This window comes from Pan paniscus, chromosome 14 (genome assembly GCF_029289425.2).
Source record: "Pan paniscus chromosome 14, NHGRI_mPanPan1-v2.0_pri, whole genome shotgun sequence".
NCBI lineage: Eukaryota > Metazoa > Chordata > Mammalia > Primates > Hominidae > Pan > Pan paniscus.
Window position 1 is genome coordinate 105770482 of NC_073263.2, and position 72089 is coordinate 105842570.

A 72089-nucleotide genomic window follows, 5' to 3' on the forward strand; every position below is an offset into this window, starting at 1 on the left:
AAACTTTTATTCTTCACCTTTGTGTTGAGAGTTCCCTTCATTTGTTAATCTCCTTGCATTTTTTAAATGCATAAAAGACCATATGGACTTCCAATTTATAGGCACTTTGACTTAGATGTTTATATTGCTTCACCAGGAATTTACATTTCCTTATTGTGGAGTCAGCCATCAGGGATTGCTTCCTCTAGGACTATAAACCAGAAGACTGATTCTTTGATCAACTTACATTCTCCAAATCCTATTCTTCCTTGCAGCTCCTCGTTGCCCACGAATCTCTTGTTTATTCCCTTAGTTTAATTGAGAAATTTACTAGATCTGGGTCTTCCTCTCCAGCTCATATTTTTCTTGCTTTATTCCAACTACTCAGCCTAGACATCAAGTATTATTGTTACATAGAACCAATGTTAATTTATGTTTACCCATATAGTTAAATTAAAATTTTTTTTAACCAATGTTTTTTGGTGTCTTAAACCTACACTCTGAAATCATTTTCTTTCTACCTGGATTATGTCTTTCTGAATTTTCTTTAGTAAAAGCATGTTGGTGATAAACAATTTTAGGTTTTAGATATTTGAAAATTTAAAACTCCATTCACAACCTGAATCGTGAATTTTAAGTTGATGACTATTGTCTTTTAGAAGATTAAATTATCATATTACTGTATATGGTGGCTTTCACTGATGTTGGCAATTAGCTATCAGCCTAATTGTCCTTTCTTCATAAGTGATCTTTTTGACATGAATATTTTTCGTATTTTTTTCTTTTGCTTTGGGTTTCTTTAATTTCACTATGAAATGTCTAAGTGTGGATTTCCTTTTATGCTTATTTTCACTGCTTCCTGGATCTGAGATTTACTATCTTATAGCTGTAAAACTCTCACATATTATTTCTTTGAATAGTGCCTCTTTTCCAATTTTTTCCCATTCTTTTTTGAGGAAAATGAATTGTATATATGTTAAAACAATTCCTCTTTTTTCTATATGATTTATTTCACTTCTTTCAAGTTCAATATAGTTTTCTTTGCGGAATCCAGTCTGATAGTTTTGGGGTCTAACTCTTTTGATCTATGTTCAATGCATTGGGTTTCAAATTTTTTATTATAGTTTTTATTTCTAGATTTTTGCATTTTTTAAAACCTGTTGTTTTGTTTATTAAGTGCTACTCATATTTTTATAGTCGCTTTCTCTGGGATACATTCCATATGCGGATTTTGTATGCTGAGGGTGAGATCTCCGAAGTCTAAAGCATCCATGCATCTGGCCCTGCTCTTTGTCGCCTGTGCTGGCTCTCACCCTCCATACTTCACAGCCTTGAGTGTTCTGAAATCTTCACTGGGAATCTCAAAGTCTTCCCACTTCAACCGTGAGAGTTCTTTGAAGCCTAGGTTGAAATTCCATTACTCTTCTTTTCTTAAAAAAAAAAAAGCTTACTATTACTTCTGAAAATGCTTGAAAATAATAACACCTAAGACAGCTGTAAATTAAATAACACTTCTTGAAGTTTCTGGAATACACAGATTAACATTAATTTACACCTCAAACATACATGAGGTGTGAGTGATGTGTGATTTTTGAATTTTAAGGGGAAATTTTTTCCCTTCTGTCTGGAATCTACGATAAACACAACCAAGTGTACTTTATGTCTGTTTTCTTTGACTCATCTTTGGTTCCTGTAAGAGACGAAAATAAAAGAATAATGGAGACTGATTATTTTTATAAGGTCAATATACCCGGTGTCTCTTGGAATTCAAGTATGAAAAATATTTCAGGGCAAGATTAGTTCAAATGTTGTTGATATACAAGTTAGATGAAGAATGGGAATTTGTCTTCATGTTAAGGATTTTGAAAGTATGGTAAGAAAAAAATCATGGATGGGGAGGGCTCAAGGGAAAATGTGAAAATTTGAATTTAAAACAACACATCTGTGCAGTACTTTGTGGCGATCTGCCTTAATAGAAGTTTGGGGTAGTTGAAGAAGCAGCGATAAGTGGGAACTGGAGTTTAAGCGTAATAAGAGGGGGATCGTTCTTTTTTAAAATGGTAACAAATAATAATAGTGATTCATTAGTAATGCAGGAAAGGAAGAAACACTGTAGCAAATGCCTAGAAAGAGCCAGAGGGAGGAGGACCTGCTGGCCAAGAGGAAAGGCTGGTGCGAGTGAGGATCACAGACACCTCATCTGTATCCACGGAGAGAAAGGCAGAGGGTGTTGCAGATATGGGATAGTTGTGTTATATGGGAGAGCTTGTGGATGTTCTCTCCTACTTACATCTGTTTTCTCAGCTGTGAGTGAAGACTGGGGAGGAGGTGTTGGAGGTTTGAAAAGAGAAGATGTGAAATGGTAGATTTAGGGGCTAGGAAAGGGAATGGGCCAAGTAAACTTAAAATGAGCTCTGAGTAAGTTGTGGGGTCATACAAGCATTCAACCTGAGTGTGGATCACAGCCAAGTAGGATATGACCTTACCGGGGGAAAGAACGGGTGAGCAAGTTGCATGTGGGTAGGAGGAGGTGCAAAGATTAAAAAAGAACCAGGTAGAAAACAGCTATCACAGAAGGTTAATAGATAGTAACAAATATTAATTTGTAAAAAAGGAACTGAATACACAAAGATTCAGATATAGAAGCTAAAAATGGTTGCTTCTAAAAAGGACTGAATTTCATGTTCAAATCTGATAGAAGTAGTTGATTCTTTAAATTACATATATGAATAGCTTTGATAAACCAAATCTTAAATGTATATTTTCATATATAAAACAAATATTAAAAATAATAAGAAAAAAGCATATGCCTATTTGTATATATACAAATACGTAAGTTGTCTGGTTGACAGTTTGAATAAATATGTATTTATTTGTTTACAATTCATGTCCTGCTTAATGCCAAAAATGATCTGAACTATTAGCTGAATTGCCAAGTCTCTAAAATAAAGCATACTCACAGCAGTGTGTAGACGTACATTTCAGGGAACAGCGATGTCAGCTAGACTCACCCACCTAATTATTAAAACTTAGTAAGAAAAATAAGGTTTTTTTTTTCTTTTCAAAAGACATCTGGCACTCCATGAATCAAGCAGTTAGAGCTGAAAAAATAGCAGCATCAATTACAGAGAAAAGTGCAGTTTTTCTCACCTATCAATTATGGAAATAGAGTGCTACAATTTTTTCAGCTAAATTTTCCTAATTAATGTATCAAGATCATTGTTACTATCATCTTTTAACAAGATTATACATATGAAGTTCTATGGGTTACCCTCCTGTAAAACTATTGCTAATTTCTAAGAAATCGAAAGTTAAAAACCAGTAAATGTGTTGGAAAATGATGCTAGCAGGTCCCATGATCTTTGGGGAAGATTGATCTGCACAGGATGAATCTGTCTTGAGCACTGAGCTCTGGAACTCCTATCAGGTGTAGCTTTGATTAGTGGACCAAGCAGTTCACTGATGTTCCTACCGTCCTAGGTTCCTGGGGCCTACATGACCTTATGCTTATAACAGAGGGAGAGGATTCGTGGATTCTCCTCAGGCTTTTTGTAGATCATGGTGAAAAGTGGGTTGCTACACAATAACATGAACCCTAGTGGTTTTCATGCAAGGCGTTCTGAGAGTATGAAAAAAGAGCTGAATTAATCTCCATAACATTCCCTGAAGTTTATTGTATACCCAGGGCCTTAGTTATAATTTCAAACCAAGAACAAGGTTCTCCTGTGTGTGACATCCAATGAGCCATGAAAGGAACTAAGTGCGTTCACTGCCCTGGAGAAATTCCAGCAGCTTCTCCGCATGAGATCAGTATATAACAGATGGGACCAGGGTGACTGATTTAATTAGAATATTTTAATAGCAGAATTGTGAACATTACACAGCTCTATCAGGAGGAAGGCCATTAAATTTACTAAAGTAATTGTTTCATTGGGAGAATATGTCAAATAAAATATATCTACTTGTGATATATATACATTTAATTTGAAGATAACTTCAAAGGATGATTAGGAAAATGAAGTCATTATATAACATATGATGATTATCTAAATCTTTATGAGAAATGAATCTTAAAGCTACTCAAATATTTGTCTTGTCTTATTCACTGAAGTATCCTGCTGCTTTAAGCTCCTTTTGACCTAGTCGCTGATGTCCTCCAGACTTGAGAATGATAAATTAGAAGAGGAAGAGCTCTTTCAGTCTGTTCAGAAAATAGAGATTTTTGTGACATGAAGGCAGTTTATAAAATATACAGCATTTATCTAGAGTTAGTGGACTCTTAAGGGAAGAGTAAAACAAAACTACAATTTTCAAAGGTAGATAATATACTGCATTATGTTTTAAAATTAATTTTATGAAAGCAGAAAGCAAATTAGTCTTAAATTTGTGTTATTTAAACATAACATATTTGAATGCTTTTATTAATTTTGCTGTTAGCCTGAAACTTATACTTACATCACAAAAGATCAGTATCTCTTAAAATATTATTTGCTAATTCTGGTAGATACTATATATATATAAAATCTCCCATATAATATCTATTATAATTTGAATAAATCCATATTTTAATAAATCCTATAATAGAGCATACCTTCCTATTATAATAAATGGTTAATATAACACAAGGCTTAGCAACATGGTGTTTAATGGAAAGTGTATTAATAACATAATAGAATTCATGTCAAATAACCTTATAAAACCTCTTGTTCAGTTTCTAGTCAAAAAGCAAAGAAGAACAAAAAAAATCCCCCTTTTTTTACTAAAATAAACTCAGTCTATTCATGTATACCCGATAGAATATTTTTTTCTTTTTTTTTTCAGAAAACAAAATAACATGGGTTTAAGGGGGAGATAAAATGATCTACTTATCTATCTATCCATCAACCCATCTATATCTATCTCAATACCTAGGGGTCTGTATTAGTCCATTTTCATACCGCTATGAAGAAATACCGAAGACTGGGTAATTTATAAAGAAAAATAAGTGTGATGGACTCACCGTTCCACATGGCTGGGGAGGCCTCACAATCATGGTAGAAGGCAAAGGAGGAACAAAGGCATATCTTACATGAAGGCAAGGAAGACAGTGTGTGCAGGGTAACTACTCTTTATAAAACCATCAGATCTCATGAGACTTATTCACTATCACGAGAACAGCATGAGAAATACCTGCCCTCATGATTCAATTACCTCCCATTGGGTTCTTCCCATGACATGTAGGGATTATGGGAGCTCCAATTCAAGATGAGGTTTGGGTGGGGACCCAGCCAAACCATATCAGTGCCTATTAACAGCTTTCTTTCGATAAAATAGGAAGGGTGGTAATAGTTTTCATAGTAACAAAGTTTTATGTTTTATCTTTTTGAAATAATGTATCTAATATTAAAATTCTTTAAAAAATTCTTTAAAAAGAATTCACTCAGCACCTTATCATTTAAAATACAATGGTAACTGCTTAGTATTAAATACCAGAGAGATATGAGAATGAAACAGTTGAAGGGCAAACTCCTAGATGCCTCGACTACAATATACAGTGTCCGGGAGAGACTTTTACTGCTAGAAACCAGAAGTACCATAGAGTCAAAGTTGCTATGAAGAGACTGGAAATAGTTTAGTTCAGACCCAAAGCTCAAGTCAGCTATAAAATTTATCTTAGTGTCCTAGCGCAAATCAGATTCCAAGTAGAAGACAAAACTCAGTGAGCTATTATTGTAGATGGCATATTTTCCAGTTAAAGCTACTGTCGACTTGTGCCATGACTTCCATAGGAGGCCCATTGAAAAACAATCCCCTGGATCATTGCATGGACTTGCCCAGTGGCTGGTAGTAATAGATATAGGGGGTATTAAATAAATAATTGATAAACGTATGAATATTGTTAGCATTTGAACATTAGCAGACCATATAAATTAGGAGTTCTCTGTAAGTTTGTATTGATATAAATCTTACCGAAGCTAATAATTCGAACAATGTAAATGCCAGAGAGCATCTGAAACTAATACCGGATCAGAGTGTGGTAAAGGGAGCATACAGACCCCAAGTGGGCATGATAAGCTAAGAATTGCATCAATTTTTTTATGTGAGAAGAACCAAAGATTAATCAGTATCACTTTGTATGTTACCTGTATTTTGATATCCAATATAGACATTTCTGATTAATTGTTTAATAAACTGCCTGTGGTTCTCACATCATGTTTTAGTCAAGGAAGGTTCTCAATAATTTTAAACAATAAAGCTCTGATTTAAAGAACATTTTTCATTGTTCCTAAAGGGCACAATAAACAATTGCAGTCCAACCCTCTAGTGCCAAGAATGATGGAGAAAGGCAGGGGTAGCTGTAAAGTACGTGACCTTATGCAGTCTGCACCATACCCACCCAATGCCAGGTGATGTCTCTTTCTTTCTCACGTCTCCCCCTCATTTCATGGTTTCCCTACCTCTAAAATTTCTCCTTCCCCAGATATGTAACAGCCTAGAGTCTGAATATTATAGTGTAAAAAGCCCTGTTCTTTATTTCCATCCTCTCTGTTACAAATGCAGTTATTCTGAGGAAAATCTTTCTAAGACGTGTCAAAGATAAAAAAAATGGGATCATGTCTTCATCTTCTTCTTAGGACTGATTCTTTGCTAATGCAGTCATAAGCCACAAAAAAAGTGTGCCATCTGAAAATCACTTTCTCATTTTTCTCTTTAAAATATATGACAAAGAAAATCATTATTTATATTGCCAACAACAGAAATAGTGTTGGGCTTTTGCACTCCTCTGTAAATTTTTATTGAATTAATGAAGGAATTAAGCCAACCAAATATTCTGTACCTAAGTGCAGACTCAACATTAAAGCAATCTAAAAAAAAGTGTGGTGACGTAATGTCTATTATGTGCAGGGTTTTTAAAAATGAATGAACCCTTTTACAGCCGGGCGCGGTGGCTCACGCCTGTAATCCCAGCACTTTGGGAGGCCAAGGCGGGCGGATCACGAGGTCAGGAGATCGAGACCATCCTGGCTAACACGGTGAAACCCCGTCTCTACTAAAAATACAAAAAATTAGCAGGGCATGGTGGCGGGCACCTGTAGTCCCAGCTACTCGGGAGGCTGAGGCAGGAGAATGGCGTGAACCCGGGAGGCAGAGCTTGCAGTGAGCCGAGATCACGCCACTGCACTCCAGCCTGGGCGACAGAGCGAGACTCCGTCTCCAAAAAAAAAAAAAAAAAAAAAAAAAAAAGGGAATGATCCTTTTTAACTATATACTCTAGTGGAGAGACAAGATGTATAAATTTGAGTAAGAAAAGAGTAAATTAGGAAGTGTCATTAGGCCGGGCACGGTGGCTGATGCCTGTAATCCCAGCACTTCGGGAGGCTGAGGCAGTAGGAGGATCACTTGAGCTCAGGAGTTGGAGAAGAGCCTGGGCAACATGGCAAAATCTCGTCTCTACTAAAAATACAAAAATTAGCCAGGTGTGGTGGTGCATGCCTGTCTGTAGTCCCAGCTACTCGCGAGGCTCAGGCTTGAGAATCCCTTGAACCTGGGAGGCAGAAGTTACAGTGAGCTGAGATTGCACTACTGCATGCCAGCCTGGGCAACAGCAAGACTCTGTCTCAAAAAAAAAAAAAAAGTGTCATTAGATGGCACAATAATATTCAAATGAAGGACTATTTAATTAATACTATGAATTTGGAAATATGAGAGACTATAGATGGTCTGCAGTTTTGTTCAAAGACTTCGGGGAGATCAAGTTATCAAAATGATTACATTTGGCTACTGAATTGTTTAGCTAATTGTATATTTACAGTATGCATTGTAATTACCAGGTGACATCATATGCATTTTTGTCAATACTGACAAACTTTAAAGCAATAGTCCAAGAAACTGTCAATTACCATTTCTGAAAGAAAATTGGAAGCGACTTTTTAATGACCAATTCAGAGATATTAATTAATATCCTAGCATCTCAGAATGATTGTGGACAGTTCAAATCCCATCTAGCTTATGTTATGTAAATGCAGCCTTCAGTTTTCTCTCATGCTTTGGAAACATTATATGAATATTATATATGTTTATATGTATAAATAGATGTTATACTATATTGTATATGTTAAATAAACATCATATATGTGCGTATATACAGTATTCTATGTGTCTTGTAATTATTTTATGTTAAAAGGAGTTCTGGAAAGCTCTCATTTAGACTAAGAATCTGACCACTTTATCAAACAGCTTCACATTCTTTAATATTCTTTGCCTTATATCCTACATTCCATCATTTCCGGTGTCAGCAATTTAGAGATATGGGTTGCTTTTCTTCTCTAAAGTATTCAAGCATCTTGTAATATAGTGTGCATAGTGCTTTCAATAAGCAGCTATCTGAAAATAACACTTGAGGTTCCATACACACAGACACACGGAGCAGGCATTTCTAGATCAAGCGTGTTAGAGTCTGAATATGAAGTCACATTATTTAGTGTTTATTGTGTGCCTTATAGAGAAACATTAAGACTGGATAATATTGGCCAGGCACGGTGGCTTACGCCTGTAATCCCAGCACTTTGGGAGGCTAAGGCGGGTGGATCATTACGTCAGGAGATCGAGACCAGCCTAACCAAGATGGTGAAACCCCATCTCTACTAAAAATACAAAAATTAACCAGGTGCAGTGGTGGGCGCCTGTAATCTCAGCTGCTAGGGAGGCTGAGGCAGGAGAATTGCCTGAACCTGGGAGGCGGAGGTTGCAGTGAGCCAAGAGCGGCCACTGCATTCTAGCTTAGGCGACAAAGCAAGGCTCCATCTCAAAAAAAAAAAAAAAAAAAAGATAATATTAACATTACATTACGTTACCTTATTTGATCCTCATAACTCTGTAATGAACTGGGTCTCAATTTCTTAAATCATATTTTATTTAATAGCATTGCAATGGAGATTTTAAGTGCTGTTTAACTTTAACACTAATTCTCTTTCCACTATAATCTCCCTAAAAGATCATTTAACTTAACCCATTCATTTTACACAGGAGAAAACTAAAGAGCTGAATGTTTAAGTAACTTGTCCTTTCCCACATAATTGGCATAGCTGAAGTTTCACACAAAACTAACTGATGAAGAAATTTCGCTTGAAGGACCAGTAGTGAAAAGAACATATTATTAAGCACAGATAGTACCTCGCTCATCTAATATGTCTATAAATTTTCTTTGGTTGTTTTCTTCTCTAATCAAATGTGGAAGTGACCTAAGCTGAAAATGGCAAGCTTCCCGAGATATTTTTGAAGTCTAACACATACAGCCCCTGTCTCTTGAAAATAAGCCAGTTTATGGCTGCTAGTTTATTCATGGTGGACAAATTTTGAATTTTTGCTGCTTTTGTTGTTGTTGTTTTTAGACGTCAGCTCAGATTTTATAAGAAATGACTCTTTTTGACATTAGGATGAAGCGTGAAGCAATCCATTTCCCAGGTAAAAAAACCAAAAAACAAAACAGAACAAAAAAACTATAGGCTCATCTTAACTCTGGGTTTCTTAAAATAGGATCTACCAAATCTTAAGGGGTCTGTGCATGGACCTTTGGAGGTTGATGAACTTGGATAAGAGAAAAAAAATGCATCATTATTTTTACTATCCTATAACTGAAATTTAGCATTTACTTCCATGTTAAATGTAGTCAATAAACCATGGTAGTACTAGCAATTCTGGATGACTTTGCTACCCATGGAAATCAAATAGAAACTTTCATATTACATTCAGGTTATCGATGATATTGAAAGTTTTGTACTCACCACTACTTTGAGATTATAAAAATTATTAGTTGTTTATAGTTATTTCTTTGTAATCCCATGTATGTTATTTTATATGTTTAAAAACATTAAAGATCCATGATCTTCACTTGATTACAAAAAGGATCCACGGCCAAAAAAGCTAGGAATTCAGTATTAGCAATGCTCCATACATGTTTATCTCTTTCTGGAATCAATAAGTATGAACCCGTAGTGTAATTAGTGGCCTTTTATCTCGCCCAAGTTCTCTCAAAGTTGGAGTAGAAGCTAAATTCTGGATTTGTCTCTTCCTCTTCTTTTTCTCTCTGAGAGCTGAACTCAAGCAATCATTAATAATTTATTTGCCACAAAATAGGGAAGTTACTAACTGCTGGAAGACCTAATACTGAGACTTTACTTTTATTTTTATGAAAAGCCTGAACTCAACTTCTATAGTATTGTTTACAAGAAAATATTACAATACACTGCTCAAAGTCTGCATATTTTCTCTAATGCCCCAGTTTCTATAGCTAATAGTTTTGTGCACTAGAATGTCTTGAACCTCTCCCACAATTTTCTTTCACTGGTAGCACCACTCCAGTTTTGAGACAACAGTGACATTGAACTAAAGCCTAGCACCTCAGAAAGGAATGGAGCTGAGGCTTCCGAGGAGGAGGGAATCAAATTTAGGGAACCAAGAGTTAGAGACAGGAAGGAAAGGGCACATGGATGCAACATGCTTACGGCTGCACGGGAGTGGGGAGGGACTCCTCAGAGCTTTCCCTAAAATTGCTGGCTTCAAAAAAGGTAATTAACTAGCATTTCACTTTATTATCGTAAAATTGAACATACGAATTCCATGAACACTTAATGAAATAAGTCAACAACAAATGATCAGAATATGACAACAAATGGGATTTGTTATAAAATCATCATTTAAAAAATTATATCATATTGACCATTTATCAATTTTAGTAGAGACAATATTCCTGATATGTTATAATCTGGCTATGTCAGATACATTGAGCTTCTTGGAACACATGGTTATAGATTCAACTCCCATTTGGTCCAGTGAACTTTGTGTGAATTGGGGCCACAGCTGCATCCCAATCAGGGCAATTTATCTTATAATTTTTACTACAGGTCTCTGAGAATATTCAATAGAAGAGTTTGGTTAGATGGGTATAGCTCCATTATCATTAGCAGAAATTTAGACCATGTTATTCACAAACAGTAATTAATGTTTTCTTCTTAAGAGTCCTCCTTAAAAATTTATATTAGATAGAGCTCTAAAGTATAGAATAAATCATTAAAAGTGGAAGCAGAAATGACTGACCTGTATACTTAAGAACACTAAAGTTGCTAAATTGTGTTATGTGTATTTTTCCACAATTTAAAAAATAAATATGGAAGCGGAAAGAGCTGTCAGTTACTGTTCACATTGGTTCTGTTGAAGACATGAAGTTTTGATCTCAATTTGCCAACCTACAAACTATTTTCCAGTTACAATTTTAAACTCTGTAGAGGGGCACTGAATAAGATCTGCTCACAGCATTGGACATTTCAACAAACACATTTTAAAATATATGTTTAGCCAGCATTTTGGCCATTTTATAAAGTTAAAGATAAGTCAAATTGGACTTTATTTCTCAATGACAAAATTAAAAATAATGTAGAAGTGTCAAAGGAAAACTAAATCAACCCAATTCCAGTACATTATTTAAATGTGGATATCTTAGGATGAGACCTTGTCAATCTGTGATTCAGCCCATTTCACATTTTCTTCCATTCTTTTATAGTATCTTAAATTCCAGGAATCTATGGTATTATCATAGTATTTAAGAAAACATGTTGTAACATTGTTACCTTCTGCCCCTGCCTGCACGTAAGCAAACCTAACTCAATTAGCCTGGTATTGAAGCACCTGCCATGAGATCTGTTCCTCATGCTGCAGGCCCCCGCCACGGCTCCTAGACATGAGGCCTAAGCACTTAGACACTTGGATTACTTACCCCCAAAGCAATTCTTCTCCTTCATAGGTCCTCTAGCCTCTACTCCCTCTTTTCCCTACCACACCTTCCCTGTTATCTGTTCTTCATGACAAAGAAATCCAAATTCAATGACATGAAACAACAACCATTTTATTATGTTCTGAGATTCTAAGGACAAGGAATTCAGAAGAGGCTGAGTGGGAACAGTTTGCTTCTGCTTTGAGATATTTTGGGCTTCATCTAGAGTACTTGAAGACTGGAGACTGGACTCATCTAAAGGGGTTCCTTTGACTCAGATGTCTGAGTGTTTCCGCTGGCTGTTGGTTGCAATCTCAGCTGGACCTGTTGGCCCAACACCCACATGTAGCCTCTCTTGGCTGCATGAGCTCCGTCATAGCATGGATAGCTGGGTTCCAAGAAAAAAAAAAAAATCCAAGAGAAACGGGCAGAAGTTGTTTGCTTTTTATGGCTTAGGCTCAAAATATCATAACATCACTTCTTCTATTCATAAGCCCACCAGATTCAAGAAGAAATACTAACCTCATGTCTTCAGGCGAGAACTCTCAGAGTGACACAGTGAAAACAGCAAGGGAAATGAGAGTAATTGTTGCAATCATATTTGAAAAATAGCTTCTGCCACACCTACTGTATGGGAGACTTGCTTCCGTATCTGCACCAGGCCAGGTTTATCAGAATTTTCTGGAGCTACTGTCAAACTCATAACCTGTATCTATTTTATTGATTTGGCACCACCATACTTAATGTGAAGTTCCACTACCATGTTTGACTGTCCATGGACAGTACATTAAAAATATAGAAGACGCTTCCTCTGCATTCAGGTTTCCCCTAAACTTACATAGAGTTCAGCCCTTTCTCACAGAGCCCCAAGGAACAGGAGTGTCAGGCCTCTTCCTAGGCACCAGCAGCCTCCAGTGAATCATAGTAACTTCCCTGGATTTCCTCTTCCTGCTTACCTACTGAGACCTTTTCCCATTACAATGGAAAAATGCCTAATGGATTCACATAATGCCTTTCTTACTCTGCTATCCATCATTTACATTTCTCTGTCTTATAAATGTTTAGTGTCTGAATCCTTGGAATATTCAAATCATTTTTCTTCCCTACAAATCCATATATGTAATTTATATAAATAAAAAGCGCACTTGAGACTTGCTCTAACTATGGATTTTTAAAGCCTATTTGGAACCTAAAGCCAATTATTTTACTGTTCATATTCTATTTTTTTTGTTCTGTTTTCCTGGGGGTAATAAACTCAGTATTATTTTAATTTTGGAGGAATGGTGTCTAGTGAAAAAAAAGTAAGGAAAAGACAAATGAATACATTTAGAAATATTATCCTGCTGCATTTGCATATGACATATTGGACAATTATATACTCAGGCAGAAAGACTATAAATTATATTGACCATTACACTTTCAATCACATTTGGTAATGAATAAGCTTCCTAATATAAATGCAAATAATATTTATTATCAATAAGACATTCTAAAATATATTAATCTAATTCTGAGACAAGTGAAATTCATAATAGCCTTTATATTCTTGATTGTTTAAGATATAAATAATCTCTACTTTGTGTAAATATTCAGGTTGTACCAGATATAACAGCATCCCAGAAATACTAAGTTTTGCATTATATCATTTTTGTTGTCTAATGTGATGCAACTTCTATTTGTTGTATTACTGTATATTGTGACTTTTTAAAAATATGTGAAAATGTTACCAGGTTCAAATCCAACTGCTATAATGCAAGTCTTATCAATTGGATGAGCTTGCACTAAAAATGATGTGAATTAGGTGTCAAGTCTTCACAGTAGAAAATTATGAGATGTATCTTGGACTTGCTGATTGATGTTTTTGCACCTCTCTAAAATTCTGGCATGTGTAAGTTGAGAATATATATCTGGGTGAATTTTCTGTGATAATTTTATTTACACAGATTATTAAACACACAGAAATTAGTTATAAGAGTAGATTTAGAGATTGTGATTTTAACCTAGCCAGTCACTGACTGAGAGGTTTTTACAAAATGTTTGTCTACAGCAGAGGACTTATATACTAAAAACAATTCTATTAATAAAAAATAAAAGTAATGGTTGAAGAAGTCACATTGAAGTGACTATTGAAGTCAGAAGGAATTTCTGAAAATGATCTGCAATAGGAAAATAAGATATTTCTTAAAGTTTTAATTAGACTGAGTATTTTCTGACAGGGCTTGCACACACATAGACATACACAGAAAGAGAGAGACGGAGAGAGAAATGTGGATAGGGAGAGAGAGGATAAAAACAGCTAAAATAAATGTAAAAAAAAAACCAAAAAACACTAGATGAGCAATTTAAGGAAGAAAAAGGCCCCAATCTTCACTTCTGTTTCCGAAATAATACTTCTCAAAACATTGTTTACAGACTCCTGGGTCCCCTAGCTACATCCATGGTGATGGCCCATCTGTTTTCATAAGGATGGTAGATCTTATGTGCCTGTTTCACGGTGCTGACATATGCACGGATGGTGCAGAAGCAATGTGGGAAAAATGCTGGGGCTTTGCATGAATCGAGGGAGGGACACCCAGCCACTGGTAGCCATTGTATTCTTCACAGCCAGGAACCAGCAGGAAAAACAAACACAAAAATTAAGAATGCCCGGGATGAAGCATGAAAATCATTAATTCATTCAGTCTCAGCTCTCCAGTCACAGTGTTTTAATGCTCTGTGTGATGAAATAGGAAGAGCTCTCAAGGCTGCCCCACAGCGTAATGAAGTATGATGATTGTTCTCTGGTGCGTGTAATTGTCTAAGTTGCAAGCTAGACTAGCTGCATCTTTTGCATGAAGCACCATTTTTCCTTGAAAGAAAAACTGACAGAAAACCTATGGTTATTCAGAGGTGGGTATTTTGCAGACATTTTCTTGATAGTGAATCAAGAAAGTGAACCTGCCACTTTAAGAAAAACATCTGATAGTATTTGTTGTCAATGATAAAATTCAAGCTTTCACATGGAAATTAGAAATGTGGAAAACTTATATTCACTACTGTGAGATTGACAATACCTAACTCTTAAATATTTTTCTGGTTATAGAGACGATAAAATTAATGAATGTGATACTAGATATTATACAGTGAAATGTGTCAGCATTTGAAAGATCAGTGTAATTTAGTAAACTGTACTTTCTGATGTAGTGAAGTGTGTCAGCATTTGAAAGGTCAGTATAACTCAGCCAGTACTTTCTGAATAATCTGTGCATTACATAACAACTCATGCATGGTTAAATGATCCCAAGTGCAAGATAAGGTGGGTGAGGTGGCTTACGCCTGTAATACCAATTCTTTGGAAGGCCAAGGTGGGAAGATTGCTTGAGCCCAGGAGTTTGAGACCGGCTTGGGCAACAGAATGAGACTCTGTCTCTACAAACATTAAAAAAAAAAATCAGCCTAGTGTGGTGGCGCTCTTGTGGTCCCAGCTACACGGGAGGCTAAGGCAGGAAGATTTTTTTGAGCCCAGGAGGATGAGGCTGCAGTGAGCCATAAAATTGCTCCACTCCACTTCAACCTTGACAACAGAGCAAGACCTTGTCTCAAAAAGCAACAAAGAAATGCAAGATAGACGAATGAATTCAAATATAACAGTACAAAAAATAGTGATAATGTTTTCTGATTCCACATTTCAATTGCTATTTAAAAATTACTACTTGTCAAGTTTTGGTATAGTATTAAAGAAGAATGTCCCCGGTTATTTGCAAAAGTCTATTAAAATGCCCTCTTCCCTTTTTCAGTTGCATCTGTGTGAGATTTGATTTTCTTCATATACTTCAATCTAAACAACTTATGGCAATATAATGAATACAGAAGCAGATATAAGAATCAAAGTATTTGTTTTAAGACAGACATTAAAGAGATTTACAAAAATGTAAAACAATGTTCTCAGTAAGCTTCTAGTCTTGGAAAAAATAGCATGTTTTTCCTAAAACAGGTAATTGTTATTTTAATTTTTCTCAGATTTAATTTTTAATACAGTAAGTATCAATAGATACAACCCACAACAAAAGCTCTTGGGATTCTCAATGCTTCTTAAGAGGGTAAATGTATACTGAGACAAAAAAATTGTACACTACTGTTTTAAACAATTTCATATCATTTATTTATAGGGAAGATTGTTTGATGTAGTTTGGATGCTTATCCCCTCCAAAACTTATTTTGAAATGTGATCTCCAATGTTGTAAGTGTGGCCTAGTGGGAGGCTTTGGGTTCTGGGTGTGTGGATCTGTCATTACTGTCTTGGTGTCTTCTCTGTAGTAATGAGTGAGTTCTCACTCTGTTAGTTCATGCATGAGCTGCTTGTTTCAAAGTGCCTGGCATCTCTCTTGCTCCCTCTCTTGCCATGTGACATGCCTGCTCCCGCTTTGCCTTCTTCCATGAGTAAAAGCTTCCCGAGGTCTCACCAGAAGCCATGCTTCCTGTACAGCCTGCACAACCGTGAGCAAATTAAACCTCTTTTCTTTATACTTTACCCAGCCTCAGGTATTCTTTCATAGCAATGTAAAAGAGACTAATACATTGTTGATACATCTGAACCACGTGGTCTTGTTACATCTATAGACTATTTTGTTTTAGTTGTTTGATTTTCTCACTATTCTTCTTTAGTCCCCTCTGCATAGTTTTAATGTTGGTGTTTCCTAAAGTTCACTATTAGCCTTCTACTTCTTCTCCTATTCTCCCTGGTGACAGTTGGGAGAGATGCTCTGTCTTCCTTGGATTGTCCCTGTGTCTTCTTACTGAGTAAGTCAAGAGCACAGAGCTATAAACACTTTCATCCCAGGAATTTATTTGGGTTGTGCTTTCAGTGAGTTACTCTGAAAAATGACATGAAATCTCCTCCCATAGTAAGGACAAACTGCCTTATGCTTTCTACAAAAGCACTAGATTCTTCAAGCTCAATGCTTTTCTCCTGCAATGCAACCTGCTGTGTGCAAGTGTCCATCACAGGCCCATTTGCCTTACCCCGATGGGACTTAAGACAGCAGCATGGGGAAGTGAGGGAAACAGACATGAAGCTCTGGCTGCTGCGGTTTCTCTTACCCAGGTGCCTGGGTCTTCTTGTGTCTTCTGCCAGCATCTATGAAACTCTGGCTGGTAAACTTATGAACTTGCAAGCAGGATGAAACCATAGACACTTATAGTTATTTTATTTTATTATTATTATTATTTTGAGACAGGGTCTTGCTCTGTCTCCCAGGCTGGAGTGCAGTGGCATGATCATAGCTCACTGCAGCCTTGAACTTCTGGATTCAAGGGATCCTCCCACCTTAGTCCCAGTAGCTGGGCCTACAGGTGCATGCCACTACACCCAGCTAATTTGTTGTTGTTGTTGTTAAAGATGGGGTCTTGTTCTGTTGCTCAGGCTGGTCTCCAACTTCTGGCCTCAAGAGAGCCTCCTGCCTCAGCCTCCTAAGTAATCTTGCCCATCTCTTGACAGTGATCTCTTCCTCACCTATGGTTTCCGCCTAAAAATCTGAAAGTCCAATGACTCCAAAATTTATGATTTTTCAACTGGATTGCTTACTAAAACAATAGGACAAAGGTACAGTTCATGCCCTATTTGTCCAGTTTAATTATGGCATGGAATTAATTTCCTCAATGATTGTAACTTCCTTGAACTAGAGGGGGTCATACCATATAGATCTTCTGTATTCTTTTGTTGCCCTGAATTCGGTATTAGATCATAGCTCCACTTCAGTAGACCCTCATTAAGAGTTGGTTATCAGTGATAATATTTCCTCCTTTGGCGCTCCAGTATCACCTAAAAATTCTCAAGCAATAATTCAAAAGTAAATTACTTCCCCAGATCCCACAGTTCCTTGATGTTTTTTTTCTTTTCTCCCATGATTTCCAGAAATATAATTAATTTAGCCTGAGAGTTTTTACAAGTTGCAGCCTCAGCCCATGGCCTTTCCAACTATGTACCCCTGAGAGTGTCTGGAAACTTAGTTGAGCAGAAAACTTAAGCCAGACCTTCTGTTTGAACGCACCAAATGCGACACACTATTTCCCAGAGAGAGCTCTCTGCTTGCTCCTGTGTGACCATGGCTCAAAGCCAAGCCTTGCTGCAGACATATTACCCCTCAGTGAGGGAGAAAAACTATCTCATGTAACAACTGTAGCTATGGTTTTAGAATCCTGATTATTAATAATTTTTTTCTGAGTGAAAAATAAAATAAAATGTGACATTTAATATCCTAATTAAGGCTTTGGTAGTTTCTTTAGAGGGCATCAACAGGGTATTTGTACAGATCACAAGCAACCTCTCTTTGAACACAGAGGCAGCTATACAAAGCTAAATGTTAGTCTGAGATGACAACCAAATATGATATTTGTATTTCAATGGCACACACACATATACACACATACACACACGAAATCATGTGTGTGTATTCTTTTACCTATTTCATACAAATGAGAACATAATATATAATTATATTTCATATAATATATATGCAATAGGTAAAATAATACACGTACATATTATACACATTGTTGTATAATATGTCCTCATGTGTTGTTAAAATTCTGTCCTTGCAATATTGCCTCTGAATCTACAGACAGCTTCTTTATTTCATAATAATATCAAGGAGGAGTCATTGCATATCAGTGATGTCACCTGATTTCTTACTGTATATTCTTGCAAAACCAAGCTTGGGGTCCCTCAAACCAGGATTTCCTCTTCTAGATATTTGTTCAGCTTTGTAGTCCTCATGAATTCTCCAGGTTTTTTGTAGTTTCCAAAAATCTCCACTCTGATTTCTACCTCTGCCAGTTGAGACTAGTTAATAAAAGTTTACAGGATGACACATATTCCAGAGTTTAAAATCAGTCCTTAATTTTGATATGATGTTGATATACAGCCCTTTGTAATTGTTAATCAGTAAAACACTTACCCAGCTATCATTCTAACTTCAAGCTTTGTTTGAAATTCAGAGAGTTTGAAAGGTAGAGAATAATGCAAGATGTAATCTGATGGCCCTGAAAAAAATTATTATTGTATCCCTTTAGAAAAGCTTGATTTCTATATTATTGTAAATATCATCTTGCATTTTACTTAGATTTCAAATCTTTTTAGTAAAAAGTTTTGCTAAAGAAAATTATTATTGTATCACCTTAGAACAGTTGGTTTGATTTCTATATTTTTGTAAATATTGTCTTGCATTTCACCCAGATATCAAATCTTTTTAGAAAAAAGTTTTGCTAATTAATTGTCATTCATTGCTAATTAAGTGTGGCAAGTTAATCTTTATAAGAATCATAAAATCTCTACCAATAAAATTGTGCTCAAGGTATTATTTTGAATTTACCAGTTCTCATTTTGTAAAACTTTTGTTCATGGTTCAAAATTTAAAAATAGATAAAATTAAAGCGAGATTACTGAATATGAACTATTTGGAAAACTCTTAGTTCATGTTAATACATGATACTACTGGCAATATGTTAATAAAATTTAATACCAGCAGCTCTGGGGTTTGGCCATTGTTACTCATTTTTTAAAAATAGCATACAATAATGGATATTCTCATGATGTTGTATTAAAAAGGTGTAGATGTGTATGTATTACAAAATTTTCCTGCTACCTCAGTCTTTTAAACATCCAATTACTCTTGAGACAAACCAAAGTTTGCAGTTTCTGGTGTAGCCTTTCCATAGATTTTATGCAGAAGCAACACACACACATTCATACATACACACACAAATTCACAGGTGTGTGTTCTTTAACCCATTTTCATACATATAAGAACATATTTTATAACAATGTGGATAATATGTTTTCATATGTTGTTAAAATTCTATCTTCGAAATTATTGCCTCTGAATGTATGAAGAGCTCCTTCATTTCATTTTATGGTGTCGTAAAATACCAGTGTTTTAACTATATGTTTACAAACAGACATTTAATTTTAATTCTTACATTTTTATCACAAGAAAAGAGATGCTTCTACTATCACAACAGCAATAGCTTTTGCTACTTTTGATATCACAAGGATGCACTGAAAACCTGCGCAGATATCATTCTGAACAAAACGACATTAGTTGAATAAACTCCAGGAAGTAAAATTGTTGAATCAAAGAGTGTTTACACTTGTTATTTTCATGATTAAGGTCACATTGTCTTGAATAGAGAATGTAACAATTTACAAATCCACCAACAATATATGAACCCTACACCAACACAAGGTTAACAAACATTTTGGTTTTTGTGAAACTAAGTGAAACAAATGGTATCTAGAAAAAATTTTACTGTATTCCTGTTATTTTGAGGAAAACAGAGTTTTTTTAAAAAATGTAGAAACATAATTATTTAATTTCCTTTGAGTTATTTATTTATCCCCTTTGTCCAATTTTCTCCTTAGCAATTTTTTAGCAATCACTTTTTTAATTTTTAGAAGGGCTTTATGTTTTATAGATGATATCTACTGGACTACAGTATGAGACAGAAATAGTTTTTCCCCTTTTACTATTTGTCTTTTGAATTTCTAAAAGTCACTATTTATGGAGTCAAATTTATTATTCTTTTCTTATTTGTATTTGAGGATAAATAAGGTCTTCCCTGGACAGGCTAAACTGCTTTAAAATGAGTGTGGGCAACAAGCTAAGTAGAAAACACATAAATTAAAATCGCCCTGTTCAACATTTAGGAAACCATCTTCTGCAGAATCACATCTTACAGGGATAGATTATTCTCACTTAAATAAGTTCCCATTCTACTGTGGTTTTTCTGTCATGATTCTCCTCCCTTTTTATCTCTTGTGGTCTAATTCTGAAAGTGCCCAAGATACGTTATAGTCACCATGTTTTCCCATTTATATTTGACACATTTCTCCCTCCTTTTAAAAATTATAGCACTAATCACATTTTCTACTGCTTTATCTGAGGATATCTTTCATTATTCATGTGCTAATAACAATCCCAATATTACAAAGACTATGACTTCCACTAAGTGTCTTTATACTATTGAGTTACTCATTCAATGTGATTTTCCCCTATATCAGAAATCAAAAGGAACATTATCAGCTAAATAACTGAAGTGCTGTAGACTGACATTTGTGTTCCACCCAAATTCATATGTTGAAATCCTAAACCCCAATGTGATTGCACTAAAAAGTGGGGCGTGTGGTAGAACCCTGTAACATAAATTCCTCCTATAACCTAATTTCCTGATTAAAAAGTGGGGCCTTTGGTAGGTACTTTATAACCTAATTTCCCACTTTTTAATGTGAGAGTCCACAGGGAGCATTCATCATTTCTGCCATAAAAGGATTGAGAGGATGGCTTCTATGGACCAGGAAGCAGTCCCTCCCCAGACACCAAATCTGCAGAAATACATTTGTTGTTCATAATCCACCAAGCCTATTAGTATTCTCTTATAGTATACCTAACAAACTAAGACATGAAATCTAAGTTCTAAGAATTAAGCCATATAAAGTTCAATAACATAATAATAAAAGCAAAAAACAGTCTGGGTGCAGTGGCTCACACCTGTAATCCCAGCACTTTGGGAGGCCGAGGCGGGCAGATCACCTGAGGTCAGGAGTTTGAGACCAGCCTAGTCAACATGGTGAAACCCCATCTCTACTAAAAATACAAATCATAGCTGGGCCTGGTGATGTGCACCTGTAATCCCAGCTACTCGGGAGTCTGAGGCAGGAGAATTGCTTGAGCCCAGGAGGCAGACGTTGCAGTGAGCCAAGATGGTGTCATTGCACTCCAGCCTGGGCCACAAGAGCAAAACTTGGTCTCAAAAATAAATACATAAATAAATAAATAAATAAATAAATAAGCGAAAATAAATCAAACACATCTGTAATAAATAGGAAGCTCATTTTTATGTCATTATTTAAGCCATGGCAAATATTGAACTGTACAGTCTTATATTTCACTCATAATCATTTTTTTCCATATCATACAGAATAAGAACATCATACTTCACCCTTTTACTGTTACTGTTTCTTTTTTTCTTTTTTTTTTTTTTTTTGAGATGGGGTCTTGCTCTTGTCATCCAGGCTGGAGTGCTGTGGTGCGATCTCGGCTCACTGCAACTTCCGCCTCCTGGGTTCAAGCGATTCTCCTGCCTCAGCCTCCTGAGTTGCTGAGATTACAGGCACCTGCCACCACCCCAGCTAATTTCTGTACTTTTAGTGGAGACAGGGTTTCACCATGTTGACCAGGCTAATCTCAAACTCCTGACCTCAGGTGATTTGCCCTCCTTGGCCTCCCAAAGTATTGGGATTACAGGCATGAGCCACTGCGCCCCGCCTACTATATCTTAAATTTAGGTTACAGGGTTCCTTTAATTTTAATTTTGGTAGTTTCTCATTTTAAGCCATATTTATCTACCAAATTAATGTGAAAGATGACCTTTTTCTCTGAGATTTTTATATTTCTTGTCAAATTTTAGTACATTTAGTAAAATTGGGACCAGAATACCAAATAGTTCGTTTTAGTTTTGTTTTTTACCTTATCATGTTTTCCGATGTACTTTATATATTCAGGCCACATAAGCAACATAATTTTACAAAAGTGAAGTTTTACAACCTTTGTTTAATACATTGCAGAATAATTTGAGGAAGAGAGAAAAATTTAGTGCAAATAGCACATAAGTGAATATATGACTGCCTGAACATATTAAATTAGAGTTAATTGGGAAACTACTGAGAAAGTAAAACATTAAGAGTCTGCAGTGAGTCACCATTGGAGACATTCAGGAAGTTTAATTCCAAGGGAAAGGGCTCCATATTCCTCAATGCTTTGTCTAATTTAGAAGTTAAAGGATCACAACAAATTCCGTCTCGTTTTTGAAAGTCATTATCACTAATGACTCTTTAAAAATGTTTTAAGACAACTTTTATTATGGATATATTTTATTTTATTCTTATAATTCTTATGATAAAAATTCATTCTGTGGCATGTTTATTTTTAAAAATTCATTAATCTGGTCAATGTTTTGGGTTGAAAATCAGAATTAAAAATGGTTTGTAATTGCGTCCTGCAGTGTCTCTGGTGAATTACTGTTTGTCCACCTTTAGAGCTCATTATCCCCATATTGTTAAATTAGCAACTTTCTACCATTTTGCGCAAATACTCTCTAAGATTATAGCAAATAGTATGCAGCTTCTTGAGCATTTTAAAATTGATATTAGTTTTTATATCATAACTTAAATATATATGCTACATATATAATTTTGACATAATGCATATGGTAAGCATATTTTAAATACATTGTCATAAAAAAATTGGAGTTTCAGATTTAGATTTCTGAAATTTTGAAAAATGTTTTCCTTTAACCTAATTGACAATGCCATGTGTCATTTTAGACTCACATTTCAAATCAAACTTACTTTACATCTAAATGTTCTGACCTCAGTTTGTATCACAAGTGAAAGTGTTAGTATTTATCTCCATGATGACGTGTAGAGACTTGTTAAATGTGTTAGTAAAATCCAGAATAAACAAATACAAGATTGATAAAATTGACTATATGGATGCTAATATAAGGCACATGTTGAAAATGATGAAGCCTTCATTAGTGAGTGTCTGAATGACTGCATGGATAGGAGCCACTCTGCTGATCTGTTCACCTCTTTAGTCTGTGTAATCAGGAAATTTCTCCTGAGAGCCAAGCATTCTATATTTTTGTCTTTATTTTTTGTTGTAGTTAGCAACTAATGCAGGGCAATATCCCTCCAGTACTAATTACCCTATTAAGGGTTTCTAAAAATACCCTCTGCAGTAGCAAGATAAGGGTATACTGACCATACTTCTTTAAACTTGTATAAAGCTGGTGTTCTTAGACGGTTAATTGCATGCAAGCATTCTCTAAGGCCTCATTTTATAAAATGCCTGCTGTATTGCAATTGCTGGAGTTCATATCATGCATTTGCTGCCTTAATAAGTGTAGCTTTATAATTGTTTCATACTCAGTTACATGCCTGACATATAGTAGATTTTTAAATGTGAATAAAAATTCATAAATAAAAATACACAGTTACAAATAACTTATCATAACTGACCACCCACCAGGTGTTCAGCTTCAGTAGCCTGAGAATTTATGCCAAAGCATTTACCACATTATTTATTTCAATTATTTCCTCATTTATCTCTTCTACTTTATATGTATAGGGAGGAGACTTCATTTAGAAGATTACCATTTTGTTTAGGACATGACGGAAACAACATGGATAATAACAATGCCCTGGAAAACTATTTCTAATATTTAAGATTAACACAGATAATTAAGTGTACAAGGTAGGAGGATCTATCCTGATATAATTCCTTCATGTCATCCAAGGCTGCTTCTTTCCCCATAGAAACCTTATCTAAAGAGGTGCAGTTGTTGTGGCAAAACATTTTTTGCTAAACTAGAAATAATTGTAAAATACAGCTCACCAAACAAAAGTAAAATTAAAACTCTCAGGTTCAGTGTTTTTAGTATTATGTCATATAAATTATATATTTATATATTATTATCATTAAACTGTCAGAAATATTCAACAGAAAAATATATTAATAGATGTAAAAGCAAATCTTTATACATTTTGGGGACATATAACCAATTTTAATTAGTTTTATTTAAATACTTTTTTCTTTATATAATATTTTCTGTTTGAAAATTATGTTCAATAATTCAGGAAGGGGAACTACAAAATAGATGACATAACTCTCCAGGAAATAGGTAGCTCATATAGACAGGTTATATCAATACATTTGTATGTAGAATTCACAGAAGCATATAAGCATAATGACACAAAGTTAAAATAAGGTTATACACAAATTTTGAGGTTTTTAAAAAAATTTCAATAACTGTATGAGTAGAGTTAAGGGAATGAAAAAACAAGACACAAACTTGGAGAAAATGTTTGCAAACAACATATCTGTTAAAGAACTTGTATCCAAAATATACAAAAACTATTAAAACTCGATAAGAAAAACAAGAATAAATTGAAAACAGAGTTAAAAACTGAACAAATAGCTCATCAAAGAAGACATAAACATTTAAAAATCATTATATTTGATAATGGTAAATAACTATATAAAAATATGTTCCACATCATATGTCATATGAGAATTGTGAATTAAAACAGCAATGATATACCTATGAGATTAGCTAAAATTCAAAACACTGACAACACCAAATCCTGTCAAGGATTCATTCATTCATTGCTGGTGAGAATGCAAAAGATACAGCCACTTTGAAAGATTGTCAGGTCCTTACAAAGCCCAACACAATTGTGCTTCTAGCTATTAACCAAATTTATTAGTGTTTTCACACTGCTATAAAGAAATACCCAAGACTGGGTAACCTATAAAGGAAAACAGGTTTTATGACTCACAGTTCTGCATGACTGTGGAGGCCTCAGGAAACTTACAATCATGGTGGAAGGCTGAGGGGAAGCAACACCTTCTTCACAAGGCGGCAGGAGAGAGATGAGTAAGCAAAAGAGAAACTTGTGAAACACTTATAAAACCATCAGATATCTTGAGAATTCACTCACCATCATGATAAAAGCATGGGAGAAACTGCCTCCATGATCCCATCACCTCCCACCTAGTTCCTCCCTCAACACCTGAGGATTGCAACTCAAGATGAGATTTGGGTAGGGACACAAATTCTAACCCTATCACCAAAATAAGTTGAAAACTTATGCCCCCCCCCACACACACAAACACAAAACTGCACACTAATATTTACAGCAGCTTTCTTTATTCATAATTGAAAAAATTGGATACAACCAAGATGATGTCTTTCAGTATGTGAATAGATAAACTGTGATTCATGTATACCATGCAAGAATATTTAGCAATAAAAAGAAAGGAATTATCAAACCATGAAAAGACACGAAGGAATCTTAAATGCATCTTAGAGTGAAAGAAATCAGTCTGGAAGGCTACACACTATATAATTCTTATTATATGATGTTCTATAAAAGGCAAAACTGTGGAAAGATTATTGATGTCACATCTATATTTGCAGTGACAATAAAATAATGTTTTCCAACATAAAAATCAGATACGCAAGATAATTAAGGCAACTTTGCAGATTTTTTATCATTTGGCAGGAAGTCATAAGAAACATCTTATGCAACCTTTCTTCTTTCATTATTTTGCCTCACTTCAGGAGATAAACTTTAACATAAGTTGTTCACATTTTCCTTGCTCTTTGAGTAAGTATGGGTTGTGTCCTAAACTTTTTGCTGCTAGTTGTCCAGACTCTGGGTGCTGTGTTGATCCTCCAGGCAAATTTGTTTTAGGATTCAATCATATCAATAAGGTTCAGAATGTAAATTCTGTCTTACCTTCTTTGTACGGTGATCCAAATCTTAGTTTCTTTTTCTGTATTTTTACATGGCTTGTATCAGTCCTACTCATGCATGTCTCTCAAGTTAGGCTGTGACTTCTGTGAATTTATGCATAAAAACAAGAGATCCCTTTCTCTAGTTATCATTCCAAGATTTGCTCCTCATTCCTTAACCTGCAGTGGTTCTTCTGAGTTTTAGCCATTCACACAGCTTCTTGCCTCAATTTTGGATGTTTTCAAAAGATTGGGAGCCATCCTCTGTGGAGTTCTTCTCCAGGTTTTGACTTCTCTCCTCAGGTAGTTGTTTCATTTTTTTTTTATTGTTTTTCCCAGTTTGCATTTGTGAGTAGATGGGTAATTGGAGGCTAACACCACCATGGTAGAAATAGGTATGGACTAATTAATGGTGTTTTTGATGAATGACATCCTGATTTGAATAAAGGAAACATTGCTAATCTTTTCCCTAATGACTCACATTTCCTATATTTGAAAAAAATCCCTTATTTTTAGCTAATACCCCCTATCTTTTTAGAAGTCTAAAAATATTGTCTTATTCTTGATCCACTTGAAAATAATGTTATGAACATGAGGATGTAATAATTTAGACTCCTGTTTTTTATAGAGATAACTCATATTTATAATCCCTTTATTAAACAGCCTCCTCTTATTATGATTTGCAATGCCATTCCTTGTCATATATCATTTTTAAATATGCATGGATCAGTTTCAGTGTTCTCAATACTGTTCTATCATCAATGCCACACTTTTAAATCATTGGAGCTTTCTGATGCACCCTGAAATCTGGCTCAGCATTATCTTCCAAATGTTTTTGTTTCAAAATATATCATTTTACCTCATTTATATCAGGTTATGTGTTTTTTTCAATGTCCACTAATGCACTTACATGTATTTTAACTGAAGTTCCATTTAATCTAGAGATTAATATGGCAGAATTGCTATCTTCTCTATAGAGAATCTTTCTGTCTATAAATATTTATGTCTTTTAAAGTATGGTTTGATAAATATATTTATTTTTTAAATATTTATTTGATATCTTTGTACATTTATTGTTTTAAAATATTTCATATGTCTACTATTAAAAACACTTCAAGTTTTATTTTATAATGTTTCCTGCATTTAGAAATGCAATTACTCCTGTATCTTGATCTTATATCTGACATGAGGAAACATGATAAAATTTCTTATTAATTTTACAAATAACTGTATATTTGGGAAAATTCCTATATGAATTATCACATCTAATTTAACCAATTTTTTTCTTTCTTTTCAGTATGCAGAAATGTTTTATCTTTCTCTTGTCTAATTGCACTATTTTGGACTTCCAGTACAATATTGAATAGAAGAGATTGTGAGACTTCTTATTGATTTTAAAGGCAATGGTTTCAACATTTTTTACAGGTTTTTTTAAATATGATTTCTATTGTTTTATATTTAACATATTTCAATTAACTTTATTAGTAATTAGAGAAATGCAATTGAAATTCTCAATTAAAATATATCAGGATTTGGTTTGGTTTACTGCTAAAGGGCATATTTTATTTAAATGCATGAGTTTATTTTTTTTCACTGCAATGAGAATTTGGCCATTGGCATGAGTTAGTGGCTCAAGGATATCAGGTCAGGTTTTTGGTGATTCCCATCGTCTTTTCATCACCATAGCAAGTGGACTCCTGGAACTCCAACAATCACTTCTACATTTCAAGCAGCAGCATTCAGAAAATTCAACTGGTAAAATCTTTTTGTATTCTGGGTAGTACTACCAAATAATTCTCACTGACAAAGCTTATAGGTAAAACAGACTTGAAAAAAATGGTTTTTCATTTGGGGGTTATTACTGTGTATTTTATATGACAGGGATATATATATATATGTATATTTCAAAATAAATTGGATATTGCATAGGTATCTAGCAATCTCTGTCACAGGAGACATTCTAGATAGCTGATAGGAAGGCATTTCAGAGAAACTGCTTTATGAAACAACATGGCACTATCCACTTAAGTAAGAAGTGCTTGTACAAGATGATGTCTGTACAACACAAATTCCGCTCATCCATGGATAATATGAGCGACGATCACTGGAGGACTCACTCATATATACATCAAAGGGCATAAGCTGCTGTGGATGTGTATGAACATGCATATATTCATGTTTGTCTACATGTATGCATATATAGCAGAAGAAAAAAAATGCAAACCACCCCAATATCTATTGACAAAAGGATGGACAAATATATTGTAACATATTTGTGTGTTAGAATATGATACAGCAGGTAAAAAATATGAACTGCCGCTTCACACATCACAATGAATGGATGTTGTGAACAACACTGTAAGAAAAGTCATAAAAGGGTATATAGCAGGATTCTATTCATATAAAACTTAATACATTGTACAATTGAATGAATACATTATTTAGTAATACCCGTGTGATGACTGATTTTGGCTGTCAATTTGTCTAGACTAAGGAATACCCAGATAGCTGGTAAAGTATTATTCATTTTCAATCATTGCATTAATTATTCTCAACTTTTAAGTAGGCACTGAGCTCATCCCCATTTTGCTGAAAGGGAAACCCAGGTGGTTTGGCATCTGATCAGAATGACTGGGCTCCCCCACGTGTATCTGTGAGGACATTTCCAGAGGAGGTTGGTGTGTGAGTGGGTGGACAGAATGGGAAGATCCACCCTCAATGTAAGTGGGCAGATTCCAGTCAGCTGGGGGCCCAGATGGAAGAAAAAGCAGAGGAAGGGGGAATTCTTGTTTGCTCCTCCAGAACTGGAGTACCCTTCTCTTGCGTTTGAATGTCAGAGCTCCAGATTGTCCAGCCTTTGGACTCAAAAACTCACAATAACAGCCTCCTGGTCTCTTGGGCCTTCGGCCTTGGAATGAGAGTTACATCATCTTCCTTGGCTCTCAGGCTGCGCTGGCTCTCCAGCTTACAGAGCCCCTATCTCAGGACTTCTCAGCCTCCATAATTGAGTAAGCCAATTTCCCTAATAAATCCTTTCTCTTCATATATATATATATATATATATATATATATATATATACACACACACACACACACACACACACACAGACACACACAGACACACACACACACACACGTATCCTCATTATTTTGTCTTTCTGGAGAACACTGACAAAAACCAAAACCAACTCTTCTTGTTGAAATCTGTAATGAAGAGAAAAATACGATTTGAACAAAACTGAGGCTCATGCTTGCCTATATGGCAAGTGGGAATTTGGTTAATGAAATCTGGAAGGATGACACAGAGTACTTTAAAGTTATTGACCATGTATTCATAAAACTCATGTTAAATATCTAGCATTTATTGTTATTTGTAAAATATCAAAAACACTGTATAGTCTATATAACACTTTTCATATAAAATTAAAAAAAAACTGTTTGAATCATGAAGTCCCGTTCTTTAGTTGCAGAAAATCAATAATCTTTATCACCGTGAAAATATTTAAAGAAATCATGGCAAAAAAGAATGACCAGTGATGGGGATGGTACTGGTTAAAACCCATAATACCTAATAAATAAATATGGAAACAGCTCATTAACCTGAAGATGTGCTTCTGGTAGCCATCAAAGTGTCTGTCATCTTTTATGATGTGAAAATAGCCCCCATGTTCAATGTAATGAAGCTGACTGAGCTCCCGGGATTCTAAACTTCACGCACAGATAGGTCCTGCGATCATCAGGGTCAAAATTCAGTCTGTCAGCCCGGCGCGGTGGCTCACGCCTGCAATCCCAACACTATGGGAAGCCAAGGTGGGTGGATCAATCGAGGTTCCAGTCAGCCTAGCTAACATGGTGAAACTCCGTCTCTACTAAAAATACAAAAATTAGCCAGGCATGGTGGCTCATGTCTGTAGTCCCAGCTACTCGGGAGGCTGAGGCACGAGAATCACCTGAACCCAGGAGGCAGAGGTTGCAGTGAGACAAGATCCCACCACTCTGGCCTGAGCGACAGAGCAAGACTCTGTTTTAAAAAAAAGAAAAATCAGTCTATCAAAAATGTATATTTGAACCCAACTGGGATCAATTCATCTCTGAACCTTGTACATATGTGACCAAAATTCACACCAATTTGAGTTGTTTCTGTAAGTCAATTTATTATCTTGTGGTGAGACTGTAGCTGTGTTTAGTACCAGATATCTATAGCATCCTAAAGCTTTATCTGAGTAGATGAAAAACTAACTTGAGAAACTTAAGAAATGAAGAATGCTTTAACAAAATCAATACTAGTTTATCAGTTTAGAATACCTACACCAAACTACAGGACTTTTAGAATTCATTCTTCTCTATTTGGATATTCTACTTTCCAAGCAGTTCACAGCATTTTTTGGTAAACATGAATTACATTTCTTGAACTCTTGTATGGAATATGTACAAAATTGTATATCAAATATTATTTTTTAAATACTCCCAATTAACTATTTCAGCAACACCTTTTTCTTATTAAATATTAATATTTTCACAATTGGTTATATTTATGTTTTCTTCAATGAACTTATTTCTTTGAGGAGTTTATTTCACTTATTTGTCACGGTCCATTATCTACTAATTAATGTAAAAGCCCCAATTATGTTAAATCTATATTTTGCCACCTTTGCCCTTATGCAAGGTAATAGTGCTAGCACTTCAAATATAGTTTCATCTAAACTTTGAGTGACCGACAGAACTATCTATTAATGCATGTGTCCTGTTTTAATTAAGCATCACACAGAATATCAAACTGTCTAATAACAATATCAAGCTGTTGGGTGACAGGTGAAATTGGGCATTAGGAAAATGATGGGGTCCAAACATTGGTATACACTAATAGTAATTCATTATTATTAAGAACTGCATATTTACATCCCCCCAAATTCGTAGGTTGAAATTCTAAACCCCAACAGGGTAGTATTATGAGGAGAGGTAAGTAGGTCGTTGGAGTTGTGCCCCCATAATGGCTCTAGAGTCTTTATAAGAAGAGGAAGAGAGGTATCCCTCTCTCTCCCCTCTGTGCAGATACAGGGATAAGTCCACAACTCAGTAAAGGGTGTTCACCAGAACCCAACCAGGCTGGCCCTGATCTTGGAATTCCAAACTGGTGTCCTGATCTGGAACTTCCCACCTCCAGAACTGTGAGAAATAAATGTTTGTTTTTTAAGCCTAGTGTAAGTCTATGGTAGTTGGCTATAATTTTATAGTGAAGATAAATATTCTGATGTATTGTCTTAGTCAGTCTATGTTGCTATAGCACAGACCATACATCAGAATATTTATCTTTAGTATAAAATTATAATGTAGAAATTAATGTACTGTTTTTTTCAGCTGAGGAAATTACGGCATTAAGAAGTTGAATAACACCCTCAAGGTGGCCCAGCTTGTGAAGTAGGAGCCAAGATACCATCTCAGATGTTTTCTGACCCAGGAGTTTATCTCTTAATGACTACAGTATATTACCACTTCCGTTATTAACTATAAACTAGTCCATTAGTTTAGTGTAAAGATCACTACCACCCCTAATAATGATATGGATTTCCAAAATTATCACACTTAAAACCCCTCTGCTCAATGAGTTAGGGGATTGTTTGGATTCCCAGGTGAAGGTCTGGGTTGTGTTATCTTGTGGATTTCCTGTGCCAAGGTTTAGTTTTGGAGTAGGAATCTGTGCAATAGGTCTGAGTCCTCAGGTTTCATCAAAGAAGATGTACAACAATGAGGCACTCTAGACTTATTCAAGAGTAGAGCACAGAAAAGCCCAACAATATGGGCTGGGTAGGTGGTGAATGGAAAATGGTGGAGTATACCTGATGAGCATCACTGAGTCAGCATGTAAGAAATCATCAGGTATTTTTCTAGAAGTTGCTGAAAATTTATGTATTTTTATCTATTGAGGTATGAAGCAAGCCTCATTTGCCAGGTTAACCAACTCAAATTTGGGTGTGTGTGTGTGTGTGTGTGTGTGTGTGTGTGTGTGTGTATGTCAAAATGAATCATTAGAGAAATAATATCATTGGATTTTTTCTATTGTCTCAAAGTCAGCTGGTCAGCTAAAGGCTGAAAGTTGAGAAAAGTGCATGTCAATTATCTGTACATTTTAAAGACAGTTAAGACTTTAAGAAGGGACTAAACTGGTTAAGTGATCATCAAATCCTACAGTATATAGAAAGATAACCTCAGTGAAGATATATGCAGTAAACAGGTTTAGTTTTATTTTTTTTTTCTAAATGAGTAGCAAAAACTTTAGCAAAAATGAAAATGCTATGTTATTTTTCAGCCCATCTTCATGGGGCAGAAATGGTGGATAATTCTCCCCACCCTAGACCAGGTTAGGCAGCCTCAGAGTACACAAAAAGTCTGGAGTCATTTGAATTAGAAAAGATTGATATTTCACTCCCTGATTGACTGCTTGTTGAGTTTCAGAAATAATCAGCCCAGCAGAAGCAGTTAAGCCTCAGAAAGTTCTTGGAAATGTTGGAATATGCCCCAGAAGCTTGGTGTACATGTTGATGGAAGCAGGTGTCTGTCCCAAGCCTGGAGAATCCAACAACAGAAAACTGGCTGGATGAGCTGCGATGTCAGGTCAAGCAGCAAGGAAGAAATGGGGGCAACCTGAGCCCCTACTGTTTACTGTGATAAGAAATTTTGAATTTTTCTTTGGGACAAATGGCCTCAGCAGAAGGTAGCTTTGATCTAATTATCTTCAGAAAATTCTGATCCAAAGGAGCTACCTCCCTGGGCTAGGTGACCACAAGAGTACAGCCCCAAGCAGGAGCTGAGAGAAGTTGGAAAGAAAAGGGACCCTGGCAAGTATGTGATCTCCTCGAAGAATGGGCCCCAGGAAGGCTCACAGTCATCTGCAAAGTGTCAGTGGACACGAGGGACTCCCCCTAAGACACAGAAATAGGTATTGCTGTGTTCCTTCTAACCCTCTTTTCTACGGCTTCAACCATGAAGGAGAAGCAAAGTGGAATAAAGGAAGGGAAAGAAAAAGCAAGAAGAAAGGCCACTCTCCTTTTTCTCCCTGATCCAGCTCTGGAGTTGTCTTAGACAGGGCCAGGAAAAGGTGTTAGATGAACACCAGATTCACATTTTGATTAAGACAGGACTGGAATTAACACCACTGGAAAGCTATGGGATTTTTCTAGGGTGTTCCTAAGGGTCAGGAAAGGGAAATGTATCAAAATATATTTCAGAACAATGATGGTAGGAAAAAAAACTGTTTATATTCTAATGAGTTTACTCCAACCAATAAGTTAGTTGCATTTATTGTTTAGGGTTTTTAAAAATTTCATGAAGAATTCTAGAAAATCAAGGCAGCCTCCACACTCTCCTTTTTGTGTAAAGAGTAACATTAATTCTCTAAATTCCCAAATGCTACTTTAAATAACTATTAATCTTGAAAGTTTAAAGAAAAGGTAAGTGTAGAAGAAATCCTAGGATCTCTTCTTCATTTACAATGGACCAATTGACTGTTTCAGTGTTTTTTCCTTTTTTTTTTTTTTTTTTGCAATGCCCTAAATAACTGTGAAGTTGTGTCATCAATATCCTAGCCAGGTAGTATCACATTACCCACCCAACTAAACCTGTTTTGATATTTTTTGAGGCAAATTTCCTGAGTTTAAGAAAGAAAAAATCATCATGAGCACTGGATAAGACAGGATACTGTAAATAATTTGGTTGTTCAAAGTACTATATTTATGAGTGAGCTTTTCTGTCTCTCTGCTCTATTGATTTCTCTGATCAGTTTGATTCTGACCTTAGAGAAATATACCACAGTGACAGCCAACAGAGCAGCGTTTGATGAATATAAAGTGTTGGGGAAGTTGGGTTCCTTCAGAACTCTTTTGCACCTGTTGAAAATGAAACAACTCCTGCTTGTTCATCTCCACTGCCTGCTGTGAAGCTGTTTCGTACCCTTCGGGCCTGGTTGTCTTGCCAACCGTGGAAGCTGACATTTTTCCTCTTATTTGAGCATTTAGCAAAGGTTCTTGAAGGGCCACCTGAGGGGAAGTTAGCAAGGCAGGCTTAGTGGGCAAAACCCCCCCACCACAGAAAACAAAGAACCCTTCCCAAACCAAAAACACAAAATAAACCAAAAATAAATAAATAGAAATAAATAAAAAGAGGAACTAAAGCTTTTGGGAGCAATGGAAAGAACTCTGTCATGTTGATTTAAGAGAATTATTTTAAGTAAAATGTTCACAATCCACCCAAGAGAAAGCAGGAGATGGTAAGGGGATTGAAAATCTCTTTTTATCCATTTCTCAAAATGAAAGAGACTCCTAGGCTAAATAATTTTTCAAATAGGCACTAGGCAATTTTTATTACATCTACTTTTACAAAGCTCTGGCAAATAATACAGGATATATGAATGGCCTTACCGTGCGTGTGTGTAAAACAAATACATACGTTGTGTATATATAAATAATTTAAATATTTATATTAATATATTCTCATATGTATGATACATGCATATGATCCATCGTGTATGTAGAGGCACATATTAAATCTTCAGTTGCACATTCACATTCCATTTTGTGTTAAATTTGTTTATAAAATTACATGTTAAGTGAAATGTGAGCTGTTCTTTTTAAAATTATTTCAACTATTTTTATAATATAATAATTTACACCAGAGAGTTTAATTAGAAAAACTTGAAGTATTTCTATTCGGTGTGCTATATTAAACAGCACACTTGGACCTTAGTGGATCGTACGATTCGCCGATGTTTTGGCGTTGTGCTGCGGTGGAAATCCCGCCTTTAGTTGCATCCTTGTGCTGTTCCCCTAGATATGCTACCAGACCTATGTCACCGCCTTGCAAAGTACTCCTTGGGGCTAAGAAATTCTTTTCAAAGAGTCAAAGAGATTCTATTAAAAGAAATATTTCTTTTCTGTTCAGGAGCAGTGACACACACTTGTAGTTCCAGCTATTTGGTAGTCTGTGGCAGGAAGATCCCTTGATCCCAGGAGTTTGAGGCCAGCCTGGGTCCCTGTGTCAAAAAAAAAAAAAATCAGAAAACATTTAAAAAAAAAATATATATATATTTTTTCTGCTTGAGATAACCATATGAACCCAATCTAGGATAATGGTTCCAGTTTACAAGTGTTTGTTTCTTGTTTTAGGGATAAAACGTGCTGGATGCTGGCTATAAATTTGATTCTTTGCAGTGTTGATGCAGGAGAGGGCAGAAGTCAACTAGCCTGACGCCAGAGTGGGGTCATTTGGAGCCAGGCTGATGATAGCTCCAGAATGAAACAGACGGGGGATCAGTTTCAAAAACTGATGAGAGGAGAGCATGTAAATTGAGAAGAAAACTGAATGGATGCAAAATAATAAAGAGGCAGAAGAGCTTATATTAGACTATCTAGGATAAGGGAGGATGGCTTCAGATTTCTAGGGATGGCTGTGGTCTTGTTCATCAGTCTCGTTAGAGAGAGCACATTCTGCCGCCGGTGTGAAGAGGACAGAAGGCCGTCGTTTTCATTTACAAAGATCACACTACACAGCACCAGCTGAAAGAGATCACCACTAGGGAGACAGGTCCAGTCTGGGTATGTCACCTACAAAGGTGGTGCCAAACTCTGGGTCTGAGATAAACAATTCAGCAAACAAAGATCACATCTATGTCATAAGAGCACAAGTAACAACACAATGAGAAGTTGTTTCAATGGGCTTGAAGACTGTTGCTGCCTTAACTGCTATCAGCCTTAATTTTCTCCTTTGTTCAATGGACACTAACAGTTTGGTATTAACTGTTGCAGCATAATAGAACTTTTGAGAATAATATATAAGTGCCACCACTTTTTAATATTATTATTGCTGCTGTTATCACAGTGGGAGGTGTCCACACTCTAGGTGTGGGTATGTAGGAGTTATTCTTCTGGTTTTGCTGCATAAGGAGAGTATTGTAGGGAACTATAGCAAGATCTTGGTTTCAAGAAGCAACATTTGTACCTTTGAGAAGTGGCAACAGATGCGATCAAAGGAGGATGAAGTGAAATGTCTCCATTAGGTGGTTCCTAATGTCTTGACTTATTATTACTTTATACATTCGTTTATTTGATAAACAGAGAGAAAGGGTGTAAAAGAGTGGGAAAATCTCAGGTAAAATTTAATATAGTGAACAGAAAAAATGTGGGAATAGGAAGTCAAGCAGAGAATGCCAGGGCAAATTTGGGGCCAACTTCCTAGCTAAGGGAGGGCGTTGTATCTTCTGGTGTTAGGAAACAGTGTTTACTTCAAAGCCCTTGTAGGATAGAAGAAATATTTGAAGGAAGATAGCCTTAAAAATACAAAATGTGCACTTCATGATTTTTCAAAGCCTGGCCGTTCATGCGATAGAAAATAAATCTCTTATGTTTAAAGTTTACAAATACAATGACTCATGGTTGATACAAGGTACTTGAGCCAGGAATACTTGCATTTTTGAGGAGGAATAAAGGACATGTCAGAACTGTCCCTGGTTATATGGAGTTTAGAAAATTTGTCAGAGACAGAAGTTTAAGATTTTCTAGAGTTTTGGAATATTGTGCTAAATATAATTTGGTATTGTAGATTGGACCTTCAAACAAAAAAGAACATTAATGGAAAAACTGGTGATATTAAGTAAAGTGTGGAGGTTAGTTAATAGTAGTATACTAATATTATTCTAATAATATTCTATCAGTTAGAATATCAATATTGTATCCATGTTAGTTTCTTAGTTTTGACAAATGCACCATAATTATTTAAGATGTTAAGTTTAGGGGAACTAGGTGAAGGATATTTGAGAACTCTGTGCCATTTTTGCAATTTCTCTGTGTATCTAAAATTATTTCAAAATATAAGTTTAATATACAAAATTTGGATTTTTAAAGATGTTTCTAAAAAACTAAATAAAGCCTGTTCCTTTTTTATCCAAAGTAGTAAAGAAATACATTCCAGTCCTTTTTTTCACTGTTTTTTTTTCTGTTCTATATGTATACACATAGACCTATATAGATATTAACATTAGGTTGGACTAGAAAACTTTTTATTTATTTATTTATTTTGTAGAGAAAGGGTCTTGCCGTGTTGCCCAGGCGGGTCTCCAACTTCAAGCCTCAAGCTGTCCTCTTGCCTTACCCTCCCAAAGGGCTGGGATTATGGCTGTGAGCCACACACCCAGCTTTGTCCTCTATTTTGAGCTACTATGTATTGAATAACAGAATGGGATAAAACAAACAAACAAAATAACTTTAACATTTGTACGAATGCCCACTTTTGAGTAATAGTCACTTTTGGCTTTTGGATAAATAATAAAGAATCTTACATAGAACCTATAAATTCAGTCTTCATTAAATCTCTCTGAGCTTCATTTTTTAGATACGTATTTTATATTGAATAGTTGTAACTTATAGATGCAAAGGATTAAATCTGATGGGTTACACCTTAGAGAAATTAAGCATAAAAGTGTTGGCGCTGAGCACTCAATAACAGATAACGGGCCTATTTTTCAGATCCAGTAACAAATTCATGGCACTAAGCCTCTTCCTTTAGTCTCTACGTCACTGTGCCAGGTTAAGGATTCATTCTTTTGGATTCTGCTATTATTTTTCTTGCAAGATATCTTGACCATTTTGACATCAACAATGATTTTATGTGGCAAAGAAGCATTTTTGAAAGTTTATGTATTCTGCTGTCTGTAATTTTTTGAAAGATTCTTTACAAATCAATTCTCATTTTATAATACTGCTCATGTCTTAGTTTATCTTCATCAGTAGATAAGAATATATTTGTTACAATGGTAAGCCATGGTACGGTCTAGTGATTTCACATCAAAATATTTTATTTAATCATTATACTGCAAGGATTCAAACTCCATTTACAATAGATATTAAATGGCTTATTCAACTAGGAATCATCTAATTCAAGGTTAAAACCCACATTTTGATTTCAAATTTATTAATTTTGTTTCTCTTTTACTATTTATGAAAGCTAAACATTTCATTTGGTGTTATATTTTTACATGTTTATATTGTTTTTTGGAAAGTTGGGGAGTTTGACAAATTGCCATGCAAAATGTGTGTATTAATATATTCAATTAGTTCCTTCATTTGCCAAAATCTTTCAGGTTCAAATTTAATATACATGTAAAAAGATCTTTTGTAGAATGATGGGATTTTTTCCTGAATTTTCAAATTTCCCACATAAGATATAGTAGCTATAAAGCAAGAAAAAAATACATATGAATTTGCATGCTGTTTTTTGAATGTTGTTATTCTATTTTTAAAAAATACTTATATTCAGTGGAATACTTTGCTATGGAAATTCATACAATTTTAAACAAAGTAATTAAATCATAAATGAGAAATTTATGCCAAAGATAATATTCATAATGCTTCATTCATTTATTAGAGCTCTGTGATGATATTTCTTAAATGATGTTTTAAATTTGACGCCAGAATGTCTTCCATGTTTCAAAGGTTTTCAGGTATTTGAAAGTTCTGTGACACATTAGTGTGTGGCTTTGACATTTATCCAGAATAAAAGCAGTCATAATATAAATTCAAATTTATATTTATATATTAGTTATTTTTTAACTTAAACTTGCCTAAATAGTAAGTCTTTATGCACAAATATAAAAACAAATCTGTTCTTCATTTTGATGAATTCAATATAAATAAATACACTACAGGGCAGGTGCCCTTTTCTTCATCGTACTTGTTTTTCTTTACAGCTGTCCCGACAGCTATGGCCTTTCCCTCATGTTCTTTTAATAACTCTAGTAACTGACACATATTCTTCTGGTACATTTTTATTCACACTGCCCCCACCCAAGGGAGTGTTTTGAGTTTTAATTTTGGTTTGTTTACTTGCTCGTTTTCCCCTCTGAATTCTTTTTAATCAAATTAGTAGGGTAAGTGACCATCACTCTGTTGTGATACGAACAGCAGCACTGCAGAGGTGGCTGCCTCTCCCCCAGCCCAGAATACACACAGAGACAGAACCTCTACTTGTTCTTCCACAGAGCCCGATTTCATCATCACTGCTACAGTAGCTTCCTATTGATGCTAGAACAAGTTACCACAAACTTAATGCCTTAAAATGACACAAATTTACTATTTTACCATTCCGGATGTAAGAAGTCTAAAATGCATCAGCAGGACTGCTTTCTGGAGCCACTAGGGGACAATTCATTTTCTTGCCTTTCCCAGTTTCCAGACACGATCTACAATCCTTGGCTAACGGATCCCTCTGAGTTCTGCTCCCAAAGTCACATCTCCTCCCCTGATGTGGCTCTCCTGCCTCCCTCTCACAAGGAACTTTGTGGTTACTTTGGTCCCATCCAGAAAATCCACCCATGTTAAGATCTTAAATTTAATCAAATCGGCAAAGTCCCTTTTGCCTGGTTCCATACTCATAGATTATGAGGATTACGTAGCAGACAGCTTTAGGGAATAGTGATTTTTGCCTACCACAATGACCCATGAGATGAAGTCTAATTTTGATAGAATAATACCCAAGACCTCATTATTATCAATAATTGATCTTATTCATCCTTATCCTCTCCTGATTCCTTACCAGTATTTAGACCAAAGCCATGCCAAATTATTTGTGGTTCTCTGAAGCCAACTTGTTCTTTTAGAGCTTCCTAATTTTTTGCTTCCTTCTGCCTGCCATGCATGTTCAGTCTTTTTTCTACCAGACTAATTCCTACTCATCCATGTTTTATTTTAATTACAAACCACTTTAAACATATGGGAAGATAATGAAAATAACAGAACAGAGCCTGTACTCCAAACCCCAAGATTAAACAGATGTTAACATTGTGCTGTATTTGTTTCAACTTTCTCTTTTAATTTTTTAGACAAATAAAACATTACAGATACCACTTAAGCCTTAGCATCTCTGATCCTCACCAACCTCCCCAGATGAACACTTGAATTGATGTTTGTCATTCATAAACATTTTGGCCATTGTAATAGGTGTGCAGTAGGACTTCATTATCAGTTTGACTTGCAATTCCCTAATGACAAATAATGGTGAGCATCTTTTCAACCTCCTCTTTTTCTAATCCTTTCTCAGAATTGTCTGATGTTCTTGCCCCTTTGGATGATGCTTTTTTCACATGACATTTTGAATTTTCCAACTTGCCTTCAATTTTTCATTTTTATAAATTATGTTTCTTATGTACGCCTGCTCTCTTTTTTTCATAGTGCCTCTTCTTATACATTTGATTCCTTTTCTTACATTCTCATTTTTAATAGGCTTATTTATTAGATTTTTTTCAGATTGTCTGTTATCTGACAAACTTGGATTCTCTTCCTTAAGTTGATTGTATATGTCAAAATTTGCTCACCGTGGATTGATATTTTTCATGAGTTCCTATGCCTCATTGCTTTATTCTGCATGGCCTGAATTAAGGATGTCCCCACTCAAGAGTAGTTTGGCTAATTTCTTGGTTGCATTTCTCATCTGGGGATCTTCAAAACTTTGAGTATTACACATTGCAACTAAAAAATAGAGGACTGGAAAACAAAATGAAAATTATCATGCAAGAATTTCCCCCCGAGTTGGGATTAAATACTGATTACTTTCCCTGTTTCTTTCTTTACCTGTGAGATCATTTTTCTGGCCCAACATTACTACATTACTACAAAGCTATAACAGTTAAGGTCCAAGGTTTATTTGAAGGCTTCTTTCCAACTCATTGCCTCATGTAAGCTCAAGATCTTAACTTCTGTTCAATTATTGTTATTAAAATCCAGGCTTCTGGATTACTGCAGTCCACATTAATGACAACGCACATGCACACACATAAACACAGGAGCGCAAACACGTGTGCACACACACACATACATATATATAAGGAAGCTGCATATGGCTCATACACTAACCATCCTGTTTTTCATTTTAGGATACATTTGCTTTTCTGGCATTTTGGATTTTCCTTTCTCTTTCAGTGTTTGTCATTTTTTTTACCAGTATCTCTTGTTGTTAGATGCACAAGTAATTCTGTTTATATTTTTTATCATATTGCCACAACAAACAAGAACCTTATTTATAGTTTGTCTTATTTCAAACATGATTTCCTCTACGGGGTCACCTTTATTTTTAAACATTCTTGTGTGATCAACTGGAAAAAAAAGAAAAACCTATTTGGATAGGAATCATATTTAGATGGTGAAACTGATTAGTTTTAGACAATTTAGGACACCATTTTTTCAAACCACTACAATTTGGAGTCTGTCTTTTGTTATGTTTTCTGCTTTATGGTGAATCGAAGTCTTCTAATATGATTTTTACCTATTTGGAGGCAAAATTTCCCATGCAACTCTTCATCCATTTTTGTATAGCTAATGATCATAGACCTGAGCAACTAAAACAGAATTATGTAACTTCTTCTTCCTGTTCTTGGCAAATGTTCCAGGTTAGCCTGTAATGGCTACATGCAGACTCTTGAAAAAAATTTTGAATGAGATGTGCCCTCCGTGCCTTAGGGGTGAGGGGGTGTCAGTTCCACCTGAATTAAATGAGATGGGGCTGAACTACCCAAAAGAAAGACATATTTATTACAAGAAGAAGAAAGGGATTAGATGCACATTCTGGACTGGGAAAATGAACTGTAATTATCACGTACAGTAGAGATGCTGGACCAGCTGCAGACAGAATTCTGTAATGATTTCTCTGAGCTCTTACCACTTCTGAGTTGGCTGAAGTCTCTGTAATACTGAAGACATTGCTGCACTAAACTGTGTATTTGAATATCACTTCTACTCTTCTGTAAATCCATGAAGATCAAAAAATACTTTGTTTCATATTTGAGATCTCAGTTGTGACACCATTGTGATTGCATCAAAAAGGTTATAGAAGAGATTAAAACAGAGAGAAGAGGAAAGGAATAAATAAAAAGAAAGGAAGAAAAGAAACATGCCAAGAAAGGTTAAAAAAAAAACTTCCCAGCACCACAGCAGGTTAATAATAGAGCTGGCAGAACTCAATTTTCATAAACCCAGACAACCGCACTTTGTTACTCTATGAGTATTCCTAAGTGACAACATAAAAATATTTAGAATGCTGGTTAGAAAAACAAAACTAATGAAACTGGAAAATGAAAAAAAAAAAAAAAAGAACTGCATTTCCCTTTTATTAGAATAGCTCATGGAAAGCATTAGGTTTGAATATGGTTTGTTTCAGGACTTCCAATTTTATCATGTGGTTTCAAGCTCCATTTGTTTGCAAGCCTCGGTTTTGCCTTCCTCTGGGTTCAGTGTTATCTCCAGGTTGATCTCAAAGTACCAGCATGGCTGTGGATATTGTCCCAAGAAAGAGTGATTATTACCATCAAAACCTGCTATGAAAGATAAAGTCTGCCTGCCCTTAAACACACAAATTCTCCTGCCTAAAAGATTGGGTCTTGCTGTTTGACTTAGTCAGGCCACCCAAAATACCCACGTGGCTCAAAATACCATGTTGGCTTTCTGAAAGAAAATGGTAGGAGTCTTAATAGGAAAGAGAACAAAGGATGCTGGACAGTAAAAACAACCACCAAGAAACACCTTCCCCCCTAGAGTAGATTGAAATCTCTGTGTGGATGTTGACAGTGGCTTAATCAGATCATGTTTTGCCAGCGCATAGCATGCTGCCCATTAGTGATGTGTATTTGCTACCACGTAATTGTCTGCTGCTGCAGTTGCTCTTAATTTTCTCCTGACAAGTCGGAACTACTCTGTTAGCTGCTTTCTTCTGAAATCATATTCTTCTCACAGACTTGGTACAACCACCCGTACAATATTTGGATCCCATATGATGAAAGCTCTATGTTTTAATTGCTAGGCCTAATGATATATTTAGTTTGTATCATGAAATATCAAGTTAATTAAAGATAGTGAGTGATTAACAAAACTTGCTTTATAGGTCCTGTTCTATAGATCTGAATGTCCACTTTGTGTCCTGCTGTTGTTAACTTTTTCCCATTGAGTGCATTGTGTGCTCTTAAACTCCACATTTTTCCCTTCAATGCATGCAGTGAGTGGGTCTGAATTACAAGAGGTCTGTCTTCGTATAGTGAATCTTCCACACCTTCTCTGAGACAAGGAAGTGATTAATAAACTTAAAAGTTGGTTTCCCTTTCTGCTAGCTCCTGCTGGGCAACTGTAAACTATGACACTATTTATGTCAACAAAGTATAATCAGCAAAGGGCTAATCCACATGCTATTACCCAGAGTTAACCGTAACAGATCAATTTCTATGTATAGTTTTGAAAACTTGTCAATATACAGCAGCCACAGAACCCCTGAGCTTAACCAGATGTGAGAATCTGGCTGGCGCTGTCAGTCCCTGAGGAAGCCTTGGCCAAGCTTGCAAAATCTTTGACCTTATTCTCACCCTCCAACAACAAGAGCAATAATCCAAAGTGTTTTGTCTTTCTTGTATTGTAGCTCATTTTTTTTTTCCTACAGAGGTGAAATTTCCATTTTGTAATTTTTCTTTCTGCACTTTTTCTATCAATTTTTTTTCTTGGAACTTGGTGAATAGAAGAAAATGCTTTTTATTTAATTCTTGAGCAAAAGTAGGATAGGAAGATAAGATGTCATCTTGGCAGGTTGAAATAAGTCAGGAAGTGTGTGTTATAATACCTTACAGATGTATAACATTTCAGTTTACAGATCTATCCTGTGTTCATCAGCTCAAACCTCAGCAGGTCCCAGTGGGATAGGAGGCTCAGAAAGTTGAAAAGTGTGCCTGATATCACATGCATGTGGTGGTTCAGGAATATATACCTAACACATACTTAGCATCACCTCCAACGCCTTTCCACAGCTGTCTCCCTACATGCCTTAGTATCATGCAGATCATGTGGAATAAGGTAAAACATATGCATTTATTTGCTTATTTTTAATTGCTGTTTCCATTTACTTGATTTACTGTTATGTTGTCTATACTGTTGATCTAAAGTATTATATTAGATAGTATTTCTTTCTCAATAATTTTGCTTCACAATCATAGTTCTAATTCCTTCATAGGCAAATAATTAAGCAACTCCAGTAATATTTCCAAATCACATACTGAGGCTTCTCTGCATAGGGTGCTGAGTCATCAATGTTAACACTAATAATTAGAGTTCAAGGTGAGGGGCTGTCCAGGGGTCACACCACGAGAAGCTGTTTTGGGGTAAAATGACACAATGTGCACCACCTGCACTTAGAGGAAGGGCATTGAAATGGTGCCGTGAACAGCTGTGATTCTGGAATTAGAAAAAATAGAAGAAATAAATGATAATTTCCAGCTTTAAAATGTTAAGAACTCGAAGTGAAGCCACAACTGATAGGGAGAGATTTATATGGATATTGGAATCTATCTGAGGTCAGTGGGTCCGGTTTGTGTCAATAACCCACGCTGACCTCTGTGGCAGCCGCCTTGGTAAATTGCAAAGACTCAGGCAGGATGACTTCCTGGTACACTCGATGAGGATAAATCTTACACATAGGTATCCCAGAAGTCCCACTGCTCCTCTGATCCAGCAAAGCATGAGTTGTCAGAAACACTAGTCCAGAAGGCATTGAAGGGATCATGTCGGTTCAGACCAACAGTATCTAAAACATCTAAGTCATGGGTCCAACATAGGAGAGACTGAAAGTATTCGAGAATATGCACAACTGTGGAGCAATTAGGCCATCTTTGACCTAACCTTTTCACAATACTGCTTGGCAGAGAGTTGGTGCTTCCTAGAAAGAATATATAACTTCAGCTTCTCCTGGAATACCATTTAGCTTTCTCAGACATCAACTGTGTGAGACATGGATATCTCATGAAGTGTAGTTAGATCATGACACATGTTAAACATGTTGGGATAAACATGCAAATGTGCGTTTCCCTCGATTCATTAAATGATTCAATTCCCTCCACATACTCAGTTAAAATATCAGTGCAAGAAGTGAACGGTGATGATAGATTAAAAACACTTGTGTCTACTTCCTTTATCATTTGTTCTCCTCTAAAATAAAGAATAATTAATTATATATTTGCCAGACTCTTGTGTGGATGGGTTGGGCCACATGACCTTCTTCTGACTAAGCAGATCGCTGGAGTACACTGCACCGCCAGGTACATTATGGGAAACATTTTTCTCTTTGAGAAATAGATGTCACTGTAACCTACAAAGGACTGTGCAGGAGATGTGTATGTTCTTAGTCAAATCCTAAAATGGCAACTGGGTATCTACTGATAGCTTTCATTATTCTTCTGAATCTCAGGTTCACTTCAAATTTATGGAACGTTCTGTTTGAATACCCATGTGTTCCCAACTGTAGTCCTTACACGATATCTTAAGAGAGCTTCCTCTTTAGTATTGCGAGGTGACCTTCTTGTATTCATCATTAATTGAAGTGGGATACAAATTCCATAATGTCACCGAGTTCTTAACCCACTTATTTCACTGGGTTAAGAAATAAGCTTCATTAGAAAAACTAACAAGACAAGGGGCAGCAGCAAAAGAGAAAAGACAAGTTCCTCTCATCGCTCATTGTATTTCTGGAGGGGGTATGCCTCCTGACATTTTATTTCTGGAGAGGGTAATGCCCACGTCCTGACAGATATGCCAGTCACTGTTGCCTCCATACTCACATGCCAGGCAGGGAGCACCCTCTCCATCAGTCTTGGAAGGACTGCTTGGCCACTTGGTCGTCTGGGTTTGCATGGCAGCTGTTCAGTTATATTAACTCAGAAAGCAGGCTTCCAACACCCAGGAAACATGGAGGCCACAGGAAGATGGTGGCCTTCCTTCTGGGAGGTCAGAACTACCATACTGTAGGAGGTTGGCTTTGGGTGCTGCTCTTCCTGCTGGGAGAAGGAGGATGTCCGTGGTTCCCATTGGCTCATGGTCCAGGCAACACAGACCGAGTGCCAGAGTGATTTTTAGACAATCCTGCTTCTTGCTTCGTGACCTCTTGTACAATCTTATGATCTGTGTACAGTCCTAGGATATTTCTCTTTAATGTAATAGTAATAGGCTTTGTCCAATATTCAGGGATTATCTCTGTTCTAGAAATGAATATTTTTATTTTTATTTAATTTTTTAGATCCTTGAGAGTGAATTAATTGAAGCTAGGCAGTAACTTAACTTAATCCAGCAAAAATTTTGCTTAGAATTACAGTCTTCATCCCCTGGATTGAAATGGCATTATTTGTTTCCTACCCATGAGATACATGTCTCCAGAAAGATTCTCAAAGTCTCTGAGAGAACAGGATTCTGTACACAGAATCTAACATCAGTCAAGTTTTGATTGGACATCATGGCAGTATTAGCTTAAATAAAATAACAGTGATACTTCAGATACACGTTCTTAATCATAGGGAGATGATTTTGTGTAATAGTATTGGAAGAGGTGTCCAGGGACATGTAGAAAGTGAGATCAGATGGCCTCGTAATATTACAGAGATGTTAATGCTCATTTTAACGCATCCAAATTAGTGAAATTTCTATTGATTACGAGAAAAATGAATTTCCACAGGTCTTCATTCACATTTATGAATTCTGCTAGTTCTTGTTCTTTCTTAATCTAGTATAATACTGGCGTATGCCAAATGAATCATATGTTTTCATTTTGGCATTATATCTACTCTTTTATATTATGCTGTTTAATTTATATGTTCATCTACAAGAAAGCAATACGTATGATTTTATAATTTGATAGGTATACTGATGTTCACTAAAAACATTACGAGTACTCAAAAATATCAGCAATATGCTTTCTATGGTAATTTAACAACTCAGAACCTAAATTATAATTTGTTTTGTTTAAAATTACAATAATTATTTTTATCTATACACAGTTATTGTAAAGGAATGCTTTTATACATTACACAAACCTCTTCATTTACTTTAAATTCTTTTACAAATCATATGAACAAATGAATTCCCATTCCCAATGTCTACTTTTAAAAAAAAAGATGTTCAATGAGGGAGAAAATCATCTCGAGGAAAGGGCAGCCATGATGCAAACTGGTGTGTGTTTGTGTCTCCTGTGTGATGTATGAGGTGTGTGCAGTGGATGTGGGTGTGGTGCACAATGTGTCTGTGGGGTGTGTATGTGGTGTGTGTGTGTGTGTATATACCCTAATTCTCCCATTGGCCCTAAGTGGCCAAAAGGTGAACAGCACATATATGTAGTCAGAGGTACATGAATTCTCAGGCAATGGATATATATGCAATAGATTATTTAGTTCAATTTAAAGCTTCTGAATAGAGTCAAGGGTAAATATTTAACAAGCACATTGTAAAAGAGTGGCAAATTTGTCAATCTAGTTTATCTATTTTTAAAAATAATCATCTGTTTAAAAGCCAATAAATATCAAAGTTAAGATTAGCATTTCTATCTCTAGTAGATATGTATGAAAAATGTAGACAGTGTGTATAAAATGTAGAAAAAAGGAAAAGGTAGGAAAAAGCACATATACGTATGCACAAACATAAACCATATATATGTTATATATATAGTCATATATATGTTATAGTCATATATATGTTATATATATTATGTATATATGTGTATAATGTATATATGTATATATATAATGTGTATATATGTATATATATACACACACACACAAATATATTACTGCTATAGGATTCATATCATTTTATTAAATTATCCTAGCTTAGAATTATTCTTATATACAAATATCCATGTAATCACAACATATATTTTATGTTATTTCAATATAACAATGCTCTTATTATTATTTTTCTATTAGGTAATCTTTACATGCATACAATAAATAGCTATTTCTTACTTCTATTAATTTTAAAAAACGTTAGTGCATTAATATCACTGGCACTCATATAAACATAATAACACACTATTTTGTTATTGATACATTTTCACAAGAAGTTGTTCTTATGACTATCCCAAAGTATGACTTATTTGGGTTAAAGAAAAGTTTTTAAAACAAAGTAGAAAGTACTTTGCTTCTTGTTTAAAGATGGTAATACTGTCTCTCTACATATCTTCTGTTCATCTATCTTTAGTAGAATGTTATCTTCATACAGTACCTTTCAGAAATACTGTGGTTCATTGGAACAGTGTAGAAAGCCATTTCAGCACCTAACATGATGTATCGTAAATACTTCTCAAATAATGCTGGTGATAAATGTGAAGCAGCTATAGTTTTGCAAAAGCCATTCCACATTTAAACATCCCAAAGAGTTTGTTTTTCTATTTTCCCTATGAGACAATTCCTGCTGAAAGGCCTTAACTATAGCCAAATTTTGGATGGCAGTCAACCTAAATTTTCTCTTTATTAATGTGGAGTGATTCAGGCTTTCTGATCTCAGCCTGAACATTTCTGCTCCAGCCTTGATATTTACATCCTGTAAGTACTTGTAAACAATTACCATATCCCCTACTTAGCTGTCTGTTAGCCAAGCTAAACAGATTGAGCTCTTTTAATCTTTTCTCATAAATCAATCTCTCCACTCCCTTAATTACTCCTGATGTTCAGTTTTGAACTTATTCCAATATGCTCATCATATTTCTAATACTCAGTTTCCCAGAATCAAAGTAGTTTTTTAATGCATTCATGTTAAAATTGTGCTTATTCAATTAAAAAAACTGCAGTAGAAGATGTTTTCTGCCGTGTTTAGCTCTCTGTATGGTTGCACAGAGTGGAAACACCACCATCAGGAACCTCATCATTAAACCTATTTCTTTTTCACTCTTTATGGCCTTGTGCCAGACCACAGGGCTAGCATCTGAGAGGTAAAGGGTAATGGCTTTAAGATTGCATGGGATGGGCAAGGAGACTGTTCATCTAATTAAGAAAAACAAAAAAGATACTGTTTCACGATGTAAATAGGAGAATGAGTTCATTTTCACACATTAGCTTGGCAAATAATTTCCCTTTAGGTATTGCAAGCCAAAACAAGTATTTCCCCCACAAATCAAGTCACATTTAAAATAAAGCTCTACTATTATCCATGTAGTTTTTTCTTGCCGTTCTTGAAATAAATTCTGTTTTAGTTTTTTTTTTAAATGGAGACAAGGTTTCAGCCTATCAGTCAGGCTGGGGTGGAGTGCAATGGTGCAATTATGGCTCACTGTAGCCTCAAACTACCAGTCTCAAGCAATCCTCCCATCTCGGCCTCCCAATAAGCTGGAACTACAGGCCCATGCCAACAAGCCCGGCTAATTTTTTAATTTTTTTGTAGAGGTGGGGTCCTGCTGTGTTGTCCAGTCTGGTCTCAAACTCCTGGCCTCACGCGATTCTTCCTGCATAAACCACCATGCCTGGCCTAAATAAATTCTTTATCAGAAATCGAAAGCTAGGATTTCGTTTTCAAATTAAGATCTTGTGAACTTAACACAAACCATTTAATATCACAAAAAGGAAAGAGAAGAAGAAAAGTCTGACTTGGCTGTGGTTCTGTAATGCAGCAGGCAGTGTACTAGGAGCCTCCAGGGTCTCACTTACTGCTGTTAAACCCAGGAAGATGAAACTGACAAACATGAAGACCTGAATGAGGTTACAGTGCAAGAAAGGCTCTGGGATGGCAACTTGCCACCAAGAGTATAAGGAATGATTAAAAATGTAGAATTGAGTTGGCCCGGTGGCTCACGTTTGTAATCCCAGCACTTTGGAAAGCTGAGGCGGGTGGATCACCTGAGGTCAGGCATTTGAAACCAGGCTAGCCAACATGGTGAAACCCTGTCTCTACTGAAAACACAAAAAGTAGCAGGGCATGGTGGTGCACCACCTGTAATCCCAGCTACTCGGGAGGCTGAGGCAGGAGAATCCCTTGAATCCGGGAGGCAGAAGTTGCAGTGAGCCGAGATCACACCACTGCACTCCAGCCTGGGCAACAGAATGAGATTCTGTTTATTTTTTGTTTTTGTTAAATGCAGTAGAATTATTTTATAAGTATCAGAATTTAATAAAGTCTTTATTATTTATTTATTTATTTATTTATTTTTGAGACCGAGTCTTGCTCTGTCACCCAGGATGGAGTGCAGTAGTGCAATCTTGGCTCGTTGCAACGCCCACCTCCCAGGTTCAAGTGATTCTCCTGCTTCAGCCTCCCGAGTAGCTGGGACTACAAGCGTGCGTCACCATGCCTGGCTAATTTTTATTGTACTTTTTGTAGAGACAGGGTTTCACCATGTTGGCCAAGCTGGTCTCGAATTCCTGACCTCAAGTGATCCACCCGCCTTGGCCTCCCACAGTGCTGGGATTACAGTCACGAGCCACTGCGCCCAACCAGTCATTATACTTTATTGTTAAACTCTGCTTTAGAAATGTTTTGAAGTCCCAGAGAGTTATAACCATTTAAAGAATCTGGTAACATAACTAGAAAATCCGAAAGAAATCCAAGCTGTGGGAAATGAAAGGGAGGTCTCTGACAACAATTTAGTTTAGTATAAAAATTTATTAAAATCATAGGAGCCTCCCCAGTGATTATTTCTAGAAGTCTGAAGAAGTCATCTTCCTACTTTCTTTTTCTTGCTTCTTTAATTCTGTCACATATTTTGCTGGAGCTTTACAACTTTTCAAAGCATTTTCAGAGATTTCTAATAATTTATTCAACAAATCAATGTTTATAGAAAGCATGGTGAATGTTAATGATTATTCTTGGGGCTTGATATAAGTGGAAATACACAGTAGAAGAAAGGCAGTGATCGTAGAGGGAAATAATTCCTTCTCCAGCCTTGAAGGTGGCTCTGGGTGCACGTTGTTGATATCTTTTCTCAGCATGAGGTTTTAAGATTTACAGGTTGCATCATATCTCCACCTTCAGTTTATTACACTCCTTTACTCTTCCGGAATGTCTTAGTTTTAGTCACATGAAGCGGACCCCAAGAGAAGGATCCAAAAGGAAGAAGTTGATTTTAGAGGTGATTTCAGGAAACATAGAAGGGAAACTGAGAGGTGGACGCTGGAAATAAAAGGAACGTAAAAAATGGGTTTGTTATAATCATACCTGTTATCACGGTGGGTGACAGGGGCTTTAATCCTGTTAGGGAACTTGAAAGTCAGTGTAAAACAGGCACTTCAGAGTTATCCCTGTCCCAGGAGTGGGAAGAGATTCATTCTTAGAGAAGTGCAGCCTGGAGGGGTCAAATCACCAGCCCCTCTGGCCTGCCATATGAGTAAGAAAGTGGGGTGCAGAAACCAGAAAACCTCTCAGGAAAAGAAATGCAAGTGTTGGCAATGAGAGCTCAGGCTGGTAGACACTGGCATGGAAGGGATGAGGGATATGGGCAGCACCCGTCTTTCTGCAGCACTCACCCACCCTCCTGAGGCCACTCATGCACCATGTTAAGGTCCTTCCACCCTGTCATCAGTTCCTCAAAGGGGTGGTCGGTCACATATGAGAACGAAAGAAATAAATGAGAAACGAAAACCTTTAGCAGGAAGTTTAATGGGACAAGCTACAGTTCCTGTTGCAGGCCTTGGAACTCCCGGCTGTAGAACCCCACCATGTCCAGAATTCCAGCAGTTCTAAGTCACTTGTGGATATGCTTGGCTAGGCTGAGAACATGAATGTGTAATGCTGTCTGTTCCAAGTGAATGGAAATTGCTTCTGATTTTCCTTCCTGGTAGAGATTAAAAAGAACACATTTGCCGGATCAATACCTACATTCAAAGTGTGAGAGGACATGTGGATTCAGTCAAATAATGAGGGAACATCCAGCTAGCAGTTGCTATTGGAGCTACCACTTCAAGTTTACGGTTACTTGTTGGGATCTGGTACCATAGATCCATTTTGTGTCAGCAGGGACCAGACCAGTGAATTAATAGGGTTAGGATCATGGCCACCATTCCTGAGCTCTGTAAGTCTTTGTATGTCTCTGTCATTCTATTTAGAATACAGGACTGATTCTGATTTACTAAATTGGTCAGGACTGGAGCAGGGGACAGGTACAGTTTTAGGGGCTTCTTTTTGTACTATTCTATTATTATGTTACAGATAAAGAAGCCAATGTGACTGAGGGCTTGACAAATGTAAGTATATTCATCTTGATCATAGATGATCAAAATTTCAGCCTAGTAATCAAGGCTGAAATTTACATCTTGCAGGATTGGTTCTGTAGGCCCACTGAAAGATCTATGATACGGACAAGGCCCCAACTCTATTTATTGCCTGGTTCCCATAGCCTGCACTCTAACCAGAGGCCATGAAGCAATTGTGAGTCTCCTGGTATAAGGGTCACTTCAGACCCTGCATCTAACAGTCTAGATAACTCCTGTACTCTAGTAAATAGCTTCAGGAAAAAAATGGATGAATTACTATTGCTTATGTTCAGTGTGCTCCTGCATTGCAAGGCCTGAAAGCAGCTGTTTCCTCCTTTCATTGATAGACTCTGAGTCTGAGAATTGTCTCAGGTCTGAAAACTCATTGAAGAATAATACTTTTTCTAAGGGGTGACATTTGCTACCAGCCCATCTGCTGTTCAATATTTTTTGTTGCATAGAGCAAGTAGCATCTGTTTGTCTTTCTACACTGCTTCTAGGCTCCCCAGGGTCCATCAGACATCATCACAGTTTGTGGGGTCAGGGGTCTGTGGTTACCGTTCTAGCCTCATTGCTCATTTCACAATTATGCCCACCTTGCTTTTGATGCTTGAATACAGCCACCAGCTCCATCACCACCTTCAACAGGGATACCTCTTACCATCCAGCCTGGTCCACAAAGGAGAGACACCACTGAGCTTCTCAATGATGCCAGTGCCTCCTCACTAGGCTTTTCTTACTGCTTTAGTAAAGGGACTGTTTTATGGTCCCTTCCAGGACATATGATTACCTGGCGGGTTCTCATATTTTATCCAGTAAATCAATTCTAGAATGCCTGCTCCTTGAACCCATTTCATTCCTTCCACAATACTCTCAAGAAAACGCCGGCCGGGCGCGGTGCCTCATGCCTGTAATCCCAGCACTTTGGGAGGCTGAGGCGGGCGGATCACGAGGTCAGGAGATCGAGAGCATCCTGGCTAACACGGTGAAACCCCGTCTCTACTAAAAATACAAAAAAAAAAAAAAAAAAAAAAAAAAAATTAGCCGGGCGTGGTGGCCGGTGCCTGTAGTCCCAGCTACTCGGGAGGCTGAGGCAGGAGAATGGTGTGAACCCGGGAGGCGGAGCTTGCATTGAGCCGAGATCGCGCCACTGCCCTCCTCCAGCCTGGGTGACAGAGCAAGACTCTGTCTCAAAAAAAAAAAAAAAAGAAGAAGAAGAAGAAGAAGAAAACGACAGGATCTCCCCATCACGTTTCCAAGCTTCAAGGAACACTTCCTGCTGCACATTAAGATCAGTTTAAGCATCCTTACCAGGAATTAAATAAGAGGTGTACTGGAATAAATGTGTCTCTCCAAACTTCATATGTTAAAATCCTAATCCTTAAAGTGATATATTAAGAAGTGGTTAGGTCATGAAGGTGGAGCCCTCATCAATGGTATTAGTGCCCTTATAAAAGAGATCCCAGAGAGCTCTCTCTGTCTTATGGGGACGTGGTGAGAAGATGGAAGAGAATCCTCATCAGAATTCAATTTTGCTGGCTGGCACCCTGATCTCAGACATTTAGCTTCCAGAACTGTGAGAAATCGCATTTCTGTTGCTTATCAGCTTTATATCCTCCCCTTTCTTAATCTTGGTCACAAAACATCCATTCCAGGAATCCTTTCCCAGTCCTTGACCGCGTGTCATAGTGAAATGTGACACGATAATTGTGGAAAATCCCTTTCTCTGAACCTGGGGTAAAGCTTCCCTCTGTACGCTGCTGAGCCTCTGAACCAGTGACTGGTCTAGAGCAGTGAGGAGGTGGGAAGGGGCAGTAGGAAGCTGAGGGCAGATATAGGAAACAGAAACATCATCTCATGAGGCAGCTGTCTCAGCAGAGGCCTTTCAATATCCTACACGTGGAAGTTGCTGTGCTCTCACAAGTGATAGTGAACCACTTCTAAACCGGAGAGTTCATGGGAATCAGGGTGTTCAAGGTTCTTAAGCCAATACACCCAGATGTCTCCACTCGGTGTCTCAGGGTTCCACTGCTTCCCTATCAAGACACCAACTTCAGTGTAGGAGACTTGCTGGGCTTCAGAATGCTGCCTTCTTTTTAATTATGTTATTTGCACAGTCAAGCCCTGGGGCTGTTTTTCCAGCAAGCTCTGCCCTCTGGTAACAGGAGATGAAGGTGTTTAAATTTTCCCATTACTCTATGCCTGAAAGATAGGTAGATTGAGTCTGTAATTTTATTTTTTCAATGTAACCACAAATTTCTCCACGGTCTTCCACAATGCCATGGTCTCCATATATCTTGAAAGCTAGAGATCCTGTGTAAACCAGTGACTTCCATCCCAACTCACCACAATTGTGTTTCTTATTAGTTGTGATGGTGGAGCATGCTAGTGTGTATCACTACTCCCTTTTAACACCAGTAAAGGGGTCCTTGTTGCCATCTTGCAAGCAAGCAGTCTAATTTTTAAATCTCATTCTGAATATCTACTTCCTGTAGCTTTTTCTGCCACCAACTGTCTGAGATTAGTTACCACTAGAACAGAACCTGATCCGGGGACTCCAGTGCAAACAGTTTATTCTGAGAGTGATTCCAAGAAGCTTCAGTAGGGGAGTGGGAAAGTGAGAGAGTGGGGAAAAAGCATTTAATAAATTTTACTATCAAGCACTTTGCAATTGAGGGTAATAAGAGCCTGATCCCACTGAAGAAGTCTTGGGTGTTACAGTCAAACTGCATCGCAGAATTATCCCATCTAAGGAGCAAAGAGAATAAAACATGCACATCAATTCCAACTGGTCTTTTGTTAAAGGCTGCTTTTGAGGGACATAGATTCCCTGGTACTTCAGGCATGAACTTGGTCTTCAGACACAAGAGAAAGCAAGCAGGTAAAGAGAAGGAGGTGCTGGCATTTGGAAGCTGAGCTGACGTGCATGGAAGTAGTAAGATCAAGGGAATCTGGGTAGGACACTGCCTTTTGGCTACGCTTGGATAAAAGGCAACCTAAAAAGTAAAAATAGCATGTTCTAAAATTATAACCTTATAGCCTTTTTATTCAAGCCTGCAATGCTAACATATATTTATCCATTCTATTCTTAGTGCTACTAAAATTTCATTTCAATAGACCCTTCTTATCATTAATAGTTACAAACTAGTTTTATATATACTATTTCCATTTCACTTGTCTTGTTATGAAAAGTCCTATAATTTAGAAAATTTCTGCAATCTATTGGAAGAATAATATAAAATATAAACATAACATCAAAAATAATAAAACTTCTTGCTAAATAGGAAGATGTAACCAGATTGAGAAACTTATGACGCTAGATAGAAAAGTAACAATTTAAGAGGTAAGACAAGCAATTTGCATATACGAATATGCCTGGCTGAAAACACACATATGCATACACACATGGACATACGTGGGTCTAGGTGTGTGTGCATATATATAAATATAGATAACATTTCCATGAAAAACTTAACTTTATCTTTGTTGGAAAAGAGAAAGATAATATCACTTTAAGTTGGTGGTACTGATAAGGGAGATTTATACCATATAATGGTTATAAACACACACACACACACACACACAGACACACACCACCCACACACACCCACTCAGGCATAAATATACATAATTGTCCTCAAAATAAGAAGGGTTGAATATTCAGTCCAACTGAGAAGTCGTTCTCTGTTGTTGAGATGCATTCTTAAAAATATATTTGCATATCTGTTTATCAAAAATCAGTAAAATCAGACATATTATTTGCAAGGAATGGCATGTTCCTGAAATTTTATTTATCTGTATATTCACTTACATAAATGAAATATAAATAATTACATATAGCTATATATAGTTATATGTATAGATTCCTATTTAACTATATAACTCTGTACATATAGTTACTAAGTTTCCTGCTGGGGTTACATTTTAGCTTTAGAATTCCACTGAAAAAAATTCAAAAGACTTGGAAATCCTAGGGCTGCATTTAGCTGACAGTACAGAGACCATTACTAGCATTACTGGTCCTACTGTCCAAAAGACTTACAAATTCGATTGAGGCATCTCCACTTTCTATCCTGAAAACCACCCACCCTATACACAACACTGTGGCAGCTCTTTGCCTAAGTGAAGGTGATTATCAGGTAATATCACATGCAGTAGCTTGAAATCATTGGTGATGGATTTACATTTTAAAAGGCTGAATCAGATATAGAAAGCAATTTATCATGGTCAATACAAAGTATATGTACATTGTCTTGTTTAATATGAAATTTTAATATAGTGTGGTGGCAGAATCTGTGCTGTTAGGTGATATTATTTGGCTAACAAGAGCTGAGAGGGGAATTGCAGAAGCATAAAATGTCAGCTGGAGGAGAGATCATAAAAAGCTCATGAAGGAATCGCCTTTGGATAAAAGAAAGGTCCAGAAGTGTGGAGAGTGTGCTCAGAATACTGGTCTCTAAGACATATTTTCTGGAGTTTTTCAGCAAATACTTCATGCATGGCTACTTGGTAGCATGCACAGTGCCAATCCATTCTAATTCTCTATGAATATCAACAAGAGTTTTACAAGACAGTGTCAAAGTAGGTTAGTTGAGAGTCATTATTCATTAAATAGCAATGAAGTCACCTAACTGAAACTTAAGGCAGATATCAGCAAGAGAAAACATCAGAAGAATACACATAAAAATACATCAGATCAAGGGTAAAAACAAAGGAATATCCAAGATGTAGGTCAGGCTTTGCCCTTTCAAGGTAACAAACTGAGCACATACTGCAACCTCTTGCCCCTGGTAAAACAGCATAACATGTTTAAATACAGAAATAAAACCATAATTGAGTTGTAAGTGTTTGGAAGAAGAAACTATCATCTCTGAGGCAGCATCAGCATGGATAGCACATTCCATGCTCAGTAGATGTGAGAGTCTAATGACTGTAGCACTAGGTGGTCTTAGGTATTGGAGAGGTCTATGAAGCATAGAGATCAAGCCAAAATCTACCTGTCATTGGCCAATGACAATAATATGAAAACAATGAAAGAAAAGTCCAACGAAATAGAAGATAGGTCCAGATGTTCCAAACCTCATCTAACATAGTAGTTCTCAACCAGAGGTGATTTGCCACTGGGCATTTGGCAGTGCCTAGAAACATACTTCATGTCACAACTGAATAGAATAGTGGAAGTAGCTGCTGGCATTTAACAGGTAAAGACAAGAAATGCTGCTAAATATCTTACAGTGCACTGGGTGGCCCTCAACCCAAATAATTATTTGACCCAAAATGTCAGTAGTGTCAATTTTTTTTTTTAATGCTAGAAATTCTGGAAGAAAAAAAGGTGCAATGAGTGGTAAGTGTATTATAGAAAATTATTAGATAATGTTATAGTCAACCTCCAAATTTAAGTTGTGTGACAAAAGAGAAATATACTTTTACTCAAATAACCATTCAGTGCAGGTGATCTTGGGCAGTGAATAAGAGGCTTTTCTCCCTCGGTTGATTCAGGGATTCAGTCTCCTTCCATTTTGTAGCTCTTTTTTTTTTTTTTTAAATCAGGAATGGCCCAAGAATCCTGTATCTGTAGTGTGATGAGGGGAAAGAGTAAGTGAATGTGGCATATCAGCTTCTTAAATACCCACACGTCACTTCTGACAGGTACTGATGTGGATACTTCTAGTTGCAAGAGGCTTAGGATAGTTAGTTCCTGGATAAACAGCTATGTTGCAATGAAACTCCCATACTATTGAAAGAGCATGGATTTTGGGAACAACTAGCTCATTCAAGACTCCATCTGCCCCTCTTACAACAAAATAACTGCATGAGTTACTTTTTACTTGTACAGAGAACATTTTCCATTCTTTCCAAGGAAAACAAAGCAAAGTCCCATCCAGTGTCTGTATCCAGATCAGCCTTGAGGAGGATGAGACGAATCATCAGCTTCCTCATCTGTTCTACATGAAAGTTAGATGACACATCAGTCTCCCCATTGTTCCCACCACCAAAATCAAATTATAGAGTGATGGAGCCTCAGGTAATACTGCATAATACCCGAGAGTCACTAGGCCATATGAAATGTGCTATGCAGGCAGGGGGAGGGCCCCCTGCCCTTGCAATGAAGGAAGTTCCCTGACAAGTCTCTGAATCTGCTCTCTGTAAGGAAGTCTCATTGATTGCAAGATTCTTCCACTATACATCCTGTCTTCTGTTTCCAAATGCTGGGAACTTCCTCCTTGTTCAGTTTCTTCCTAGACCACATCTGAAAGAATGCCATCTTGGAGAAGAGAATGCCATCTTGGAGAATACCATCTTGGAGAATGGCAGTTTCCTAGCCTGATTTTGGGTTTTTCACCATCATAGGATTACTTGGGCCAGACTCAAGGTATCCTTGGGAATATAATCCCCACAAATGCCATTGGCCTTTTGAGCTATTTGCTTCTGTTTTCAGTAACCCCAGGTAAAGTCATTGTCTCTGTGTAAATCTTAAGTTGGCCAATTTCTTCCGCCTATGTTTTCTCTCTTGTAAACCTAAAGGAGACCACTTTGAAACCATTTAAAACAATTTGGTGATTAAGATTAAAACAGATTAAGGAAACCATTAATCTGATCTTTGCCACAGGGCTTAGCTTCCCTGTTTAAGTGATGATTCTTCCCCGACCTTGTTGTTCAAAGTTTTTACTTTCAGCCTTATTCATTTCACTCTGGTATTCAGCCAGGTTCCGGTTTTACAATGTGCCACATCTCTGCATTCTCTCTTTGGCCTTTACTTCTTATCTCAAACAAATTGACTTTTGCTCAATTTTATCTCTTGTTGCATCAAGAAACTACCATCACGTGCAACTAATAGTTTTCTAACCTCGTATCGTATCTTGAAGCTATGGGCTTGGCCAGCATGTGTTCTGATTTCCAAGTTATCACAGCTGGCAGCTATTGTAATGGGTCACCACACACATATTGTGACCAATCTTTATCTTCTCAGACTCTGGTATGTTTCCTGACTGTTCATCACTTGATTATTGAAGCAGTACTGCATGTTTTCTTTTCTTTGTGTATTTGCACTCTGAGACCTATGGAGTATTAGGTAAGAAATAATAGTCACACTTAGATACATTACAGTACAATTCAGAATTTTGAAAATTAAAAAATGCTAAAAGTTTTACAGAGAAAGAACAATAACAGCTCACAGTTATTCAGCCTTTTCTATTTGAAGGCCTAAGTATCTCTTTTAACTACATAATTTAACCATTACAATGATCTGAGGAGGTAACTAATATTATTATCATTACGTTATGGGCATGAAAACTAGGGCACAAATTATTTAAATAGCTTCCTCACATAATATGTATATATAGTAAGTGGTATATCCAAAATTCAAAATCTTAACTTTTAATCCTACTCTATGCTAATTTTTCTAGTACCTTCGAAGGAATAAGAATCAGATATATAACATATGCTTCATTATCTCCAGTGAATGCAGCAGACAGTTAAGAAATATTGTTAAAGTATCAAGGCATGATAAATTTTATCCTGTGTTTTATACACAGCTAAAGGAAAATTCATGTTTGAGAAAATATATTACTATTTCAGATATGTAAGGGATTCAAAAACATACCACAAAGATTGGTTTACATATCAGTAAATATAGATGTAATCAAAGATATACAATTATGCACTGCAAGGCAATTACATTTGACCTAAAAGCGTAGCTAACAACAATATGGTACAGTGTGAAGTAAGAAACTGAGAACAGGATATGTTATATATTTAGTGTCTCTATATGGTTAGAAAAATATAAAACTTAAACATGAAATATAAAGATGTATTACTATTGAAAGAAGAAAAATCACATCTATAAAAATTCTTAGAACTGAGTGGGTGCTAAATAACTGTTAGGTGAATTATTTAATAAAATAGATGCAAATGAGACAAAAACAGATGGACCTTAATAAAGTTTGAAAGTCAGACTGTGTGGTGATCAGATGGTTGAGTATCCTGACAGCCCCACACATACAGGGTGTGTGCATTGCATTCACTTACAAATTCTTGCCCACAGCTCTTCACTGAATGTTAAAAAGAAATATTGGTGGCAGAAGAAGAGAAGTAAGAGTGACTTCCTGTGAGGAAAATCTGAGAGCAGGACAGATAAACTGTAAAACCCCCTCCAGACACTCCACGTTTTACAGTGAAAACGTGTAGTGGCCACTTGCTGCTTTGGCGAAAGGTGACCATGCTAAGAAACACAAGGGCAAGCCCATTGGGCCTCCTGGAGTGCCGGAGAATGGAGACACCCTTTGGGGCACTAAAGCCCAAACTCTGCTAAGGGAAGGCCCTGATACTTGCCTCAAATGAGTTGAGTTGAATTCAAGCTGCACTAAATTTAAATCAACAACAAAGCCCCAGTCTATCTCAATTATAGACAATGGCTCAAATCAGCAAACCAGAGGCCTGATAAAAGACAAGCCATGGAATTTTCCAGACAATGTTATTTATTTAACTTCCTGCTGTTCTTGTAAACATTTAATCAACCATTACATCATTCCTAAAGATGCAAGAAAATATAACTCACACTTAAAATTTCAACAGAACTAGTCACACAGATGATCAAGATATTGTAATTATCAGAGAAAAACTTTAAAATAATGATGTTACGTATTTGAAAGGATTTAGTGAAAAAGATTGGTAATAGGTATGAATGTAGGGGCAAATTTAAGAAAACTTCTCTAACCATGCTTGACACAGTAAGCACTTCATAATTATTTGTTGATTACATTGCAAATAAAGATTAAATTTGTTACCCTTCATGATAATCCTCTGAGCAATGGAATAAAATTCATATAATTATATCAGCAGTTCCCAACCTGTTTGACACCGGGAGCTGGTTTCATGGAAGACAATTTTTCTACCAACTGGGGTGAGGAGGGGATGGTTTCAGGGTGATTCAAGTGCATTAAATTTATTATGCACTTTATTTCTATTATTATTACATTGTCATGTACAATGAAATAATTATACAATTCACCATCATGTAGATTCAGTGGGAGCCCTGAGCTTGTTTTCCTGAAACTAGATGGTCCCATCTGGGGGTAATGGAAAACAGTGACAGATCATCAGGCATTAGATTCTCACAAGAAGAATGCACCTAGATCCCTCACATGTGCAGTTCACCGTAGGGTTCAGGGTCCTGTGAGAATCTAATGCCATGGCTGATGTGACAGGAGGTGGAGCTCAGGTGGTATTAGTATTACAAAGGGCAATTAAGAGTGGTTTTGTAACTTTTGAATTTCCATTTAAAGCTCTACATTACATTACCTTCTGTGAAAATTTTAAATCCCTTGACTTGATCTCTGTGAACTTTTCAAACTAACTAAACAGTTTCCTTGATTTAAAATAATGAATTTTTATTATTTTTATTTTATTATTTTATGTTTATTTTTCATTTTATTATTTTATAATTTTTATTATAATAGAGGCAAAGTATAGGAAGGAAAGCCACTGATTTTTTGCCTTCTCACTATCCATTCAGTCTTTCTCAAAGTCAGATAGAATTAGTCATTACCTTTTTAAGAAAGTTTAATGTTTTTGCTTTTTGAGTGTTATTTTTTCCTACCATATATAATTTTATTTCATTTTTTATATAAGGTGTATGGTAACCATAAATTTCGTACATACATATAAGACTAGTTAAGACCAAACTTAGCAATGACAGGCACTAATGTGTTGAAAATAGTTTTGTTTAATATGTAATAAAGATTCTGTAGTTTAGACATGCAGTGTATTAATGAAATTAACTTAAATCCATCTCAAAGCATGTGTTCTCAAGTATGGATGACCAAGGCACATTGATCTAGATGAGAAACACTTATTATTCGTAGGTTCTCCTTTCCTAGTTCTACCAAATGTTAAACTTGTCTTCTGTGTCACCCTGGAGCCAAATATTATTCAGACAGATCCTACCAGGATGATGTATTAGTCATTTCTCACACTGCTAATAAAGACATACCCAATACTGGGTAATGTATAAAGGAAAGATGTTTAATTGACTCACAGTTCAGTATGGCTTGGGAGGCCTCAGGAAACTTACAATCATGGCAGAAAGGGAAACAAACATGTCCTTCTTCACACAGTGGCAGCAAGGAGAGGCGCTGAGCAAAAGGGGCAAAAGCCCTTTATAAAACCATCAGATCTCATAAGAACTCACTCAGTATCACAAGAACAGCAGCATGGGGGTAACCACACCCATGATTCACTTACCTCCCACCAGGTCCCTCCCATGACATGAGGGGATTATGGGGATTACAATTTAAGATGAGATTAGGGTGGAGACACAGCAAAACCATATCAGATAACATGATATTAATGTTAAGTCATCCAAAGACAATAAAGAAATTTAATATTGTGAAATAAGACTATCTGAGATACTACTATGGTTATGAGAATAATTTGATTGAATGTGTGCATATGTGAGTGTGAGTGTGTGTGAGTGTGTGTGTGTGCATAATTTACTTTAAAGGGAATTTTAAAAAGAAAGTTTCAGGTAAGTTTGGGTATTAATTAACTTAATTATTGTCATAAATTTAGAGAATTCCAAGGTGATGACTACTCGGCTAGTACTTCATAGTAGAAAGAGCACAAACTTTAGTGACTAACTTACATGGAATCCAATGCTTGTTGCACAGTACACCAGTTGTTTGACTTTGGACATATGACATAACCCTCTCATGCCTCAAATTCCACATTTAGAGCATGAGAAAAATAATGAGTATAACATAATGTCTGGCATAGAGAAGAAGGCTCTTGGTAAGTGTTAGGTCATTTCCTCCCCCACTTTCACTCTTCACGGAATAGGCAAGTCCTAGTAGTTTGGTTAAAACTCTTGGTTTAATTCATTATTTTCACTTTATAAAAATACTCAGATTCTCCTTAGTGCCTAAATTACTCAGTGAATTAAAAGAAAGTGTCATTGAAACCTATGTTACATTTATGGATCTTTTAAGCATATAAGCACTGCAGTTATCTTATTTACAAAGATGCTATTATTCACCTACTATAAATCAAGCTTACAATGGTTCATTCTCAACTGTACAATGTAAAAGATAATAGAAGACATTATTAATCTTTACTTACATTGAGAGTAAAAAGGTCATATGTTCGTTTGAGCTTACGTAGAGGGTATTGTGCTATATTGGAGTAGAATTCGGCTACCTTGCAGGTTAGTCCAAATGCATCTACCTGCCTCAGGACCTACTGAGGCTTCCTGGTCCTCTTCTCTAATTTGGGGCCACCATAGTTATGGTATAGGCTAAAGATAAGCCTCTATTTATAAAAAAAATAGAACCTTAGCTTTACAGAGATAGGAGAAACTTGGATAATAAGAACACATCTGAATTTATACATGAAGGTCTGGAGTCATAAATAAGTAAAATGATTTGCTGGAGGTCACATGGCAGAGTCAGGTAGGAAACTCCTGTATGCTAGTAACTCCTCTTTTCTCCACCATATCATACGGGAGAGTTTTCATTCTTTTTGTGTTCTTATGATTCCATGCACTGGAGCATATAACAGCACTATTGAATCTTCTCAGACTATAGAAAATTTGAAGCCCTAACTTTATTTTAATCTATGGTTTAGCTATATATTCAGAAGTCATTATGGGCACTGTAACTCCCTCTTTTACTCTATAAAATATTTTACATGGTGCATATTTTATACAAAAACACAAAATAGGTGATCAGTAAAAATTGAATGGTCATTTACTTTTGAAATAGATTGCAGATGATATTCTCTTATAATAATGAAATACTTTCAAAATACCCCCAAATTATTGTTATGCACTGAAAGTTAGTTGTATTGACTATAGCTCATAGCAAAAGTGCCACTGGCAAGAATTTGGAAATCTTTGTTATATAGGGGGTGTTTTAATATGTGTTTTAATGGTATTTGCACACAGCAATGCACTTGTAGAATATTACTAGCTTTAGGCTTTCTCTAACCCTGAACAAACTCAATTCCCAAGCTCCCAGAGCAATTTTTAAGCAGAAAGGGAGAAGGCAGATCTGAAGACAAACATATAGTAGTGATCCCATACTAGGTGAAAATCAGAATTGAAAATGGTAGGGTCAAACACTATTTAATAGTTGTGGCACAATATTCTGACCACTATTACTTTGACATGCTGGGGTGGAGGGTAAGCAAGACCATCTCAGTGGAAAAGAGTACTGTCATTATGATGTGCTCCAGATTTCGAGGCAAAAACTTACATCATAGCAATATTAATAGTATGGATACGCAATATTTATTAATCACTTACTAGGTGCTTTTGCTGAAAAAGTGTTCTTTAGTTCTGAGATATGTTTAATCTTTGGAAGAAGTCTGTTTGATATACTATAAATTTTTCTATTTTTGTCCAGAATAATACATCTATTAATGGACACATCAGGGACTCAAATACAATTATTTATAAATCCATAGTAATCAAATAATATAATATAGCATCTTTCCATATGAAGTCCTAGTAATCATTTTTGCCAATCTAAATATAAGAAAGAAAATAAAAAATATGAATAATAAAAGCCATAAAAATATAACTTAATATTAGTGATTTGAGACATGAGCATATTTCTGGACTCTTGATGTTACATATGTCATAATTGGCCTGTTTTCTTGGGATATAAAACTCTGAGGAAACTTATAAAAAGATTTGTTTTATAGAAATATTTTGAGAATAAGAAAAATTTTGGTTTATTATTAGTTATATACACAGTCTAAGATATCAGAAATGTTTAAAATCATTTTAATTGTCTATATTTTCTATGTATTAGTCTACATTTCCTGAAAAGTTCATTTTATTCCATTTTTAAAAGCTTATAGATGAAAAATCTTAAGAGAGACACATTTAGTTGAGTATTGAATTCTAGAAGTAGATAATCCACAGGGAAAGCATGGACTAGTTCCACTGACATTTTACAGGTCCTATTGGATCTCAGTTACATAGTTCTTTTTTCAGTCTTTAAGGGTTTTAATGGATTTAGTAGATTAATAAAATTTGTTTTCTTCTAAATCTTTTAACCTTTCACTTTTTATTGGATGTTGCAGCACACACTGTTTTCACATAGAGGGCAGCTTTGTCCCTCTGAATTGCAGACTCTCTGCCATTTGTACAGCCTTCTCCAGACAGACAAAACTGAGCAGAGTCCAAAACATTATAATAACATTTGTCTCCGATGTTGATGAGGGCCAACACATATTAATTTGTCATTTTCTGCATATTTATCAACCAGATTGCAGACTATTTCCAGACTGAGGCAGTTAAAAGCCTTTATTAAAAATGATGCTTTTGAAATCTAATTTATGTCAGCATGCATATATTTTTGTCTAATTTTTTTATGTTTTACAAGCTAATAATATTTCAAAAGTGACAAACAGGAATGTTAGATTTATGAATCTATTTTTTAATTAATTTCTCTTATTACAAAGTCATTTTATTTCTCTTTTTGCTATTCCAGCCTTAAATATTTTAGAGGAAACCATACTACCAGGGGTACCATTACAGTGGTAGCTGGTAGTTACCATGACAATCATAATTTTAAGGAACTCTGCCTCAGACCTTTATAGTGAGATATTATCAAACAAATAGGATGCATAAAGGAATCAGGGTAAGTAATGCAATAAATATTTGAACAGAGCTTTTCTAATCCCACATATAGAAGCAAAGGGTAAGTGTGAAGCTTGTGTTTACATATGCGGCTATGCTAATATCTATAATAATGTTAATTTCCAAGTTATTAAAAACATACAAAGTTTTTTTATAAGGATAAGTGTGAATTGCAAAACAGTGCAGACTCAATCTATACATACAGCTTAAAATGTCTTCACAAAAACATTTTTGCTATAAGAGGGAAAGTAAGAAAATAAAAGGAAAAAGAAATCACATTTTAAACATTGAAGAAATACATGTTTGACAAATATTTTTACAAGCAAACTACATGAAACCATCTGATATGTTGCTACATACTTGTATTGCGACATGAATAACCTATGACATTGGTTTTCGATTAATAACCTATGACATTGGTTGTCAATATATGTTATTCACCCCGCTAATGTTACATTTTAAGGTCTGATTGTTGCCTTCGTCTGGACTTTAGGCTTTGGTCCATATGCTATAAGTGATATAAAGATTTAGAAATATGGTCTTTGCCTACTACAAGCTTAAAATATAATAAGGAAAATACAAAAATAAATAAGTATGGTATAATAAACATTCCAAATTTATGGTACAAATAATAAGCAACATAGAAATCAGATGAAATTATCAAACTAGAATCTTTATTGTACAGGTCTGAGAAAATACTAAATGTCAGCTGGTGGCATCCCAAAAACTGAGCTTGATGCCTGATGCTGCTACTTATTTCCACGTGTCATTTACAAAGTTTCTCTTTCTCTCTAAGCTTCATGCATTCATCAGATAGCAACCCTGTGTTGGTTTGGTCACGCAGTTATAACAGAGCACCACACACTGGAAGGTTTAAACAGGAGACATTTAGTTTCTTAAAATCCTGGAAAGCAGAAACCTGGTATCACTGTGTTAGCAGGGTTGGTTTCTTCTTTTTTTTAATTTAATTTAATTTAATTTAATTTTTTGAGACGGAGTCTGGCTCTGTCGCCCAGGCTGGAGGGCAGTGGCGCGATCTCGGCTCACTGCAAGCTCCGCCTCCCGGGTTCACGCCATTCTCCTGCCTCAGCCTCCGGAGTAGCTGGGGCTACAGGCGCCCCCCATCGCGCCCGGCTAATTTTTCTATTTTTAGTAGAGACAGGGTTTCACCGTGTTAGCCAGAATGGTCTCGATCTCCTGACCTTGTGATTCACCCGCCTCGGCTTCCCAAAGTGCTGGGATTACAGGAGTGAGCCACCGCGCCCGGCCCAGGGTTGGTTTCTTCTGAGGCCTCTCTCCTTGGCTTGCAGGTGGCTATCTTCTCCATGTCTTCATGTGGTCTTCCCGTGTGGTGCGTCTGTGTCTAAACCTCTTCTTCTTATAAGGACACCAGTCATAGTAAGTTCAAGTCCATCCTAGCAGCCTCATTGTAACTTAATTACCTCTTTAAGGACCCATCTGCAAATACGGTCACATTCTGAGGTACTGGGGTATAGCACTTCGATATATAAATTTGGGGGTAAAACCGCAGCTCATAAGAATCACTAATAGTACTCATGTCATGTGAATGTTGTTAAAATAGGCTATTACTTGTGAAAACACATTGTAAACTTAAAATGGGTAATCAAGGTTAAATGGTGCTTTAGGCAGGGTAGGCATCAACTGCTATCAAACATACAAAAATAATAATTCTCAGGGACTTAATACAATAAAAATATGATACAAACCCATGAAAAATCCAATGTAGATGTTCCCAGTAAGCACACGATGAATTGAAGATGTAGGCTAGTTCCATCATATTGTAAGGTCTTGGTGTCTTTTACTGAATTCTGTGCTTCCAGGCAAGAGGTGGAAAAAGATAGTATAGGAAATGTGTAGGGAGGACGCGTGAGAGGATCAGGCCCAGAAGTGGCAACCACCCTCCCACACACATTCCACATTCCATGAACAACAGTCCCGTGGTCCCAACCAGATATGAGGAGCCTGGGAAATATGGTCTAGTAGTGAACAAAGGAAGGGATAAAGAATATAGGTCTTCTTAATTGTGGTGAAAAATTAGTAAGAAATTTTCCAAGAAAAATTAGCCAATCCTTGCCATAAAAATTATCTGTACATTTATTTAAATTGGACTTTGAAACATAAGTAGGCGTCCAAAGATGAAAATGGGGCAGTGATTACATTCTAAAGAAAATGATATGACCAATAGATAAAAAATGTATGATTCTTTAAATCAAGGAAATACAATGTAGAGGTGAAAAGTCTGTAGCTAGGGGCTGGGGTTTATATCCTGCTTCTCCCATATTTTTAGCCGAGAAGCAATCCATTGTTAAATTCTCTAAGCTTCAGTTCCTTCCACAGTCAATTACCCACAGTATTACCTTATTGCTACTATGATATAACATCTCATAGGTATTTTTGTTAGAATTAACATGGAGAATATGAATTGAGTAATTTGCACATCTCATGGTGTATTGTGAGCACTTAATTAAGATTCAATAATATTGTGATGTTCCATGGCAACAGCGGACAAAGATCTACTGCCTAAACCAGTGTATTTTTTCATCTCTATTTCCTAATTTGTTCGAAGTTAATATCTTATTAACTGAAGAAGTTATAATGAAAACTGTGAAGATGAAGGCAGAACAAATAGCTTGGAGGATCATGTTAGATGCTCACACTGAAAACCCAATCAAGTACTATTGCCGCTAGTTGCTTGGCAATAGTACGTGATTGGGTCTTCAGTTTTTAAAAATTTTAGTAGTTTATGGTTCAAGAGTTCTAGGGAAATTCCACAAAGATGTTTTTCAAAATGGTGTCCAAAACTACATGTATTCATTCTGAGAGGAAACTTACCCACCTCATCTCACCCAGAACCCATTTCAATGAAAAGATTGACTTGCTTAATTAGACTCACACAGAGTTTTGGTTCTGCTCTAAGGTAACCTCGAAGTCCAGTTGAATCTTTGACAAAATTCAAGCTAAAGAAATTTTGGAATTTCACTGTGACTACTTCTTGGCATTAGTGATAACTGTTGGAGGCTAGACCTTTGTCCATAGACTGGCTAAAAAGTGAGTTAACTTCAAAAATAGCCCCTGAGAACATTCATTTGCTTGGGCACTTACCAGAGAAGCACTCAGGACTTGGACACGATTATAAATCAAAATGTCAACACTATGAATTACATGTAGAAATAAAGAGGCAGCCAGAGTGGGCTCTAGAGCACAGCTGGTGGAGGCATCACAAATCCGATGACCTTAAGCGTATGGCAACTGTTGTCTTCCAGCTGGGACTTCTGGGTGTCACTCAGTGCTATTATCCCAAAGCAGATTACCACAATTAGCTCTCAAATCATTTAAGGCTCAAACTTCAGAAAATCTAAATAAGCAAATGAGCATGTACCTAGAGACCATATATTTAACGAAACACATGTTCGGCAATATTTCAAAACAGATCTATATAAATTTCCCAAACTTTGTATTGTAATGTAAAATATCATAACTTAGATCATTTCTACCCACCTAAATATTCCTAAGAGAATTCAAATTGTTAACTGAGTTTGGGGTGATTTCTGTATCTCATAACTGTAACTGTGAATTTGAATATATATATATATATTTTTATTTTTCCAATACTAGCAGTAGTAGGGATCAGTCAAATTAGCTAAACCAGATTGAGGAGTCAAAAACATTATAATTATAAAAAACTCAGTGGCTTTCGGGTTGCAAATGTTAAATTTACTCTCTAATTATCTATTATATGTTGTAAAGGTATACATATATTTAGTAACATTTACCTTGTAAGAAATATCAAAAGACAATAATAAACATAATAATGAAAAATCTCTCTTTTGGATAGTAAATGTTGCATTTATCCTCTGATTATCTATTAGATACTTAAAAGGTATATATAAATTTAGTAACATTTACCTAGTAAGAAATATCAGAAGACAAAAAAATAGTTAAGCATATTATGATAATAAAAAAACTCAATTAGTTTCTTCTAGATAGTAAATGTTAAATTTACTTTCTGATTAGCTATTATATATTTAAAATATATTTTTAAATTGAGTAACATTTACCTAGTAAGAAATATCAAAAGACAAAAAAAAGTAGTTCACGCATGTGGAACCATATAAAATGAAGCTTTTAACGTTGTATACATTTATCAAAATAGTCAAAACATATATATTTTTAAAGTCTATTTTTGTCTTGTGTTGTGGGAAATGGTGGAAAATACATTCCAAATTTGAAGCTTATTAAGCAAAGCAAAATAGCATTGGCAGATGGATACGTTATCCTGAAAGCCTAGAGAGCTGCCTTTTCTGGCTCAGGAGAAACTATCTTTTAGGCCAAAAAGTATATATGCTTCAAATTTGTTCATTTAGGAAATACTTATTGAGTGTCTAGTGCATGTTTGAGTTTTGTCAAGCCATTAGGAATATAAAAGTAAGCAAAGCTCCTTAGTGGAGCCTACCTTCTAACAGTGGCACAGTGAAAATAGGTAGATAATTTTCTTTACAATTTCAGTATAATATGTTATGGTAAGCAAGCTTCCACCAAAATCTGTCCTCTATTTCAAATGTACATGGGGTGTGGCCCTTTCTCTCACGCTGCAAGGTGGGCAAAAGCCATGTGTGCCCACTTCTCAAAGCTTATAATGTAGCTCCCTCCTCTATCCTCTCTCCAGCTGCTACCAAGGCAAGACTTGGAAAAGAAAAGAAAAGAAAAGAAAAAAACTGCAAATGAAATAAACCTCTCATCCTGAGTCCCCATGAAAAGAACAACCACCCAGTGACCAGGAATATTCACTTCGACCAAAAAGGTGAGAAGAACATAAACTTATTAGACTCGAACCGTTATACATCAGGTGGTCTATTTATATTTCAGTTGAACTTAGTTAACTATTACACATGGGGAAAATATGACAGCATAAGGGGAAAAGGCATGCCTAGGCTGTTGGAGTGGGGAGGAATTTAACTTGGTCAGATAAGCCCTTCTCATAAAATGACGTTGATGAATAATAGAAGATGGTCTAGGAGCCTTACCCTCCACTCACGCACCAGGTGTCCCTTGTTCTCCACTCCCACCCCAAGGACAATGCTCCATCCCTTCCCCTCTCACTCTCCTTTTCATACATCTCCAGTGTACCCTTGTCACTGACACACTCCCATATTATTATGTCACTCACTTAAAAATTCCATTTATTCCCTCATTTTTTTCCCTGCAGGTACTGTCTTTATGTCTACAACCGAAGTGGTAGAAAAGTCTGTCCATGTTTATTGCCTCTCCTTCCATTCTTCTACAGATGCTCTCTATTAAGTTTCTGTCAAGTATACCAAAGACTACATAGTCTTATGACCACTTCTTGATCCTCACCCTATAAAACCTGTCTGAGGCATCTGACAATTTTCTTCCTTGAAATGTTGACTTCAGTTAGTTTTCAGGATGCCACACTAACCTGGTTTTTGTTCTATTTTTCTTCCGATTTCTTCTCTTCTATTTGGCTTGTTACTTCTTATCTCCTTGTCCTTCTAATGTTGCACTACTCCAGTGCTCAGATCTTGAAAATCTTTTCTATCCTTCCTCATTCCCTAGTTTATTTCATTCTGTCTCATGAGTAGATATGCGCTCTATCCTCTGATAATTATTCAATTGGAATTTCACACTTAGGTCTTTCACAGGGGTGCTAGATAGTAGCCATTTCCTACTCTGTTCAAAACTGAGTCCCCAAGTTCCCTCTATCTGATTATGTTGTAATTCTTCCATTCTTAGTTGTATTCATCCACCTTCCTGACATTCTTAAGGCCCACAAATTTGATGTTGCCAGAGACTTCTCAATTTCATTGCCCTCAGTCTCTTATTCTATTCCAATTTGTCAGTAAATCCTGGCAGCTTCAATATATAGAATTGAGGCACATTTCACCCTCCCAACTCACTATTGTCTCTTACCAAAATGCTATAAATACCTCAGTCATTTCCAACCTGAGCTCATTTCCACCATTTCACCTTGCAGTATCTTCTCAAGAATCAGCCACAGCAGTTCAACTAAAATGCCATTCCTCACTCAAATGTTTATAATGCCTTTTCAGCTCACTCAGAGTAAAATACAAAATCTCGCGACTCTAAACCCTACATGACTTAGTGTCACTTTGCCTCTTCTACTTCCTATTTTTTCTGCCATCCCTCTTGGGCATCAGGGCACTCTGGCACCTTGGAAGAGCCTCAGATTTAATTAAGGTTCCCCCAGGATTCACTTCTCATGGAAACCACAGATGTCAACATGGTGAGGGTTCTCACTTTCAGCAGGTGTATTCAAAACTCATCGTCCCAGTGAAGCTATCCTTGGCCACTCTATCTAAAACAGTAACTCTCAACTA